Below are 72089 nucleotides of genomic sequence, written 5' to 3' on the forward strand. Positions count from 1 at the left end.
GGAAAATGATATTTGATAGGTATGTGCTTGGTTTTTGAATGCATGACAGGATTCTTAGAAATACTGATTGCACTTGTATTATCACATAAAATGGACATAGGTGGAGTACAAGTGACTTGAATGTCTTGCAATGTTTGCATCATCCAAAGGAGTTGTGTGCAGCAAGATACAACAGCCACATATTCTGCTTCAGTTGTAGATAATGCAATTGAACTTTGTTTCTTGTTGAACTAAGATACTAATCTAGACCCCATAAAGAATGCACCACCACTAGTGCTTTTTCTGTCATCCATGCTTCCTACCCTTTCTGCATCTGTATATGCATGAAGTGTGAGATCTGTATCTCTAGGATACCATAAACCATAGTTTTGTGTTCCTTGAAGATATTTGAAAATCCTTTTAACTGCTTGAAGGTGTGTTTCTTTTGGATTTTCCTAGAATCTTCCAACTATTCCCATTGCATGCATGATGTCTGGTTGGGTACCTGTTAGATAGAGAAAACTACCAATCATGCATCTATAGGTTGGTTGATGTACTATTGCTGATTCATCATTTGCACTGAGGCTGCATTCTGTTACCATAGGGGTACATACTGATTTTGAATCTTCCATGCCATATTTCTTCAAGATCTGCTTGAGGTACTTGGTTTGTGATAGAAAGATATCGTCTTTGTTTTGTTGGACTTGTAAACCAAGAAAATATGTGAGTTCACCAAGCAGGGACTTTTCAAATTCTTTCTGCATTACCAAAGAAAAGTTTTGACTCATGGCTTCTTCATTGCTACCAAAGATGATATCATCAACATACACAACAAGTACTAGCAATTTATCATTGTCAATTTTTATATATAGATTGTTATCTGTTGATCCTTTTGAAAAACCTTGTTGATGGAGGTATTTGTCCAGATGCAAATACCAAGCCCTTGGAGCCTATTTAAGGCCATAGAGAGCCTTTCTGAGTCTGCATACAAGTTATGGATCATTTCTAAGGATGAATCCATCTGGTTGCTCAATATACACTTCTTCTTCAAAGTCTCCATTTAGAAAGACATATTTCACATCCATTTGAGATACTTTGAACTTCTGAAAGCTAGAAAGAGCAAGGAACATTCTTATGGCTTCAAGTCTAGTAATCGGTGCAAAAGTTTCTTCAAAGTCTATACCTTCTTGTTGAGCATACCCTTTACAAACAAGTTCTGCCTTGTTTCTGATAACATCTCCATTTTCATTCAGCTTGTTTTTGAATATCCATTTGGTCCCTATGACATTCTTATTATTAGGTCTAGGAACTAGTTCCCAAGTGTTATTCTTTTCAATCTGCTCAAGTTCTTCATTCATGGCCTTGACCCAGCATTCATCTTTGCATGCTTCACTTATATTTCATGGTTCGACGAAGGAGAGCAATGATAGATAGCTTGAAGCTTTTGTAATAGTTCTTCTTGTTTGTACACTTGCCTCTTTCTGCCCCAAAATTTGAGTCTCTAGACGGTTCTTCTGGACATACCTGGATGGAGTCTTTCCTTCTACTCTTATTTGTTTTTCTGGTGCCTCATAAGTTTCTTCTTCATCATTAGTCTGATCTGATGTTGAAGGATAGTCCTCTTCATCTTCAAAATCTTCGGTTTTTATCTACTTTGGATTGTCGCCTACTTCATCAACCACCACATCAATACTTTCAACAATTTTTCCAAGTCTTTTATTGTAACACTTATATCCTTTACTTCGGGAAGAGTAACCGAGGAGAATGCCTTCATCTGCTCTAGGTTCAAACTTGCCAAGATTTTCATCAGTCCTTTTGATGTAACATTTGCTTCCAAAAACTTTAAAGTATTTTACCGTAGGAGTCTTACCATACCAAAGTTCATGAGGAGTTTGAGTGATGTTTACCCAGACGTTTGTTTTTTTGAGAATAGTAACGGTAGCAAATGCAACTTCACCCCAGAAGGTTGTAGGAGTTCCAGACTCATCAAGCATAGCACGAGCCATTTGTTGAACCATTTTGTTCATCCTGTCTACCACTCCATTTTGCCGAGGAGTCCTTGCAGTAGAGAATTCCCTTCTTGTTCCATGTTCTTCACAAAAGTTAAAAAATTCGTTTGAGGTAAATTCCCCTCCTTGATCGGACTTGAGGCATTTGATTTTGCGATTTGATTCGTTTTCAATCAAGGCTTTGAAAGCTTTGAACTTTTCGAAAGCTTCGTCTTTATGGTTCAAAAGTCCTATCCAACACATCCTGGAAAAGTTGTCAATGAACATAAAGTATTCTTCTCCACGAGGTGACTTTTTCCTTGATGGACCACATAAATCAGTATGGACAAGTTCAAGTGGATTACTAGCTGATCCTTCTTTCTCAAGGAAGTGTGTTCTGGTTTGTTTACCAAATTGACATGATTTGCATATTGTATTGTCTGGAATTTTGATGTCAGGAAGATCACGAACAACCTGATATTTGCGTGCTTTCCTTATCTGAGGGAAGCCTAGATGCCCCAATCTTTTGTGCCATAGCCAGTGTTCATCATTTTTGCTTAGATAACATTGTTGTTGTCCTCCCTTGAGTATGTATAAATTAGTTGGAGTTCTTATGCCTTTGATCATTGTTTCTCCTGTATCAAGCTCACGAACAATACATCCATTTGATCGAAATGCTACCTCATTTCCTTGATCACGCATTTGACGAACACTCAATAGATTATGCTTTAAGCCATCAACATACATAACATTTCCAGCTTTGACCTTTTCTTTTAAAAGAACAGAGCCTTTACCTTTTATGAGTGCAGGGGTGTCATTTCCAAATGAGACCTTCCTCTCCTTTTCTAAGGCACTATATGACTGAAGTTTTTCTTTATCACCTGTCATATGTTTCGAGCATCCACTGTCAATGTACCACTAATTTTCCTGTCCTTCCCCATATAAGGCTATACCACATCTTTCTGGTTCTGGTTCCTTCTTTCTCCATGTTTTGGTACCCAATGAAGCTTCCTCCCTTTGAGATGTTTGCCGAAACTTACTCCTACATTCAGAATCTTCATGACCGAAGTTGTTACAAATAGAGCATTCTATTTCATTTTCAAGTGCATAAAAGTTATTGTAGGTCCTCTTCATGATCCTAGTCACACTCCTTTGATTTCGTGCTTCTCTAGTCATGATGGTCTTGTAGGCAACACATTGAGCAGCTTTGTGTCCAAAGTTATGACATGAGAAACATTGGCCATTAAAGAAATTCCTGCGATTATCAAATCTACCGACCAGGTGATTGTAGTTTCCATTGACATTCATTCTTGAGGAAAATTGAGAATGATTTACCTGCGGTTGGTTGTAGCTTCTGTTCATCCTTGAAGTAGATTGACCCCGATTTACTTGGTGATCCGCTTTATGCCTTTGTTGACGATTGTTGACTTGTTCACTTCTCCTTGCTACATCAAGATAACTTTTGGAGGTGGATGGCTTCTGTGCTTGAGATGCTTCTTCAGTATATCCAAGACCTGTCTTGATTAGAGGAGAACGCTGCACTTTCATAATCTCATCTAAAGTTTCATATCCTTTAGCAAATCTAAGATTAAGAGCTTTTGTTTTCTCAATATCTTTTCTAAGTCCCACAATTTCACATTCTAACTTTTCATTGTGTTTTTCCCTTTCAGCAAGTTGGAATGTCAAAGTATCTATAATCATATTCTTTTCTTCTAAACAAATTTTGAGTTTAGAAATTTCTTCATAGAAATCATCTTCATCTATAGCATCCAAGAAATCATCATCTTCAAAAGCCATCAAAAGTCTATAATCATTACCATGTTCATCTTCATCACTATTTGAAAGTCCATCGTTGTCTTCATGTGTATAATAGCTCTTATTACCTACGTTCTGTTTTCTATTCCATTTAACTGGTTCCTTACCTTTATCAAGCTTATCTTTATGAGGACATTTGGCTGCATAGTGACCGACTCTCCCACAAGCAAAGCATTTGAAAGGTAGCTTACCTCTGAATCTTCCAGAGCCCCATTGAAGGTTCTTGACAAAGTTTGATTCTTCCTCTCCTTCTGACGTATGTCCTGACTCAATGTATTCACCTTTTCTTGAAGCTTTGAATGTGGCTTCTCTTATGTCTGATGGACCCCCTTTTCTCATTTCAAAAGCAGTTAGGATTCCGTGCAGATGTGACATAGTAATACTCTGAATATTCTGCTTTTCTTCTATGGTAGAAACTTTTGAATCAAACTTAGAAGACAAAGATCTTAGAACCTTTTCAACTAAAGTAACTTCTTTTATCTCTTCACCCAAGTTTTTCATGTGATTAACAATCTCATCTATACGTAAGAAATAATTAGCCACACTTTCATCATTTTGCATTCTGAGAGTTTCATATTGAATTCTGAGAGATTGTAGTTTTGCACATTTTACTTGATCGTCTCCTTCATAGCTTAGAATGATCTTGTCCCATATTTCTTTGGCAGTTTTGAGCTGCATAACCTTGACGAATTCTGATTGAGATAGACTCCCCAATAGAGTATTGACAACCTTTGCATTTGTTTCATACTGCTTTTTACCAGTCGTATCTGTAGGAGTTGCTGATGGAAATGTGTATCCTCCTTCCATGATATCCCAAACTTGTGTACCAAGAGATTGAACATAGGCTGTGGTCCTTACCTTCCAATAGACGAAGTTGCATCCATCAAAGATTGGTGGCCTGATGGATGTCTCCCTTTCGTAGTTTCTCATGATGATAGATCTTCCTTCAAGCGATCAAGTTTCTTCTGAAGGACCTGCTCTGATACCAATTGTTGGAAATAACCCTGAGGGGGGGGGGGGGGGGGTGTGAATCAGTATTATCAATTTAACAATTTTCCATTTCCATAAACAAATTGATATACGCTACTTCTGTTAATTAAACCTGCGTATATACACAACTGTGTTTAGAGAAAACCGCGTATATCTTGCAGTCTTCTAATTTTAGTTAGTTGATCTGAATCTGTGTATTAGAACCATAAAACATTAATCAAGTGCAATAAATAGTACAAGCAATCACACACATGAACACAAGATATAAGGTGGAAACCCAATGTGGGTGAAACCACCTGCTGTAATTCGTATCTATCTTCTTTTAATAAGAAACTTCTTTTTACAATATTTCTATACCGGTGCAGTCTTATACCATTACGCAGGCTTCTACTTGCAGAAGGCTACCACCTTCTCTCGTTCTCCAGCTTCTCCTGGAAGGGAGCTACAACCCCCTTAGCTCTTGTACTAGCTGATGTACTAGTACGTAGGTGCTGACCTATGGAAGGCTACAACCTTCTCTATTCTTCCAGGGACCATGTTTCATAATTTTTCAGATTGGATCCATCAATAACATCAATATAACATCAAATATATTTGCATCAATCAATCTCCTTTGCACCAACCAAAACTTAATCAAACAATCACTTTTCTAAATGTTGTAACCAGAATACAATAACAGTAACTAGGACCCAATCCTGAACCCAGAACACCACTGCAATAAATAGAAGTAGCTAAAACATATTTTATGAGACGTACGCTACTTCAATATGTAGAACCTGCGTCCATACACTGTTATATTAAGGCAAACCTACGTATACGTTGTTTTGAATGACCGAACATGCGTGTATACGCGCCTTTGTTATGTTGAACCTGTGTATAGATCTATAAAAGATAATTTACCCTTTTCAATTATTCAGACATCAGTTATACCCAGATCATCAGATTTATAGATCAAGCGCCAAATATAACAGATCAAAATCACACAAAGATACTTCTCTTCAAGCCTTAAGATCTTGACCCATCAATAGAACTTATCCTTCTTCCAGCGCTCAGGTTCCTCCTTGATTCAGATCCAGCTGTGCACCATAACCCAATGACCAGTATTCTAGATCTTTCTCTTCATAAGATTGATCAATCCTTGAATGCTTTTGCCTAATGATCTCCTTCCCCTTTTATAGTCTTCGGCCTTACTCAATACCATGGTCCAAAACCACTTAGAACCAATACCTGGGTTCAACACTTCGAATGACACACCATGGTCCAAAACCATAGGTCCAAATTTCAAGGACCAAAAAACAAGTTTTACAAACTGTACACGCTTTTCTGTGCATGAAAGTGCGTGTATACGCATACGCGCCTTTTGGTCTGTGAATCCGTGTGTATACGCAGCTTGGTCAACGGGAACCTGCGCATACCTTTTTTTCCTTTATTCTGAGAGCCTGTGAGCCTGAACTGTCATCTGAGTGACTTGTTGAGTGAGTTGCCATCAAGGACAATACATGTGCCATAGTGCCAAGCCTATGTCATAATGCCAACAGATCAAAAATTAAGGGACAAACGGAGAGAAATGGCAGAAATCCCAATTTTCAAGGCAAAAAAGTAATCATCATCTCAACTAATACCTGATTCGAAGACTTCAACAATTCTAGAAATCTTACAAAGACAATTCTATTTTAGTTTATAGATAAGGATTAGTCTATAATTTGTGACACATTTAAAAAATAAATCACAAACTAGAAATTTCATGTTGCTTTGCATGGTAGATGAATTACTTCAGCATGACTCTTGCCAAGATGAATGAGAAAGTAATGCATTGCATTAAAAAGGGCAGAGCTAGTTGCATACATTGCAAGAGAATTGGTGTATAGTTCAACTTGGGCCATAACAAATGGCAGTGTCGTGAAATTGTGTTCTATGCTACAATGTTCATGCAGTTTATGGATTGAAAAAAAACTCTTTATAATGATTTAGTAACATAAATAATGGATGAAACTGTTAATTATTAGTTGTTATGTAATCAGCTGAGTAATGAGTGTATTAATCAGCTGAGTAATTGCATGGACTTCGAGTTATAGCTCCACAAAATGCCAGAGAAAGAGAAAATATGTTATTATAGAACAAAAATGTGTTGTTACTGGGAATACAGGCTTGCATTTACTCTTTTGCCTTTAGTCTGAGCAACTCACATAAGAGATACCTTAAAAACATTAGAAACTTCTATACATCATGATGAATAGAATGTTGTGTAGCTGTAGAATAAATTTTGGACGCAGACTTTCTTGACCTTTAATGGCAGAAAATTTGGATGTTCAAATCTCACGAAGACGATGGTGGAGTAGTTATTCTGACTTGAGTAGATGTGGAGGAACTCAGCAGCGAAGTAATTCTTCTGACTTGAGCAGATGCAATGGAAATTCTGGGTACAGGTAGAGTAGCAGGGGATGCAGTGGTGCGAAGGAAAATTCAAATGGAGTTGGCACGGTGAAGCATGGTGAAGAGTTGGCGCGGTGAAGCATGGTGAAGTTAATGCTGGGAGTTGGTAGTGACTACGTGAAGTTAATGGAGGTGGGAGCTGGCATCTGGGGACGGTGACGGAGGTAACGGACTTCACGTTCTGGCGAGGTGAGGGAAAAGCCGGTTGGATGGTTGGTCGGAATTATGCGATTTTCGAATGATCGGAATCTCCGAAAAGTTGCATTATAGACTACTCCTTTAATAATAACCTCCCTACTTGGGTTCCAATCGCTGCTGCGACATGAAAAGTTGACGTCAGATGACGCAACCATATGTAACATGATGTAAATGATGGGATTAATATGAACCACGCTTCTTCTAGGGGTCTCACCCCTTTTAAAAAACTACAAGAATGCTTCCCTGCAGTCAATCTTGCAACAAAAACCCTCTTGAACTTTATGTATAATGTCTATGTATGCAACCCAACCATCATTTAGCTCATTGTGTCCTAGTGAAATGATTTTGAAGGCTAGATTCAGATCTACTAGTTATATCTCAGAGGTGAAGTGCTTACCCATTTTGGATGAGTGCCTTGGATGGTTACCTGAATTTCCATCGATAAGCTTGTCAAAAAATGGAAATATTTTTGAACAATTAAAACATAAATTAAGCAAACTTGAAGTTGGAAGCTGTAACCTTCTTCCCTCAAAAGACCATTGAAATTAAAAAAAGGTTTAATTGATTATGAAAGGATCCAATCTAACTTCCATAATATTACTGAGTATAGATTCATGGTGTAGATTCAAAGTTAGCCAGTCATTTTAGTTATATCTATATCACCGCGTTAGTAAACCACAATAACATAACCTACCTTTGTTCACTAGCAGTTAAATTGTACAAGATAGCATTCATTCGATTTCAAAGGCTCCTTGCTAAACACAGTGCTCAAAGAAGTGTTACAATGCATTCCTATATTTTGACACTTTCATTCTCAATATTACTTCAGTTTCTCAGTATATGCAGCGTGCATGAGATAGTAAAGAAAGAATATTGTTTACATTATGAGAGAATGATATCTTTTGATAAATTTGAAAGTTAGAAATATATTATGCTAGACTATGGGAACTTCTAATGAAAACTGAAGAATGTCCATGATGATTGAGGAATCACTGTCTACAAGGCTGCTGCATCTAACACCTAGTGCTGTTACCTGGGACTAGAAACTTTACTTTGAAGCAATATTGACTTTTATTCACCATTTGTCCACCATGGAAACTGAATAGAAAAATGTGAAGTAAATCCATTATCATCTTTGGGAGTATTTGTAATTGTAATTGACACTTGTTTCTGCCTAAAAAGTAAAGATTGAAAAATACATTTGCTTTCCCTATGGTGAGTTTACCAGGAATAATAGTTAAACACACTTCAAAAATAACAAATAAGTTGCTACGTTTCGAAAAAAAACACACAGAAATTTGTCAACTACCTACCAGTCAGAAAGATTTGGCTTTGTGCTGGTATCTTATTTAATAAAATAAAGTAGGAATAATTTAGATTTTTTAAAGCAATATTTTTTTTGGAGTTTTGGGTATTTATTTTTCAATAGATTTTTTTTTTTTGTAAGCTACGGTGTGACCTTTTCTATTATATACAACAACATTAAGACTATACAAACGCACGTGACCTCAACCCGCCCCACAGGGAAACCGGGTCTGTTGGTCACTCATAAAACATTGTCTGAGAATGTTCACTTGTCCACTTTGAGAAACAACATATCAAAAAAGCATAACAGTTCCCTATCTACATTTTGTCTCTTAATGACTAGTCTCAGATACATAACAAAACTGTCATACAAACTGGATCACTACAGCCTATCACAAAATTCAAAAAAATAACTGGGTAAGACATTCAGTCTACCATGATTTCTCGCTTGATTTCCTCCTCACGCTTCGCTTTGGTAAGTTCCTTCAGCATGCTGCGAATTTCCTCTATTTTGTTGTCCTGCTTCTGTATCATGAGCTGCAGACTGGTCATCTCTTTCTTCATGTCCGGCAAACCTTGGGCTATCTCTGTTATCTCAACAGCGACCTGCTCCATTGCTCTGACTAAAAAATGTTTCATCACCCAATACATGTGTAATGCCTGTTTATATAGCGTTAGGCACCCTCTCGTATTCCCGGGATCCGGAAGCAGGGTGTTCCACTCCTCCATTTCTGGATCGGAGGGTTCATCCAGAACTCTGTTTTCCAGCACGTCTATAATCCTCCTGATGTCTTCGTTGGTCTCCTTGCCGTAAGCTCTCTCCGCCTCATGCGCAGCCTGCCCAATGGAGCGATGGCTCCTCTTCTGCTGGTTCGAGGCCGAAGTCCTCGTCTCACAGTGGTTTGCCTGCCATGATCTTCCACATCCCCTACGCCTCCTTCCTTTTCCTCTTTTTGCTGGTCTGCCCCTGTTATTGCTTCTGCTGCTTTGCCCTACTTCAAAGGTCACCCTTGCCTTACATTCCTCCTCCCCTATCTCCATTTCCCTTTCTCCGGAATTATCAGTATCCTCCGCTGTTTGCTCCTGCTCTCTCCGGGTATACCTCCTTTCTCCCTCCTTCACCTGCCTTTCCTTTCTTCCTCCCTTCGCCATATCGTTTTGACGTCGTTTAAGTCTATGATTCGAGTCTCTCTGCCAAACTCCTCTGTCCTTCGCCACCTTCCCAGGTTTCCAATTATCTTTCGTTCTACTTGCTTCGGTTCTTAAATGAATATCGCCACCTAGCCCCTGTTGCAGCAGATGATCGCCGCCGATCCTTTCACCTGCCATTTCCATGATTCGATCTGCTCCTCGTCTTGGTATGCAGACTCCTCTGCAAGCAGTCGCCGTTAACCTGATAATGATAGCCTTGATGTGTGGCGTGTGCTGGCCAAGTCCATATCTCATCACTGCCTTGAACTGGCCGTAATTCTCCACCCCGATCGGGGAATTTTTCAATAGAATTTAGTTATAATCTGACTTGATTGATTTATTGAAATTATAAATTTGCATTTTGAATTCTTCATATTATAATACTTCAAGGTTATTTCGAATGTTGAATATATATTTACAATTAATACAACATTTACAACAACAAAACATCTAAATTTAACATAAAAATGGTTTTATCGGATTCCAACTAAAATTCTAAAATATAAAATAAACGCTTAATTCTTCCACTACTATCTTTTTCAAACTATGACTCCCAGTGACAGTTTTCTAAAATAAGAAACACAGGCAATAATCCATATCTGCATAAGAGCAAATGTAAGTGCCCTTTTTATGTTTTCCGAAATCTGAGTATAAGGATTCCATAGATTGCAAATATTTTATCCATCTGCGATCAAACAAAGTTAGAGCTTCTTCATATGAACAACCACAACAATGTTTCTCTGCTATCAACCTTGCAAAGACCCTACTGTTTTCAAGCGCATAAGCTAGCACATAAGTGAATTATATCGAATTGAAAAGGATCTAGTAGACTAACTTCTTGGTATGAAGGACTACATGAATGATTCTCTGTAATCAACATTGCAAGCGAAACCCTCCCTAGTTTGTGGATTATGTCTTATGCATGCAACCCTGCCATTATTTAACTCATTGTATCCCACTGAATGGATCTTGTAGATAGGCTTTAGATCTAATAGCTATATGTTAGAGATTAAGTGCTTACCCAGTTTGGCTTTCAAAGTTACATAAATTCATATTAGGTAAGCAAATCTAATAGCTATATGTCAGAGATTAAGAATTCCATTCACATTCCAAAGTTACATAAATTCATATTTTAAAATTTTTATTATAAAATTCAATATATATATAACATAAATAATAAAATAAAAATAAAAATATATATCCCATTATAATTTTTTTAATAGACAAATTTACAACCCAGTAAAATATTAAGAATATAAGAATAAAGAGATTCGTTTTTATTAAAGGATTTTTTTATTTTTTTTTCAAAGGTGACAAAACGTATCAAAAAACCAACAGTGAGGACAACCATCTGGCTGCTACCTGCGAATGTCGATTTGAATCATCACTGTTATCAAGGAAAACCACGCCACCTGTAATAACCCGTTGGTGGTCCGTCAGGGAGCAGGTTTTCACTCCTGTCAGATGCCTCTGGGTCTTGGGCCATTAACCTGTTTCCTTACGTCCGAGGAAGACGAGCTCTTAGCCAAGCAAAAACAGTTTTACAGCATACTCCAGGCCGATATTACTCCAGGCTATTAAAGGATTATTTACTTGATGCATATAAAAAAAAAATGTTTAATTTTTAATATTTAATAAAAATATAATAAATATAAATATTAAATGTTTAATTTTTTTTATTTTTTTTATCAATGTCGGCTACTTTTATATTATAAAAACTCAGAAGCAGAGGTCTAGTACATAAATATCGATAGCTTGGGCGGAGAGGGACAAAACCGGGTGCACAGACCCATTTTCCTCTTTGTTGCCACTCTGATAACTAAGAGTGAAAAGAAAATGGCTATATTGCCGAACAAAAGTGCCACCTAACCAGCAGAATTTACATTCCATATTATCTAAGGGAGTTTCTGTGTGACAGAATCCTCGAGGAGGGGATCTTTTCTAGCACTAGCTTTAGTTGAGGCTTCAGCTTGATAGCTCTGGGAGAGGGCTCTGATTTGCTCGATTGCTTCCTCCAAATGACTGCATCTTCCCTTCAGATTTTCTATTTCTTCTTTTTGCTTCTCCAACTTCTTCCTCTTCGATCTGCTGTCGGCTTCATAATCGTCTTTTAACTCGTTAAAGTGCTTGACAAATCTGTTTATCATGATTGTGTGAGCTTTGCACATAGTGCACTCCCTATTGAAGATCCTGTCGATTGGGTTCGCTGCTGGCTCCTGAGCATTCGGCTGAGCAGGATGATTTGCCATGTTGCTGAACAGAATGAGGGGGTCTGAAGAATGGGAAGACCGATGATGGACTGGGAGCAGGGAGATAATGAAAGGGGAGGCGGTATTACAGAGCAGCTGGAACAGAAAAGAGGGGAACGAAATGCGCAGGGAGATGAGGTGAGTTAGGAGCAGTGGATTGCTGGGGGCTCTGCAGAGATCAATAGACAAAATGTTAGTTGTAAATAAAACAACAGAACAAAGACCAGATGTTACCAAGAGCAGAGGGCGGAGGTCTGGATCCCGATTAGAGCTGGGAGATTCAGAACGATGCCATCGCTTGATGAAAACGCAAAGGGAATTCCTTGCTGGACCGCGAGCTGTGGAGTTCCTGTGATCTGAGCTGCTATTTATAGAAGGCGAGAGGCTCCTCAGTAGATTAAGCCAGTGCTGAGAGAATCCGATCTTGAGAGGAGTGCGATCCTTTGAAATGATTCTGCTGCTGTCAAGAAGCGTGCGAAAGGGATGGGCTTGAACGCTCCGCCCGAGAATGACTGCGCTACTCAGAGGGTGTTTCATGATGAGCCATAGCTTGGTGATATGCGCCATATCCTGGGGGCGGTTATGAATCCATTGGTACCAATTTGTGCAGTCGAGAAGATTTGGGGAGAGGAGAGGGGATTTTGGGAGGAGTCTGAAATGATGGTCATTGTGCCTGAGGTGATTGCTGCTCTGGGATGAGGAAATGGGGAAGGACTTTTTATGGTATGTCCTTTTCATAGATTGCATTATTCTCTCTTACCTGACCAGCCTGTCTTCTTGTGGCTTAGTTGGCTTGTTCATCCGCTTCCCTGTTATTTCCTCTTAGCACATGCTTGAATGTGACTCCGCCTAATGTCCTGATGTTTGCCATTATCCTGCTTTTGATGTTATTCAAGGCCATCTGCTTGAAGTCTTTCCCTGAGGTCATGGCCGCTATAATGATTGCTGAATCGCCCATGATAAGAAGATTCTGGAGGCCGAGTTTCCTAGAGATAGAGGTCCCCAGAAGGACGCTGTAAGCCTCTGCCTTATTATTTGACATTGTGCCTAAACCCCATTCATATGTTACTATAGTTTTTCCTTGAGGGTTTATGATGATTCCACCCGCTCCAGCTTGTCCCGGATTATTCTTTGATGCCCCATCAAAATGGAGGGTGGGTCTCCTTTGTTTTTGAATCCAAGTTCTGACTTCCTCCTTTGTCCCTCTTAGCTTCCAATCCAGATTGCCTTTTCCTGTGTTTATACTTTTTCTTGTTCTTGCTTCATACTTAAATTTGCTCACCCACTCTTTTATTCTTGCATCTGTCAAATCCGAGTCTATCTGGTTTATACCATTTGCTTCTATAGTCTCAGAAATGAGTGCGATCGCTTTTGCCAAGGTGCCAGAAATGCTTGGTTTCTTATTGTTGAATATGCACTTGTTCCGGGCGATCCATATTTGCCAGCACAGATTTGGGGGTATACTATTCCACGTCCTTGTAGCTAGGGTCTTACCTTTTTTGTTTTGGGGAAAACTTTTTTCCCAATTTTTCTGAAGAAGAGTAATCTGATTTGGAAGATCACCTGTAATTATAGGACTGGTGAGGAGTTTCCAACAAGCTCTTGCAAAAGGGCACTCTACAAAGAGATGGTTGCTGCTTTCCTCCTCAGCCCTGCACATGCAATAGATTGAGGGTCCTTGGATGCCCTTCTTTCTGAGATTCTCCGCAGTGAGAATTTTGCCATGGAGAAGGGTCCAATTGAATAGCTTAACCTTTGGCAGGCATTCAATTCTCCAAGCAGCTTTGAGAAAGGGCCAATTGTTTATTGCTGAGGCATTCTGAAGTGTTTTATAACCTTCTTTGACCGTGTAGCTGCCTCCATTGGGATCCCATACATATTTGTCCTCAGTCATTTTGTGAGTGGGAGCTGAGCCTATGAGAGAAGTCTTAAGCTCTGCCCAAAGATTTGTGAGGTCGATGGGAAGGGTGAAAGACCTCCAACCTATCCAACAGTTATGTTCCCAAAGAGAGATATCATAAAGAGTCTTGAAGTTTGCCTGAGTCATCCACCTCTGAAGGGGCCTGTATTTAGGAAGCGTTTCCCTTGCCTTCGATCCCATTATTCTGTCCTCCCAGATGCTGATATCTCTGCCATTGCCCGGAACTCTGGAGATACAGGATTTGAATTGGGGAGAGAGTTTTTTTAATTAGCTTCCAGATGGGTGTACACTGCCTGTCTATGATGGTTTCTGAGAGGATATTACTGTTAACCCCGTTCAGATATTTCTTCTTGATGACTTCTGTCCACCAGACTCCTCTCTCATTGAGAATTCTCCATATCAGTTTGTAGCCCATAGCCATGTTTGCTAGTCTTGGAATTCTGATTCCGAGCCCGCCCTTCTCTAATGGTAGAATGACCTTATCCCACTTTACCAAGCTAAACTTTTTTGTGTCTTGCTTTCCTCCTTGCCACAAAAAACTTCTAATTATCAGCTCCATGTGCTTGTGGATGCTGGCAGGGGCGAGAGTAATGGCAAATTGATATATTGGAAGAGCTGCAAGGATGGCTTTGATAAGGATTGTTCTGCCCGCTAAGTTAAGCCAACACACTCCCCATCTCTGAAGTTTCCCTCTCAGTTTTTCAATTAGCTTGACCCAAATCTCAGATTTAATTGATTCCTTTGCTAAGGGTAGCCCCAAGTACATAAAGTGCGTCCAGTTCCTTTGAGCAGGGATTTCCATAATTATGGAGATTCTCTGGATTATGTGTCTAGGAACATTCCATGTGTAGATCATGCATTTGTTGTTGTTGAGCTTGCCTCCAGAGGCTTGGAGGAAAAGGTCCAAAATTTTCTTGAACCTCCGGGCCATGAGGCTTGAGGCACCTCCAATTAGTAATGTGTCATCTGCGAAAAGGGAGTGGTTTATCCCCTTGATTCCACGGATTATTTCTAGCCCTGTTATTTCTTTTGCCTTTCGCATATTCTCCAGCTGCAAGCTTAGAGTTTCAGCCATGAGGATGTAGAGGAAGGGGGATAGCGGGCATCCTTGCCTCAAGCCTCTTGAGCTTTTGAAGGCTTTGCTAGGCCTGCCATAATGAGAGGAGCTGTCCAGTTGTCTGATATGCATTCCATAACCCTGCTGATGAAGAATTCAGAGATACCAAATTTCTTTAATACTTCCTGGAGGAATGAGTGGTTAACCCGGTCAAAGACGTTTGCCATATCGAGCTTGATGATCATGCCCTTTTCATTTCTAGATATGCTACTTTGTATAGCCTCCTGGATAAGAATGACATTATCCATTATTTGTCTCCCAGGGACAAAGCCACCTTGGTTCTCGGAGATGAGGGAAGGGAGTAGTTTTTTGAGCCTATTTGCTAGGATCTTAGTGATGATTTTGTAGGAGACATTGCACAGGGATATAGGGCGAAATCTATCAAATAATTGAGGATTGGGGTCTTTGGGGATAAGGGCTAGATGGGAGGATTTTATGCCGCTGCCCATTTTGCATTTTGTGAAGAAGTTTTTTGCCATTCTGATGTAGTCCTTCTTGATAATATCCTAGTGTGTTCTGTAAAAATCCACCGTGAAACCGTCGGGGCCCGGAGCCTTGTCCGAGGCCATGCTGTGAATTGACCATTCTAACTCCTCCATTGTGATTTCCTTGTCCAGATCAGTATTTTGGGCTTCTGAGATTTTATTCTCTATTATGCTGAGGAATTCCAGATTGTCCGTGTAGTGCGGATCTGCTGTTAGGAGAGCTTGGAAATGTTGGGTCGCTGCCTCCCTAATTTCCACTTGTTCTTTTAGTTCTCTTCCCTCCACTGTTATTTTTTCAATGTTGTTCCCTGCTCGCCTTAGCTTGAGGCTGTTGTGGAAAAAAGAGGTATTTCGATCTCCCGATTTGAGCCAAAGGCATCTCGACTTTTGCCTTTGCTCTTCTTCCTCCCTTCTATTCTGTTTGTACAGCTCCTTATACAGGTCATTTTCCTTAACTTGATCCTCTTCCGTGTCTTGTCTACTTTCCTTTTCTTGGTTCCACTGAGTTAGTTTTATTTGGAGATCAATTTTTTTTTTACCTTCTTCTTTTGCCTTGTCTCTTGCCCATTGCTTGATGGCGATCCTGAGGAGCTTGAGCTTGGTTTCCCATATGTAATGCGGGGAGCCTGAGATTTATGTTGCCAACTGATCTTTTATCAAGGGTCTGAAATCATCACTGCTGTCCCAGGCTCTATTGTACTTGAAAGGGAGCAGACCCATATTCTTCCCTTTATCCAGTTTCAGGGCCACTGGCTTATGGTCTGATATATAACCTTGAATGATTGAGCTTTGAATGCTTGGAAAATTGGCCACTATTCTCTCTTGTACCAGAATACGGTCCAGCCTCTCTTTTATGTTATTCTTGCCTGTTCTCTTATTTGACCATGTGAAACGCCCATTTTGTGGTGGTATGTCCACCAGATTGTGGACTTGAATGATTTCTTCTAGAGCATCTCTTGAGGAGTTTGCAAAGAAGTTCCCTCCCATCTTCTCTTCGGCATTCCTTAATACATTCAAATCGCCTCCCAAGAGATGTTCCTTCCTTGGGCTTCCATTAGGTCTGAAGTGATTGAATCCCAGCAATAAGCTTTTTCTCTGAAGTGGGGGGGTGCGTATACATTATAGATTGTGTACTCTTCTGTCGAAGCTATATTTTGCATATCTGATCTTATCCACCATCTGTTCTGCCTGTGGTTTTTTAGTTTCCATTTATTTTTGTCCCAAATTGTCCCTATGCCTCCTGAGGCACCTGCTGCACTTGATGCTATTCCTTCATAATTTCTGCTTCTTTTCATGCCATTTTGAAATTCCCGTTCAGTGATTTTGGTCTCCTGGAGTAGGAGAATGTCTGGATGTTCTGATTTAAGGAGGTCTCGGACTGCATTTGCTTTGAGGGAGGAGCCCATCCCCCTACAATTCCAAGAGACCAAAATCATCATTTACTTTGTTTATTATGGACCCCGCCTTTCTCTTTCATTTTCTCTCCGCTTCCTTTGGTCTTATCTAGATATGTATCCATTGGCTGTTCGGTCCCTGTGGCCATTTCTTTTGCAGCGTTCTCATCCCTTATCTCTTTATTGGATTTCCTTCCGACTTTTCTGGGAGGATCGGTGGAGGTGCTATTTTCCTTTGACTTGTTCCTTGTTAGAATTCTTTCTACAGTTGGGGGAGGAGAGGCAGGTGTTGCCTTGGGACCTCTCGGGGAAGGAGGAGGGGATGGGGGTTCTTCTGCAGACAGAGATTCGAAAGGGTTGGAGGATGAAGGGTAGGAAGGGCCAGATCCAGAGGGTTGGATGGGGGGGTGGGAGTTTCTGAAGGGGTCTTCGAGATATTTCCTTGAGGGGGGTTTGATTTTTTCTTCTTGACTGTTTCCCATACTTCTTCCGAAGCTTCAATATTAGTATCAGATACATTTGATTTAGATTTGCTACATCTATTAGCAAAATGCCCATATTCATGACATACCTTGCACTTGAAAGGTAGCTGCTCGTAGTCCACTTGCTGTATATGCGTCCATTGGTCGACTTTAAGTTTGATTGCTTCCGGCAGTCACTTTCCCAAATCAACTTCTACACATATCCTTGCACAGGCGTGCATGTTCTCCTTTGGTTCCGATCTGTCAATATATTTCCCCACGGCGTTTCCTATGGCTTTCACTGATTCATCTCCCCAGCAGTGCAGCGGCAGGTGTGGAAGGCGAACCCAGACAGGGACAGCGTTGGGAACGTCCATCTTTGGGTCAAAATCAGGTGTCCATCTGTTCAAGTATAGGCCTCTGGTATCCATAAAGTAGGGGCCATTTCTGAAGATAAGATTTCGGTCTTCCGTTGATTCAAAGAGGAAGGTGAAAAATCCTCTCCCACATAACCTTATTGCTATCTTTCCTTGGACCATCGAGTTCCAGTTCCTCTCAACCCAGCGTTGGACAGTGCGGGGAGAAGGCCATAATCCCGTAAACTGGCCTACCAGGCCACGATCTGCCAAGGCAACAACAGCTCTCCTCGGGAGGGCGAGAGGGAGCGAGACTTCCGGGATTTCATCCAGTTTTTTGATGAACCTTGAAGCTGTAGGTCGGATTCTTTCCGAAGAGTTCTCTGGAATGAGCGAAGCAAAGGACTTTTCCAGATCTTCCTGTTCCTGATAGGGAGGATCCAATGCAGGCATGATTGCTGCACCGCCGGCGCTACAGCAGAGGCCCCGAGAAGGAGGGCGCAGCCTAGCAGCAGCGCAGGCACGAAGAGAGGGTAGAACCGAGAGGCTGCAAGGGAGAAGCCCCGTGAAAAAAAGGGAGGGCAGGAGGCCCAGTAAAAAGGGGGGGCAGAAGGCCCTGGGCGAGAGGGAGGCCTGGAAAGGAGAGGCGCAGCCTAGCAGCAGCGCTGCCAGGCGCAGGCTTGCAGGGTCGCCAGGATCAAGTCAGAGGGCAGCCATGCGCGGGTCCTCCATCTCCTCTCCTGTGTCTTACTTGTTTGGGACAGAAAAGTATAAATGTTTAATTTTTAATATTTAATAAAAATATAATAAATATAATTATTATTAATATTTAATATGAAAAGGAAAAAAAAAAAACTCAAGCAAAAAAATCAATTAATGAGAATTGCATTTGAATATATTTTAAATTTCATTAATATTTAATATAAAATTGTTATAATGAAATTTTCTTCCAAGACATGAAATTAAATAAGGCAAGAATTTTACCACACAAGTGGACCCTACTCACGTTTTTGGATACCGAAACCAATTTATTTATAATACCTTCGTTTAAGCGAGTATGATGGCCGACTCGAGAGGAGAACACGCCTTTTTTCACTGCAGAGGAATAGAGCTGGACCCACTGATTCATTTATGATGGAGACAGCCAGTGATCTTTCACTGGAGGCGAATTGAGACCCCGCGTCTTTTTCTGTGGAGGTATTCAGAGATGGGCCTACTGGTTCATTAATGCGTCACCTGTTTTGCTTCCCAATATGGTTTTACCCGGAATAGTGTTTTTTTCAACACGTATTTTTCGTTCCGGGGAGACTTGCTCTCAGGAATGTTTTACACCTGTCCTCTTCATGCAAATTTTACCTGTGTCTTGTTCGAACGTGTCGGTCTCCTACTCAGACACACCTTTCGCTCCTGATAGTATATGCCAATATGGTGGGTGTTTCTTGTGGGTCGGTTCTTTTACGCAGTTTTTTTTTCACGAATCCTCTCGGAAGAGCCTGATCTGCGAGTGTCCATTTTTCTGGATTCTACTTAGGCTTTGAATTTGCTTCTGGATTACAGACGAAGTTTTCTCTCACCTACTTCGTCACACCTTCTGTTTCTGATAGTATATAGTGGGTTTATCATGTGGGCTGGGTCTTTTACGCTATAGATTTTTCAAGAACCCTCTCAGAAAGTGTCTGTTTCTGCGAGTGTCCTTTTTTATCCCCAGGCTTAGAACCTGCGTCTGTTTTGTCAAGCGAGCAATATTCTGGGCTATGTTGAAAAATTCTAGTGTATATCGAAAGGGAGACTTGCGTGTTCTCGGGGAGGCTCGGCGTCGGCGACTCGGGAGTAACGAGGTAAGAGATACATTCAGCTTCAAATTTCACAATAAAACTTGGCAAAAATTTCCAGAAAAGCTTTTTTATTTCAAATGGAATTAGCTGCCTGTAATTCTTACTTCCCGGTCGACTTTTTTTGAACAATATAGGTCTCTGTAAGTTTTTACTGTCTGCATTAACGTGTAGATAGGAGTCTTTGTCTTCCTGTGCTCATCTTGCCTTAAAAGTATTGTATCTGTGGGGATGCAATGATTTTTTTGGTGAATGTCTCTGTTATGTTCTTATAGCTACCTGGAGGAGTTTATAGCCAACATTTTCAAACAGACTCACCTTCTGAAATTTACCTGCAAACTTCCCTTTAAAATATCAGATATCTGTATTATCTCCAGACCATGTGTAGATTTTAGGTTTAGATTTGGAAATTGGTGGTGCACATGTAAAGGGTGTTACTGTTGCTGTATTAGTCTTTCTGGCTTTTTCTGAATCTATGGGGGATTTTGATCATCGAGCGTCTATCCTAGAACCTCTGGAATAAGAGAGCCGTCTATCTGTTCTTTCCCTGCTGCCTGGTTTTTTCCGGGAACGGAAAATTACAATATTATTTCTCTGGTTATTCCTGGACCGGAAATTTCAAATTCTTGATTTCCGATTTCCGGGACAAACTGGTGATTGATTTTTTGGAAGGATTTGTGAGGGTTTTTGTCAAAAAGTTGCCGCCGTTTCAGAATTTACAGTCTGCATCACGGTCTTTCCTCCTGTTGACGTCATCGCCTTTTAATTTTACTGTCAGCTTCTGTCTACTTTTGGCTATGATTTTTCTGGATAGGTGAGTTTTATCTTTTCGAAACTATTTCAGTCAGGGTTCACATTATGGGGATCAGGGTTGGAATTTGGATTTCTCTTTACCTGTCATACAATTGTTTTTTTGACGTTTTGGGTCCTTATGCTTCCCGTCAAGAATCGTTATACTAAAAATTTTGCCCATAATAAATGAACCCTTCACTAATAAAGTTTTGATTAAAAAATTACCATTCAATAAATAATTATGTTGAAAATTTTCATATATTTATCGTAATCTTCAAAGGCGATTAACACTCATACATAATTTAGCCAAGAATCTTTTTAAAAACAAAAAATAATTTTTGTTTTTATCACTGTCGGTTGAAGCTTTAGCAGATTTATTCGCTGTAAAATAAGTTTAAAAACCTAGAAGTTTTTTGAAAACCAAAAGAAACTTTCAGTGGAATGTCAATTTCCAGGCCAAGAAACCATATTCTGCATAATGATAAACCCTTGTTTTAAAGAGTTGTGAGCAGTTACACATACAAATCTCTTTTGAAATAAAAAATTAAATTACTTATTAAATCAAAAATCAAAACCTAGCAGCAATCAGACCCACAGTGTTTGAAGAAAAAAAAATCAATCACTATCCTGAAGCGCAAATTTGCAGTTTCCTGGCAGTTTCCTTGGAGTCAATCTTGAACTGGGCGTGGAAAAATAAGAAGAGCAAGTAAAGACGAGGGAAATGGTTAAGGAAGAGGTTTGAGCTAAGATGTGAAGACTTAGAAGAGGATGGAAGCATTGCAATGGAAAAATAAGAAGAGCAAGTAAAGACAAGGGCAATGGTTAAGGAAGAGGAAGCACTCGAATGGAAAAATAAGAAGAACAAGTAAAGACAACGGTAATCAAATTAAGGAAGTTGCTATATATTGAAATCCTCATATCTATATTAATATTTATTTGAAGAAGAAGTAAAGACAGAGGCATATCAAATTAAGGAAGTTGTTATATGTTGAAATCCTCATATCTACATTAAATTTATTTGAACTTTGATTTTGAATATTAATCTATATAGTTAAACTTTTAAATTTTCTTAGCATTTCAACATCTTAATAATATTGTTAAATCTTACATATAATTGTAATCTTAAATTTGAAATATTTTTTTTTTTTATAGAATTATCAACATTTTATTAGATCCTCATATATAAAAAAAAAAAAACATAATATATAACAATTCCATATTTTTTGAACCACCCCCTATTTTCTCTAAAGCAAAATATAATTTAGGTTGATTATATTATTTTCTATATACTATTTATAAACAATATATATATATATATATATAATTTTAAATATATAATTTTAATAATTATTATTATTAATATTTTTTTAAAGTTAGAAAAAATCAATTATTACAATTTTTATTAAATTAAAAAAATAATTAAAACAATAAAGTCAATATTAAAAATATATAAAACACTAATATATATAAAGTTCAAATCGAAATTCCAACCCTAGTGGAAGTGAATCAATTGCCCTGGAAATTCAGGGGCAACGATACCATTTATGTAGAAGGAGTTCGTGTTCAAACCTTATGGGATGTGCACGATTGGCTGTTTAATCCTGGACTAGGACATGCCTTGTTCATTTTCAAATCCACGATGCCACTCAACTCCCTCAGTTCCAAACACAACATCCACTGTCTTCGGATTTTTCTTTTTTCATTCATGCATGGAACTAGAAAAAAGTATAACGTGTAATGAAATCCCATTGATCCAAATTGAGTAAGGAAGTCAAATTCCACACAGTTATATCTCCCGATTTTGGAGTATGTTTCCCATTGTATTTTTGTCCATAACTAAGTTCTATAATCTTTCATCCTTCTGTAAGTACTTATAATCGAAAAATTAACGGGTTAATGAAAGGAAAAGTGCATAACGCGGCACAAAAACATTATGTGGTCAAAACTATTGGGCATAAAAACTGCGTTGCACCATAAAAGAAAACCTTAGCGCTTATTTGTAATTGCAAAGTAGGACCATTTACTGAAAACATTGTTGCGAAGATTGTGGATGTGATTTACAAGCCATTTTACCATCCTCGTCAAGTTATAAATATCCTTCAGTTGACATGGCCATTTTTTAAAGAGTATTCAGATATTTTTACTAATGGTGCAGAGTTACCGTGTCGCCAAGGTATGGTGGTATTGAACCAGACAACAAATTATGCGACATAAATTAGAATGTTGCCTCAATTTTACAGATTTATGGAAAAAAACTGATACAAGAAACTATCATCTTCTTAAAATGGGGATCGGGATCCCCTTATATTACAATATATATATACATCAGATTTATGGAAAAATTGACTTCGTAAAATGGGGATCGGGATCCCCTTATATTACAATAATATATATACATCTGCACAACAGCAACCCAACCCAGTAACGTTCGTAGGTGGAGCGCAGGCAAGTCAACAACTTCAACTTCACTGTGAAGCGGACCCGGGTGGGGAGGGCAATAGTGCTCCCTCCAAGCCGCACGGGACAACGCCCGATACAACAAAATACATATTATCAAAAAGCACATGTTCACTCAACACACCTCCAGAAATCTTCCCTCAAACAATTTGATTCTCCGGAACAATTTGAGGTTGTCGCAACTGAGCCCTAAGAATCCATCTTATAGTGGTTAGCGCCGTGCGGGAGGTGGGCCTGAGCAGGCCACCTAAGCGCTGACCAAGAACCTGAGCAGGCCAGCTCAGCTCATGCCAAGAACCTGAGCAGGCCGGGAAAAGGGTTGCCTCCTCCCCAAGTCACCTATTCGGACGAAACATGAATATCATGACACCAAACGGTTATATTGGTAGCCTATTGGAATTCACCTTATGAGACTAGCCCACTTTTGATTTCTCAAATCACAAAAATAAATAAATGAGATAATAAGTTATCTTAATTTTATTTTAAAATAAATAAATGAGATAGTAAGTTATCTTAATTTTATTTTAAAATAAATAAATGAGATAATAAGTTATCTTAATATTATTTTTATATTTTAAAATACTAAAAAGGTTTTAAAATTACAAATCAAAAGTGGGCTAGTCTCCTAAGGTGAATTCCGATAGGCTACCAATATAACCGTTTGGTGTCATGGTATTCATGTTTCCTCTGAATAGGTGACTTGGGGAGGAGGCAACCCTTTTCCCGGCCAGCTCCCGGCCTGCTCAGGTTCTTGGCATGAGCTGAGCTGGCCTGCTCAGGTTCTTGGTCAGCGCTTAGGTGGCCTGCTCAGGCCCACCTCCTGCACGACGCTAACCACTATAAGATGGATTCTTAGGGCTCAATTGCGACAACCTCAAATTGTTCCGGAGAATCAAATTGTTTGAGGGAAGATTTCTGGAGGTGTGTTGAGTGAACATGTGCTTTTTGATAATATGTATTTTGTTGTATCGGGCGTTGTCCCGGGCGGCTTGGAGGGAGCACTATTGCCCTCCCCACCCGGGTCTGCTTCACAGTGAAGTTGAAGTTGAAGTTGTTGACTTGCCTGCGCTCCACCTATGAACGTTACTGGGTTGGGTTGCTGTTGTGAAAATGTATATATATTATTGTAATATAAGGGGATCCCGATCCCCATTTTACGAAGTCAATTTTTCCATAAATCTGATGTATATATATATATTGTAATATAAGGGGATCCCGATCCCCATTTTAAGAAGATGATAGTTTCTTATATCAATTTTTTCCATAAATCTGTAAAATTGAGGCAACATTCTAATTTATGTCACATAATTTTACTATGTGTTTATTGTATCAATTTTTCCTAAAATTGAGGCACCATTTTAATTTATCTTGCATAATTTGTTGTCTGGTTCAATACCACCATACCTTGGCGACATGGTAACTCTGCACCATTAGTAAAAATATCTGAATACTCTTTAAAAAATGGCCATGTCAACTGAAGGACATTTATAACTTGACGAGGATGGTAAAATGGCTTGTAAATCACATCCACAATCTTCGCAACAATGTTTTCAGTAAATGGTCCTACTTTGCAATTACAAATAAGCGCTAAGGTTTTCTTTTATGGTGCAGCGCAGTTTTTATGCCCAAAAGTTTTGACCACATAATGTTTCTGTGCCTCGTTATGCACTTACTTTTCCTTTCATTAACCCGTTAATTCTTCGATTATAAGTACTTATGAAGGATGAAAGATTATAGAACTTAGTGTTAAACACACATGGACAGCAAACAATGTGAAAGATAAATCATGTGAGTTCATATTTTTATTAACATCAGATATACATTTATAGTACAATGTGTGACTCTTGGGTTTCAGATCCCAAGGTCTCTTGGACTGCTTAGTCTTTTCGGCTTCCACACTAACCCTTTAGGATTAGGTGTCCAACATTCCCCCCCTTAATCCGAAGGGTTATGTATGAGTCCAAGAAGAGAGCTGTAATACAAAATGTGCAAAAATGCATGGCAGCACTAGGCTGAATGTGCTCTATGAAATGTTGGTAAAAAAGGGCGGTGGTTTAAGGATGACCACCAACACTGGAACGCTTAGTGCAGTTCCCGGAACTCTTCCAAAACTGGCAAGAAACTGAAGTTTTCTGCTAGAGGAAGTGATCCTACTGTTTTAAAGAGGGAAACCTTCAACCATAAAAGGGAGGTCTCACCCCGCATAAAAGGTAAAACTTCAACCTGAAAAGGGAAGTCTCAACCTGTGATGGTTTAAGGATAACCAACAACTCTGGAATGCTTAATGCAATTCCTGGAATTCTTCCAAAACTGGCAAGGAGCTGGTGTCTTCTGCTAGAGGAAGTGTTCTCAATTTGTTCACGGGCATCTTTGTCTCTGGCTACAACTCTGAAACTGGTGTGGCAGGTTGTGGCTCAGGCTCGCTTGATGTGACTTTGAAGCTTGTAGATGACCATCGTTTCCCCCCTGTCAGGTACAAGGTGAGAAGATGGAGAAAACTCAACTGCAAGACTGTTCAATACTCTGGAACAAGTTCTGACATGTGTTTGGAATATCTTCTTGGATGTTGATGCCCATTGCCAAGAAGCGATCCATCCAAGATGAATCTTTGTTCTTGCAGGACGTTTGTTTCTGAAGCATCTGTGTGAAGAATGGTTGGTTTTATGACAGTGCTTACATGGATGAAGATCAAAACAATGATCTTTCAAATGGCCAACTCGGTCACAGTGTTGGCATTTCACGATCTGTTGTTGTTGTTGCTGTGGAAGAGGGGCAGAATCTAGAACAGCTGAAGCTGAACTGTCATGAGAAGCAGGTGAACTGTCATCAATGAATCCAGCACTCTGAAACTGAATGGGCTTTGAGTAGTCTGGAATATGAAAGGACAAGTCCTTGTCATATCCAAGACCTGTTATGTGCTTGTTGTGGACAAGCTGTTCCCAAGGTCTGATGATGGGCTTGGGAAGTGCAGATTGAGTTTCTGCATCTGCATGTACAACTGTTGCTTTATTGGGTACTGAATCTGAATGAACTTGAACAATATTGACTTGCTGTTTATGGGAGTCTGCTTCATTGTTCTGAACAGAAACAGGTTCAGAATGATGACTCCACTGGTGTAATTCTTCCTGCTGTAGCTTTGTTTCCAGCTGCAAAAACTCAATATTTTCTTGTACATTTTTCAAACAGATTTGAATGTTTGCGACAATGGCTTTATCAATCATAATTGTATTGTCCGTGGTAGAATGTATTAGAGTGTTCAGCAATTCTAATACAACACCCATTCTATCCATTTCACAATAATATCACTGCAAAAAATTGATTGGTGTACCACTTTGTCTTCAAAAAATCTTCAAGTATGTAGCTTCTCAATATACTTCCATATACAATGCAATTTCATACCATGAACATATTCTGGGTCGTGGACGGATTACCATACATCGCATCAGTCATAAACACATGCCCATGTGATGCGCCCTTCCCCTTCTATTTTGCTCTCTTCATTAAAGAGAAAACAGAGAGGTGGTAAAGAGTTCTGAAGGTTAGCTGGCCTAGCCAGATTACCATACATCACACCATCAAAAAACGCAGACGCGTGTGGTGCATCCTTACCCTTCCATTTTGTTCTGGCAGGTAGGCAAGTGAAACAGAGCCCAATTACTCCTCTAAAGTCCCATCCATTCCATTCCATGAACTGGACATAACGAAAACACAGACACATGTGATGCGTCCTTTCCCTTCCGCATTATGACCTCCCTTTTTTCTGATTTAGATGGACCACATGCCAAGATTATTTAAGATGATAGCAACAGCACAATCAGACAGCGGTGTAATTCATCAAATATTTGATTGCCCTATCTTCCTACATAAAACCTAGACTGTAATAATTGGTCGCCCGACAGGTGAAGGAGAGGGAAAGCAAAACGAAGTCGGAGTCGGACGAGAAGGATAAATAATCGGTCGCCCAACTATTGAAGGAGAGGGAAAGCAAAACGAAGTCGTAATCTGCATCAACTAGCATTCAATAAACAGTTCATCCAGTTCATTAATATCCGGAGTCTTAAAAGCAAGCCTTTGAGTGGTGTACAGGCCAAATCGAAAACCTTCATATATCAAACCCGAGAGAGCATAGATCGAATTTTCTTTTGATCTTTCCTCTTAGACAAAATTCTGATGATCCAACGGTCTAATTGTCGCAAAGGATGTAACGCATCAACAACGTATGGGAGGAGGCGAGCACTATGAATCTTTGAGCGTAGAGAGAGGAGCAGTGTGCAAACAACACAATGGCTCGTATAACAGTCTCAATGCAAACAACACAGTGGCTTGTATAACTTCTTTTTGATAATGGTAAGTGACGTATGGTGGTTGGTAAGCCTTATTTGGGAGGAGGCTACAATACCTATAACTTGCGTAGTAAAGACGCAATCAACCACAATATTTACATAGAAACCAAACCTTTATTCAATGCCCAAGAGCCTACCAACTAGTCTCAGAGCAGCCATAGAATCCACAGAAGCTACAAAATATTTCACCGCGTAGAGGAGTGGCAATGTAGAATATTTCACATGTACATAGAGAAAAGCTTGATTGTGAAGTCCATAAATAAGGAACCCCGTGCTTAAGGGCAAACTCAATCGTTGGAACAATAGGTGAACCGGCTGAGCTTAGTCAAATTTCCGCCAAAGTGGATTCCATGAGCTACAAGATGTTGAAATCTTTTTTTTTCTTTTGTGTGCAAGAAGTCTAGTTCTCTTGCTAGCGCACCAAATACCCCGTTGAAATGTCTTCGGATCAAATCTGTTTTCTCTCGTCGTCCTAGTATCCTGAGCTTTAGCGACCAGATATGAGTAATACTACCCGTAATTCATAGCCTAAAAAACTTCACATGTCGGATGAAAGAAAAGGAATCATCACAGGAACGCAACAGGCGAAGGTGTCAGTTTTTCAATGGCAGATCTCTCAGTTCTGCAAAATAGGTAGAATAGGCAGAAGCGTTTTGTTTTTCTTCATCGCAGAATACATGACAGACAGGGTCATGTGCGTTTCTCTGTTGGACCATGCAACTCTAACCAATAAGGCTTAGTGCCTGCTCTCTCAGTGAAGAATAAAACGCTCAAGTTCTGACAAGCAGTAGAAAATGGCAGAACTGCGTGGAAGCTTAAGAGAATGGCATTTCTTTTCTTCCTCTTTTTTTTTTTTTTTTTTTTGAGCAGATTACTACAGAGGAATAATGACTGAGCAGACTCAGAATGGCAGGACAGAAAATGGCAGAGGCAGCATGTCAGGAGCGCTGGAATTTATGGGAGAGAACGTTTCGATTCTAGAACTGATAGAATGTTTTGATTACAACAGCCACTGAATGGTCTCCAGCAGCGTAACACACCATTACACTCATGAACCGCACCATATACCATTCAAATGATTTAAAAACAAGGCAATATCAAGCATCAACCATTCAAATGTTATTATTCAAAAGCATTCCAACGAACATATATACCAGCATATAATCGGTCTTCAAAATATATTTGCCATCACCATCTTACATATACAACCAGTGTATAATCGATGCGTAGGTTTACACAGGCCACAAAAAACAAGTGGCTCACAAAGGATTGAGCAGATTATGAACGTACTGGCTCCGATACCATGTTAAACACACATGGACAGCAAACAATGTGAAAGATAAATCATGTGAGTTCATATTTTTATTAACATCAGATATACATTTATAGTATGTGTAACTGCTCACAACTCTTTAAAACAAGGGTTTATCATTATGCAGAATATGGTTTCTTGGCCTGGAAATTGACATTCCACTGAAAGTTTCTTTTGGTTTTCAAAAAACTTCTAGGTTTTTAAATTTATTTTACAGCGAATAAATCTGTTAAAACTTCAACCGACAGTGATAAAAACAAAAATTATTTTTTGTTTTTAAAAAGATTCTTGGGTAAATTATGTATGAGTGTTAATCGCCTTTGAAAATTACGATAAATATATGAAAATTTTCAACATAATTATTTATTGAATGGTAATTTTTTAATCAAAACTTTATTAGTGAAGGGTTCATTTATTATGAGAACATCACTCTTGAAGGGCAAAATTTTTAGTATAACGTTTCTTGACAAATTTTCAACATAATTATTTATTGAATGGTAATTTTTTAATCAAAACTTTATTAGTGAAGGGTTCATTTATTATGAGAACATCACTCTTGAAGGGCAAAATTTTTAGTATAACGTTTCTTGACGGGAAGCATAAGGACCCAAAACGTCAAAAAAAAATTGTATGACGGGTAAAGAGAAATCCAAATTCCAACCCTGCTCTTGGGACAAGTGGGGATTGCCCATTCTCCACAAAAAACTAAATCTCTGGCGGAGCGAAAAATTCGCTGCTATTGGGGACGAGACTTCGTTTTTAAGAGAAGAAATTTCAGGAAAAATGGCTATGGCCATTGGCTGCTCCCACATGCTAATTTCGATTCCTCCCACATGCTAATTTGGCAGCCTTGACCCTCTTGACATTTCCACAATTCATTGAGCTACTTGCCTCATGCAGCCAAGAGTTTCACGCTGCAGCTGAGAGTAAAGCATGATGTCAGGCGAAAAGGAGTTGCGCGAGAATAGGAAAAGGAAGGAAACAATGTGTGTGACGGCCCTGCAGGCTGTGAGATAAGGGATTGACGTTTTTCAAAAAAATTCCAACCCTAGGCGTAAGAACGTTTTGGAAAAAGTTCCAGACGTCAAAAAAACGTTTTTTACTCTTCCGGGCACGTCAGTCAAAACGAGCATGGACAAATTCCAGCCGTCAAATATGTTCAAAAAGCCTTATGACGGAGAAAATGCCCGTCAAATTCCATCCCTGATGGGAATTCTCTCACTTTACTTGGCCATATCATTCCTTATCGGAATGTTCATAGATTTTGTCAGATTCTATTTAAGGCACTAGCCTGTGGAAATCAGCGTCGGATCTTTTGTTTGTCCATCTCGTGTCAGCGTTGCTGACGCTCTTATTTTTGTCCTGTTCGGTCGTATGGATTTTTTTTTGGATGTGTCGGCCATGGTGCAGGCCACCATTCAAGCCGAAGAGCTCCACGGGGCTGCTTTTCCCTCAAGTAATTGGCATTCCACGCTGGCGGAGGATTTGATCCCATCTAATCTGCAGGCACGTGAGGGGGAAGGTGATGACCAGGATTTCGTGTGAAGTGCACGGGAAGGTGGTAGCCAAGATTTCGTGTGATGTGAATTAAAAGGTAGTGAACTCAGCCCCGTGAGACGTAAAAATAATCAGCAACCTATTAACCTTGAAAGCGTTTTTCTATTTGACCGCATTGCTAATTTGCAAAATTGAGCCCTTGTTGGTCGTTGGTTTTTTCCAGAAATGGATGATGAACAGATGCAAAAATGGCTTGGTTCTAAGTGGAACTCTCTACTGGGATATATTCCTCAAATTGTCAAACTAATGAAGGATTGGTATAGTTTTCATTTCATGAGTGCTGAAGATCTGGAAATCATTCAGAATCTTCCATGGGTCCATGGAAAAAGTTTTCTTGCTCTTCATAAATGGTACATAGGTTACAATCCCTTGAGAAATACTCCATCAAACAATCTAATTTGGGTAAAGTTGCCTGGCCTGCCCATTGAATTATGGACGAAGGAAACTCTGTCAGACATAGGGAATGCTATAGGTAAATTTGTTTATGTGGACCCGAAGTGCCTCGGGGCAAAGGATAAACGAGTTGCATGGATACTAATCGAAAAAGCATATAGAGGAGGTTTTCTTGATCATATAGAATTATTTTGGGGAGATTTAAATATAAAACAGAGACTTGATTTTTGGGGGGTCCCTTTCAGATGCTCGGGTTGTCATAGAACAGGACATTTAAATAGAAATTGTCCTCACAGTCCTAGTCATAAATCTTATGGGAGGAAGCATAAGGAGAAATCTCAGTCTAAATCATATGGGTGGAAGCAGAGGTCCTCTCTTACAGGTATGTCTATGTTATCTTCACCTATCAGTGCATCTCCCAAAGTGTCCAGAAGCCCATCCAAAAAGCCTGCTTCATATGAAAATATGCCTCGAAAATCCTCATCTCCATTTAAGAATTATGTAAGAAATCACACCTCCCCTAGGACAAAATCTCTGAAGAATAGTTTTTTATCTGAAAGATCCCGAAGGTCGATCACTCCTTATGGGAGGGCGGATTATAACCTTTATAAATCTATATCCCCCAGAGCCTCCTGCTAATATAGAAATCCGCCCCCCTGAACCCATCCCCCCTCCCTTCCATGATATTCCATCTGCTTCTCACATTACATATATTCCATCTTCTTCTCCATCTCCAAAAAAAATAAAATCCTACCCTCTGAAAAAGGAAAAGAGCCATGTATATTTGTCACTCCTCAAAGCTCACCTGTCTCATCTCCCATAAACTCTGTGGGAAGTGACCTTGATTTTCTTCCGAGTAAAAAATCACTTGAACTTCCTCCGCTCACGATTCACAAAACTAGAAAGCCATCCTTGCCTCATATTAGTCCAAATTCGGCAAAAAACATAACTGTTCAGAGAAAGCAGAACAGAGGAAGCAGACATTTCCGGGGTAGAAAGGACATATTTGGCATTGAGGTTCGTGATATCTCTCTCATTGATATCCCTATGATCGACTTGTCTACAAATGGGCCTCTTAGAGCAAGCCAGCCTGAGAATAGACCATCATGACCCACGTATTTTCAATGAACATTAGAGGTCTTGGAGCAGACCAAAAATTCTTGGCCCTAAATAATCTTTTTCTCTCTGTTCAACCAAAAATTATTCTCATTCAAGAGACTATGCATGCTGTTCCTGATTCCATTTCCTATTTTAGGCGGATGTTTCCTTTTTGGCACATTGTGGCTATTGAGGCTATTGGTCAATCAGGGGGGCTGGTGGTACTATGGGATCCAGATTGGGTTAAGGAAAGGGCTTTCAGATGTATTGCAGGCATCCCGCTCCTAGCAAATTTTCGGGGTTATGTTGGCCCCTTTCATATTTTGAATATTTATGCCCCATACAAGGACATGCTCCCCTTCTGGGACAGACTCTTGTCATCAAAATTTTTAGATATTGATTCCTTGATGATTGCTGGTGCCCTAAATGTTACCTTGAATTTTGACGAAGTATGGGGTAGTGGTAGGAAAATTGACCCACTTGCAGGCCTTATAAAAAATGTGATGCTTCAGCGAAATTTTGTTGATATTTGTCCCTATCAGATGGGTCCTACTTGGGACAATGGTATAAATGAAGCTGCATATATTGCAAAAAGGTTAGATCTATTTATTATCCATGTGGGACAGACTCTTGTCATCAAAATTTTTAGATATTGATTCCTTGATGATTGTTGGTGCCCTAAATGTTACCTTGAATTTTGACGAAGTATGGGGTAGTGGTAGGAAAATTGACCCACTGGCAGGCCTTATAAAAAATGCGATGCTTCAGTGAAATTTTGTTGATATTTGTCCCTCTCAGATGGGACCTACTTGGGACAATGGTAGAAATGAAGCTGCATATATTGCAAAAAGGTTAGATCGATTTATTATCCATGACAACATAATTGACTGTTTGGGAATGCCAGTATCAAATATTGTAAAATGTTTCATTTCTGATCACAGACCAATCTCTCTTAAATGGAGGAATCAGGGGTTTAGGAAAGGCTATCCTTTCAAGTTTAACAGAATTTGGTTAGAAGATTCTAATTTCAATGGACTTATTAAAAAATCCTGGATTGACCTCCCTCCACTGGACCAATCTTCTCCCACCTTGTCTTTTATAGACAAACTTTCATTTATCAGGAAGAATGTAAAAGAGTGGCAATTCAAGAAAAGACATCTCAATAGGAAAGCCCTTAATGATATTCAAATGGAATTAGACAGGATTGTTGGTGTCTTGTCAGCATATTCCATTTATTTACAAATGCGCTCTCATATAAGAGAGCTAGAAATGAAAAAACAAAAGATTTTGGATATTGAAGAAGCCTCATGGAGACTGAAAAGTCGTGCTATTTGGCTAAAAGAGGGAGATAGAAATACTAAATTCTTTCATAGATTTGCAAACTCCAGGGGTGAAAGGTGAAAGGAACACTATTTGGGGGATAAATGATGGGGAGGGTAATTATCTTCACTCTCAGAAAGACATCACAAATGAGGCTGTGAAATTTTTTGAAAATCAATACAAAAGATCTGGGGATGTTAGGATTGAGGATATTTTATGGGGTATTGACTTATACCCTCATATGTTTGATGAAGCTCAAAATGAGTGCCTCTACAAGCCGGTCTCTGAAGAGGAACTCTTGGGGGTTATGAAATCCTTTAAAAAAGACAAGAGTCCGGGCTCGGATGGGTGGACGATTGAATTTTTTATCCATTTCTTTGATCTCATAAAAAATGATTTATTGGGGATGGTAGAGGAATCAAGAATAACAGGCAACATTCATCAACTTATTTCATCTACTTATATAGCTCTCATTCCGAAAAAATCGGAAGTATCCTCCTTCCTGGATTTTAGACCCATATCACTTTGCAACATCTCCTTTAAAATTATTTCAAAAATCATTGCTGGAAGAATTCGGGGTATTCTTTCCAGGTTTTTGACTCAGGATCAACATGGTTTTCTCCAAGGAAGGAATATTCTAGATGCTGTAGCAAACACCCAGGAAAGTCTGTTCACTATGCATTCTAAAAAGAGTGAAGCGGTCATTCTGAAGATTGACCTTAGAAAGGCATATGACTGTCTTGACTGGGGTTTTATTAGATGTCTTCTTGCAAAAATTGGATTAAATTCACAGCTGATAAATTGGATTATGGCCTGCGTAGAAAAAGTAAATTATGCAATCATCATAAATGGTTTGCCTTGCTCCTTTTTCTCGGCTGCCAGAGGCCTGAGACCATAGTTACCAAGTTCGAATTCGAATTCGATTCGATACGATAAAAATTCGAATGAAAAAAAATTCAATTGGCAAAAAATTCGATAATAGACATCATAAAAACATTTTTTTTCTTAAATTTTTCTCAATTTATTTTGAATTATGAATATTTTTTTATTAATTTTAAATAATATAACAATGTTAGAAATAAAATTGCTGGTTTCCATGATTGTAAAAACAGAAATTTTCTAATAATAATTTTACCTTATATTTTGTTTTGCCTTTTTAACTTTTTATTTTCCTTCTTTATATATGACATCTAAATTCTTTATTTCGATTCATAGAATCTTGTAACAATGAAAAAATAAGCTATTTTCACTTATTTCTGTTATTGAAAAAACAGATTTTTTTCTAATTTCACTGATATTTTCAATTTTTACTTTTCTGCTGGTCATTTTTCTTCTTTCCCTATATTCCATCCGCTTCTCTCTCTTCAAAGTAATGGCCTCCTCCCGTCTCACTCTGCTTCCCTCATTCAGTCCGTTAAGTGTTGGGAGGAAAACATTGCGACTGAAACCCTCTCAATTGGTAATGCTTTGGGGTTTGAATTTGTATTATTTACATCGATTTATTTATTTATGATTATACTCCTCGTACAAAATACAAGTAATAGTTGGATTGACTTTGAAATGGGTGACTGTTTACTAACCCTAACTCCTTGTCATTTTCAAATTTTCCATATATGGTAAGAAGGCATCCTGCGCAGAGAATTAACAAACTGCATTAACCCCGCGATTAACCTTTAATGCAACGAATCAGATTGAATTTCTGCGAACTGTTCGGTGGACGAACCGAATCGGCGAATTTCCGTACTGTTTGCCCAAATTCGAGCGAACTTGGTAACTATGCCTGAGACAGGGTTGTTCATTATCCCCTCTTGTTTATTTTGGCTATGGACTCTTTAAGCCTTCACATCAATAGAGCGGTCTCAGAGCATAGGTGTCGGCCTTTGAAGATCAGCCAGAATAATTTTATCTCCCACAATTTATTTGTGGATGACATCTTGATATTTGTTGTGCTTTGTAGACTTACTTGGGAATGTCTTCATGTCATTGTGGATAGGTTTCAAAAAGCTATTGGGCTGCATATAAATGAATCGAAATCTTTTTTTATCATAGAGATGTTAATATGGAAGTTTTGAATATCTGATCCAGCTGTTTGGGATAGAGGCGAGGCCAATAAAAGAACGTATGAAATACCTGGGCTTTCATTTAAAAGCAAAAGGCTACACTAAATCTGATTGGCAATGGATACTGGATAGATATTTTAAAAGGATTTCTGGGTGGGAATATAAGTGTCTATCAATGGCAAGTAGAGTGGTTCTTACTCAATCAGTCCTGGTCCAATTCGCTGTGTACTGGGCTCATCTTTTTAATATTCCAGTGAGCATCATTCATTTGATGAACAAAATGGCTGCAAATTTTATTTGGGGAGGTAATAAGGAGAAAAGAAAATTCCACCTTTCAAAATTATCTGATCTTACTCTACTAAAGAAGCAAGGCGGTTGGGGTATTTTAGATCCGAGGACTTTTAGTACGGCTTTATTATGCAAGTCTCTTTGGAGAGGAGTTTTTGGGGAAGGCTCATGGAGCAAATCTATCAAGAAAAAATATATGGCTAGCAGAGATATCACATATTGGTTCAGGATGGGGAAGATTGGGTCCTCTCAGGGATCAGCAATTTGGATGAGCTTCCGTAAGGTTGAATCTATCTTTCTCAAAAACTTGGTCTGGAGCTTACAAATAGGTAAAAAAAATTCTTATTGGGCTTGATCCGATCATGGGTGGGGACGATGATATCTATATATCTCATCTGCTACTGAATTTCTTTCATAGAAAAGGGTATTTCACATGGAATCAGGTTATGGCGGACTGGCGGGGTCCTTTTCCAACATGGAAAAATGCCTCATCCATGGGAATGACAGGAGTTTTAGTGCAACAGTGGGAACAGATTCAATGGAGTTTAAGGAACAGTGGTTTTTGTAGAACAAAGGAAGATGATGCCCTTATATGGAGGGGGACAAGTGGATTGGAAACTGTTAGGGTAAAAGATATATACTCAAATCTTATCAGTATAAACTGTTCTCAAACTCTTCCCATCTTTCTAGTAGTATTATGGAAAACAGGATGTTCTTATAAAACCATCATTTTCTCATGGCTGGTTTTCCATAATAAAAATTTTTCGTGGGAAAACTGGCAAAAAAGGAATTGGTCAGGGCCTGGGTATTGCTATATTTGCAAATCAGCTGATGAAAACAATTACCACATGTTTTTTCAATGCTCTATAGCCCAGCAACTCTGGAGAAATCTTGCCTCATATTTTGGTTTCAACTTTGTATCACATCCTTCAATAAAAGAAGCTTTTGTTTGGTGGAGAGGTCAGAAAGAATCATGGAGGTCAATCATTCAACTAGTTCTCTGGTGTATATGGAAATGGAGGAATAACATTGTCTCTCTCTATAACACTATCCTTGCCATACTTTCTCAGTATAGCAAGGCAAAACAAATAGAGCAATTAGCAGATCATATGGTTCTCCCAAGAGCATACTTTGATGGGGCAGCACAAAATGGCATATGTGGATGTGGGGTCCTTATTGTTATGGAGAAAGATCAGCAATTCCAAATTTTCTGGAATGGGGGGAAGGGTACCAATAACAAAGTAGAGGCAATGGCGCTAACGAGACTTCTTACTTTCAACATTTTTCTAAATATTCAGTCTCTTCAGATTTTCAGAGATTCCAAAATAATTATTGATCATGTCACAGGGAAGAATCATATTAAAAAGCAACATCTATTTGGTTGGTTGAACAGAATCATTTCTCTCTGGGGGAGGAAGGATGACTATAATATTCAGCATACCAACAGAGCACAAAATTCACAATCTGATATATTATCAAAGAAATGACTCTCTTCTCAAATGGGCTACTGGAATATGGATATAAAAATTGAAGATGAAACTTATTCCATTCAGGAATTTTCTCTCCTTGGCACATAACCTTTTTTTATTATTGCAGAATTCACAGGTATGTTTTTTCAGGATACTGTTTTGTTGTTTTTTGAAATTCCTCACATTGGTGGAAGATGTGTCCCTTCTTGGAGTTTTTTGGTTTCTTCTAGATTCCCTATTTCGCCATTTGTTCTCATGGTTTATTTTTCCCGTCAAGTTGATTGCTTTTCCTTTGAAGCACATATCTTCCTGTCTCTTCATTTGTTAGGGGGATTTTTGGACGCACGTCATAACAGGACTCACTCTTCTTTCCCCTACTGTATTGTATAGGGTTGGTTTATATCCTTATCTAGCTATATCAAGATGTAATATGCTTTTTTATATCTTTTTATCTAATACAATCAAGCTTTTTTCGTATTGAAAAAAAGGTCGACCCATAGTGTTTGGAATTAATTTAAAGCAGGGTAATGTATGTTATTTTGGCATTGTTATTATTTAATTTAACCATCCTCCCGGTGCCTTAACCTACTATTGACGGTAACCTTGCACCCAACTTACACAAAACCTTCTCGAATCAAGGTCCTCACTCGCCAAGTGTCAGTTGCATGGTTAGTTGCATGGTCAAGGGTTCACTGTAACTGTTGGATCATTGAGCTGAACATCGCACGGTCATGGGCTGCCGAGAGTTTGTTAGGGTAACGAAACCCTACCCCCTTCGCTTCACTAGTAGTTCATTTGCGTCTGGACTCCGCGGTGCAGAGCTCTGCAAATTCGACAACCTCGCCAACCCTTGCCTGTTGGCGGCTTCAAACTAGCTAAATTCTTGCTACAGAGATTCTAATTACTAGAATCAGTATTTCTCTCATACTGCAGGGTACTATTCATTACTTCTTTTGTGTACAGGGTTTCAATGTCTCCTTACACAGGGTATAACGGATAATGCAAACCTCCCTATTTATCTCATGCTGTAGAGATTACCTTCTCGATACCCTTCGCAAACAGTAGTGATGGCTTCCTTGGAGTTTCGATTCCCTCATTCACACAGTTGCTCAACAGGGATAACCTTTATCAGGCCCCGAGATGTTTAATTTAGATTTTAGCTCAATTTCCCATGTCTAATCTATAAGTTAAATTGATTGTGATGCATAGGGTTCCTCCTAGGTTGCCCGAATCTATCACGTAGACGACTTCCTTGTTGAATCCGAAGACCCTACAGGAAAATTTTTGATCTAATGTGGAGTGTGAAGCCTGGTAAGTGATGACTGCCAATTGCAAGAATTCGATTTGTTCTCTGATTAGGGTTTTACAATAGTTTCCTTATTTCTTCTCTTGGTTGATTTGCAGGGTGTCGGGCTGTCTGCTATGAAGGCTAATTTTAGCCACAAGAACGGGGTTGCCTGAGGAATAACTTGGGAATCTGGTCTTCTATGTCTTTCACCATTTCAGGTGCTTGCTCACATTCTGCCCTTTCAGGCTGTAGAGCGAGGTTTTTGTGAGGGTCTGGCATATTTTTTTGTCTGATTTTGAACTAAGATCATACTGGTTGTGTAAATAATTTGGATTGTCTTCCTTTGGTTGTTCCTCCACTAAACTATCGTGTATGACAGAGGAACCCATGAATTTCTATGCTCTCTGGTTAGATTGTTTTATATATATGCACATTATAGGTCTTACATTAAACTCATCTCCTTTGTTGATATTATATACATTGCAACTTCGATATTATAGGAACATCACTGCTTTTTCTGATATTAATGATAAAATTCAACTATTTTGATTCATTGTAATGTACGGTTCAAAATGCTGGTATGAAAACTACATGACAAAATGCACTTAGAAATTATTGTTTTTATTGAAGAATTATTTACTTGATGCATATAAAAAAAAAACAATGTTTAATTTTTAAACAAAAATATAATAAATTTAATTATCTTTAATATTTAATATGAAAGGAAAAAAGAACCTGAACCCAAAAAAACCAATTAATGAAAATTTCAATTGAATATATTTTAAATTTCATTAATATTTAATATAAAATTATTATAATATATTTTAAATCTCGTATCCTATAAATTTATGAGAAAATCTCTATTCAGTTTATCTGTACCGGGAGCAGTATAACCAACAGCAAAAGCAAGCAAAGGGAGGCCTCGAGGAATAAGTTTTTGAGAAAATCCCTATTCAGTTTATTTGTAGCGGAAGCAGTGTAACCAACAGTAAAAGCGAGCAATGGGAGGCCTGGAGGAGCTATGGGTGCGGTGATTGTTGCTAATAATTAGGTCCAAACTGAAGTCACCAAGATAAGATGGGGCTCCAAATGTTCGTCCAAAAGTATGTTGGTCGGCTTCACATTGCAGTGAATGATAGATTTGCTGCAGCCGTGATGAAGGTACTCAAACGCAGAAGCCACTCCCACTGCTATATTCACTCTTTCTCTCCAATTCAATAGGCAATTTTGTGGATTGTGTAGTAAAGTTTCCAAATTAAAATTGGACATAAATTTGGAGAGGAACATCATCTCACTAGTGCTATGGAAATACCCCAATTTTAGTAGAAGAAAGAGTAGAAGTGCTATGGAAATACCCCAAAATTAGTAGAAGAAAGAGTAGAAGTGCTATGGAAATACTCCAAAATTAGTAGAAGAAAGAGTAGTACAGTTTTAGCGCTTACTTCGACAAGGGTTCGGGGGCCCATCCCACAGAATTTCTTCATCGGAGGCGCCAAATATTTGTTGAGATTTTCTTTGAAATTTGAAAACTGCATAGGCGTGGCTGATGGGGTGTGGGAGCCGACACTGGGGTTGTGGCCGAGGGGGTGTGGGAGCCGACATTGGGGTTGCAGCCGAGTGGAAGCTTTGAAGTTCTTTGTTTTAGCAGAGCTTTTATTTATCCCAGGGTTAGTAGGTTTGGTTATTCCATTATGTTTTGTAACTGACATGTAATTGTTAACCGACACATAACTGTTTTCAATCGGATGGCCAAGACCATTTCAATCGTCTAACTCTAATATCAATGTTGCACAAGAGAACAAGTGGCATGGGAGGGGAGTTGGTCTCAGAGGGAAACGCCTTACGACGTAACTAGCATTTGCACCAGATGTTGCAAAGGAAACGCCGTAAGGCATCAATTCAATAAGAATCATGACATATAAAAAATAATTAAAGATAAAAATTAGTAAACAAAATGCCATTCAAAGCTAGAAGATAAAGAGAAATCACTTATGTTATGCCAAATTTGACAAATTCTATAACATTTTCGAACACAGATTGCCTCTTAATCTTCAAAGATGGTATTTCAAGTTCCAATAGCAAATATTTCATAGATTTTGAAAAAATACTAGTAGATGAGATAAACTAAATAAAATCATATTAATTCATGAACAATATGATAAAGAATTAAACATGAATATCTGCACAGGGTGATGATGAGAGTTAGCATGGAGGTATTGGTTAGTGTGAGTTTTTATGTGATAAGCTTAAAAGGAAAGTGAACCATAGAGATGAGTAACAATGACATTTAGGAAGGGTAGGGATGAGTGCTCTTCCAATTCCCTTGTAAATTGGATATGCGAGGAAACATTGTTGAGGTGATGAAGAAAAGCTTGGAGGGATGGAAGCCCATGAGGCCACACTACGGAAGTGTCATCAATAAACTTGTACGAACGTTTGGGTTTCTTATGCCAAGAATTAAGGACCATAGAATCGAAATGCTCCATAAAGATATTTGCCACAAGCAAATAGGGAAGACCCCATTGTCATTATTTCTGTCTGTTCATAGAAAATACCATTGTAAGAGAAGAAGGTCGAGGATAGACAAATTTTAATAAGGTTAAGGGTTTCAAGGTCGACCAACTTGGATATTAATTTATAGAAAATACCATTGTAAGAGAAGAAGGTCGAGGATAGACAAGTTTTAATAAGGTTAAGAGTTTCAAGGTCGACCAACTTGGATATTAATTCTAAAGCTTCAGGAACAAGGATTTTTGTAAAGAAGAAGACAACATCAAAGCTGACGAAGATGTCATTGAGGTCAAAATGAATGGATTAGCTGACGAAGATGTCATTGAGGTCAAAATGAATGGATTTTGCCTTTTGGATGAAGTGGGGGGGATATTTAATGAAAGAATAAGATGTGTAGCAATTAACTACCCACTGAGGACATTATGTATTGTACAAATCGAATCTGCGACATGGTGGAGACACCAAAAAAACATATTATGCTAAACGAAATTAAGATTGTTAAACAGGGGCTAACTCTGGAGCAAAAATGAAATTGAATTCACATTCAAGCCTCATCTGAATACAATGTTTTCCTGCCTTTGCTCTCCTTTGTGGATCGGATTTATTGATAAATACTCTATGTCCATTTTTTCAAGTGGGTTGAGAGCCCGAGTTTTGGGTTTCAGCTGATAAATGTGACCAAACCAACTACTTGTAATTATCTTCAGTAGTAGTCCCTGCCCAAAGAAATAACAAGCACGCACTTCATAGATGAAGAGAAATTATGCTTTTTTAAAATTTGTATTTATAAATGTACAACCCAGGTCTTCTTCTTACATTGGCTTTTGGAGATTCTTGGCTGTGTTTTCTTGCTGTCATCAAGCTTTGCAGAAAATCTACTGCTCATCATCCTCAGAATTAGCAATACCATCATAGTAGTTGGTTCTGAAACCACTGTAGCCTGCAACAGTCAAGAGTACATGACAGTTATGCGCCAATGGCATCACAGCAAAGCAATCCGTAACCGTACGAATTTCACATCAGCAACAAGATGTTGCAATAATTTAATAAGTTAATCAAAGCCTGCATTCTAGAGAACTCTGGATCTGAGCTGGATCATGGTAAATATTGTCTCTGAAATTGACATGGAAGTGTAGAAGAACAAAAGATTCTCCTGCAGAAAGATGCTAGGTCTCCAGATCTAGATCATGCTTTTCAAATTCCTCCAGAATCCTCCACATATATCTCGGCCTTCTTTGGTTGGTAATTATGATAATTGCTTCCCTGTCATAAATTTCCACAGCTACCTTCAGGTCTGTGTTCATCTGTTTTTTGTCCAGATTGGATTTCCAGCAGACGGTTTCTCTTTCTCTTTAGTTGATGGAGATCCTCCTCGAGCTTTCTAATGTAATTAATGGCTTCCTCATACAATCCACATCTGTCAAGCTGTATGAAGAATTCAAATATATAATTTAGGCCTATAAAAATCTTAAAGCAATCACCTGCGATGTTACAGTTTGATATAGATACAGTATGAGTCGTGGAAGGCATCTAATGTTGTAATTACCTTGGGAGGAGTAGTAGGCAAGAGAGACGCCATGTGTACACAAGTATTCCATTTTTTCATACGTCACTGTTCTGCGACTATTTGGCTTTTTTTGGTCTTAACATTTGTCATTTGATCCACATCTCGTCGTACTATTTAAACAGGAAATAAAAACATTCAGTCATGGTTTGCCTCATCTGAATACAATGTTTTCCTGCCTTGCTCTCCTTTGTGGATCGGATTTATTGATAAATACTCTATGTCCATTTTTTCAAGTGGGTTGAGAGCCCGAGTTTTGGGTTTCAGCTGATAAATGTGACCAAACCAACTACTTATAATTATCTTCAGTAGTAGTCCCTGCCCATAGAAATAACAAGCGGGCACTTCATAGATGAAGAGATTATGCTTTTTTAAAATTTGTATTTATAAATGTACAACCCAGGTCTTCTTCTTACATTGGCTTTTGGAGATTCTTGGCTGTGTTTTCTTGCTGTCATCAAGCTTTGCAGAAAATCTACTGCTCATCATCCTCAGAATTAGCAATACCATCATAGAAGTTGGTTCTGAAACCACTGTAGCCTGCAACAGTCAAGAGTACATGACAGTTATGCGCCAATGGCATCACAGCAAAGCAATCCATAACCGTACGAATTTCACATCAGCAACAAGATGTTGCAATAATTTAATAAGTTAATCAAAGCCTGCATTCTAGAGAACTCTGGATCTGAGCTGGATCATGGTAAATATTGTCTCTGAAATTGACATGGAAGTGTAGAAGAACAAAAGATTCTCCTGCAGAAAGATGCGAGGTCTCCAGATCTAGATCATGCTTTTCAAATTCCTCCAGAATCCTCCACATATATCTCGGCCTTCTTTGGCTGGTAATTATGATAATTGCTTCCCTGTCATAAATTTCCACGGCTACCTTCAGGTCTGTGTTCATGTCTGTTTTTTGTCCAGATTGGATTTCCAGCAGACGGTCTCTCTTTCTCTTCAGTTGATGGAGATCCTCCTCGAGCTTTCTAATGTAATTAATGGCTTCCTCATACAATCCACATCTGTCAAGCTGTATGAAGAATTCAAATATATAATTTAGGCCTATAAAAATCTTAAAGCAATCACCTGCGATGTTACAGTTTGATATAGATACAGTATGAGTCGTGGAAGGCATCTAATGTTGTAATTACCTTGGGAGGAGTAGTGGGCAAGAGAGACTCCAGTTGTGTACACAAGTATTTCATTTTTTCATACATCACTGTTCTGCGACTATTTGGCTTTTTTTGGTCTTAACATTTGTCATTTGATCCACATCTCGCCATACTATTTAAACAGGAAATAAAAACATTCAGTCAAGGTTTGCCTCATCTGAATACAATGTTTTCCTGCCTTGCTCTCCTTTGTGGATCGGATTTATTGATAAATACTCTATGTCCATTTTTTCAAGTGGGTTGAGAGCCCGAGTTTTGGGTTTCAGCTGATAAATGTGACCAAACCAACTACTTGTAATTATCTTCTGTAGCAGTGCCTGCCCATAGAAATAACAAGCACGCACTTCATAGATGAAGAGAAATTATGCTTTTCTAAAATTTGTATTTATAAATGTACAACCCAGGTCTTCTTCTTACATTGGCTTTTGGAGATTCTTGGCTGTGTTTTCTTGCTGTCATCAAGCTTTGCAGAAAATCTACTGATCATCATCCTCAGAATTAGCAATACCATCATAGAAGTTGGTTCTGAAACCACTGTAGCCTGCAACGGTCAAGAGTACATGACAGTTATGCGCCAATGGCATCACAGCAAAGCAATCCGTAACCGTACGAATTTCACATCAGCAACAAGATGTTGCAATAATTTAATAAGCTAATCAAAGCCCGCATTCTAGAGAACTCTGGATCTGAGCTGGATCATGGTAAATATTGTCTCTAAAATTGACATGGAAGTGTAGAAGAACAAAAGATTCTCCTGCAGAAAGATGCTAGGTCTCCAGATCTAGATCATGCTTTTCAAATTCCTCCAGAATCCTCCACATATATCTCGGCCTTCTTTGGTTGGTAATTATGATAATTGCTTCCCTGTCATAAATTTCCACAGCTACCTTCAGGTCTGTGTTCATGTCTGTTTTTTGTCCAGATTGGATTTCCAGCAGCGGTCTCTCTTTCTCTTTAGTTGATGGAGATCCTCCTCGAGCTTTCTAATGTAATTAATGGCTTCCTCATACAATCACATCTGTGAAGCTGTATGAAGAATTCAAATATATAATTTAGGCCTATAAAAATCTTAAAGCAATCACCTGCGATGTTACAGTTTGATATAGATACAGTATGAGTCGTGGAAGGCATCTAATGTTGTAATTACCTTGGGAGGAGTAGTGGGCAAGAGAGACGCCAGTTGTGTACACAAGTATTTCATTTTTTCATACATCACTGTTCTGCGACTATTTGGCTTTTTTTGGTCTTAACATTTGTCATTTGATCCACATCTCGCCATACTATTTAAATAGGAAATAAAAACATTCAGTCAAGGTTTGTGTGGCCACCAATTCGGGCTGTCCCAGTTGCCACGACCGATGCCTTCTCTGGAAATGCCACGATGGTAACACCATGCAGTCTTCCCAGCGCTTGTTCTCTGTGGAGACAGAAAAGGGCCATCATTTGGAGCTGCCTTGCCACGATGGGCAGACCATGCAGGCTACTCCAACGCTGATTCATGGATGTGGCTTATGATTGAGAGAGCTAGGCCACCATTTGGACCAGCCTTCAATTGCGGGGAATGATCACTTTTCTGGGTAACGCCACAATGGTCAGACCATGCAAGTTTTCCTGGCACCGCTTCTATTTATTTTCTTCTGAATAATTGATGAGCTAATGTGGTCGAACGTCTGTGTCCAAAATGGTGAAGAAAGCGAGACTTGTACGTTGCAAAATATCCAACAGCTTTACATGAGATGCTCAAACATTTTGAAGATACAGTGCTGTTGCAGCAAGCATGTTTTTTCATACAAAATAGAGATACAACCATTAGAATATGGGATGGATCATGCTGGAAAGGAAGGCGGGGGTTTCAAAATCTAGAGGATAAGAGTTTTGTAGAAGTGGACAGTCTAAATAACATACATATGCATAACCAGCTTAGGGATATGGGGAGAGATCTTACTGAGGATTCAAGGTTGCCGCGTCGTCTTTGGCGTTGGACAGAGAAAGTAATCGACGATTTCTCGCCGCTATCATCTGTAAGTGCTCAATCATCCATTCCTATCCATTCCTTTTGTACGTTATTCAATAAAAATCTGGGTTTAGTTTCTAGTTAGTTAATAGCTATTGCATATCGTTTTTTAGAATCGACAAATAAGAACCGCTTCCTCTACCGTTATTGCGTATACTGCATTAATATACAAAAACTACGGCTGCTTCTCCTGCCTTAGCCTCTGCTGGCTCTGCCCTAGCTGCTGGCTTTGCGAGGTGCGAGGAATGAGCCGCTCTATGTAATAGAGGTGCTCAGATTCACATATTTGAAGCGTTCAGTGGGACGGGTAGGATTCGCTATACTGTGATTTGATGGATCAGTATCAACATCAATAGGTGCTGGTCCTCTGCATGAACCTAGTTCAGGGTAAATTCCTCTATGTTATATGCTTCCTTTGTCCATGATGCTGCTACTAGCTGTGCTCCTGCCTTTCCCACGAGGGCACCCTTGCTTCTGTCTCTGCAGGTGCTTGTGCTCTCTTTGTTGCCCCTTTGCAGGGCTCGTCCCATTACCTGGTAATATGCCTTGCTGTGGACCATCAGTGGTCCCTTCCTCTTACGCAATTCACACATGACAAAATTGCCAGAAAAAATCTGCGATCTCGAGTAACTGAAGACCTTGGTATTAACTATCTGGAGCGTTTCTTGCAACGGATTATTAACTATCTGGAGTGTTTCTTGCAACAGATTAACTATCTGGAGTGTTTCTTGCAACAGATTAACTATCTGGCTGGGAAAAATAAACACGTTGAGTCACAAGCCAGACTCGTTTGTGTGGTTGGGAAACCGAGTAGTAACCGTTCTCCAATATTCAAATTCAAATCAACGGACAATAATAACTCAATCGTCTAACAAAATATCCAATGGCACAGATTATGACACGAAGGTAGCTAGGAAAGTTATTTTCAGAGGGGAACGCCTTACGGCGTAATTACTCTGTTGGTCCTTTGCAAGGTGGTTTGGTAATGTGTTCTCTGTGCTTGATAATTTCTGTTATCCAGTGATATGCCAAAATCTTGCTGAGAAAGGGCATTGAGGAGAAGATTGGTTTTCACTTAGATATAAAATCTATATGTTTGCTATATGGGTTAGGGTTGTCAGTCTTGTAATTTTTTCGCTGAGTTCTTGAGGAATGAAGACTCAATAGATTATCTTTAATAACCAAACGGGTACGCATTTTGTAAATTGTACAGTTTCTGTCGGTACTGATGCAGAAATTAAACCCATTTTTCCATCCAGTAAAACCCAGATGCTTGCCAACTTCTCTCTCCACCGTGTCTTTTAGATGAATTTTCACTGTAGTCTTCTGTTTATTTAAGTATTGAACTCTATTGTTCTCTGTGCTTGATCATTTCTGTTATCCAGCGATATGCCAAAATCTTGCTGAGAATGGGCATTGAGGAGAAAGATTGGTTTTCACTTAGATATAAAATCTATATGTTTGCTATATGGGTTAGGGTTGTCAGTCTTCTGGTAATTTTTTTGCTGAGAGTTCTTGAGGAATGAAGACTCAATGGATTATCTTTAATAGCCAAACGGGTACGCATTTTGTAAATTGTACAGTTTCTGTCGGTACTGATGCAGAAATTAAACCCATTTTTCCATCCAGTAAAACCCAGATGCTTGCCAACTTCTCTCTCCACCATGTCTTTTAGATGAATTTTCACTGTAGTCTTCTGTTTATTTGAGTATTGAACTCTATTTTGCTCTTTTCTACTTGATAAAAGCTTGGCAGGAGTTTAGAAATTACCCCAGATTAGTCCACCATTAACATGAATTTTGACTGTAGTCATTGAAAAAATTGGCATTATCTCAGAAAATACCCCAGATTAGGCCATTTTTAATCTCCCTGTGTACTTAATTAAACATAGCTGAACATGGTACTAGTCTGATGAAACAATAGTCAGGAATCCAAACTGTTTCAGTTTCCAGTTTTTAGTATTTACATAATCCATCATACATAAATACTCGAATTTTACTTCCAGTCTGGTCCTATTTTTGCTTTGCCCATGGGCTTGAACAAGTGACTAATGAATTAACTGAGCATGTACTCTAGGGAGATGATTTGTTCCTGAAAATGTATTATTCTCTCTGGACATTTTTGTCTTTTGAAAGTTTTTTTATTAGTCATTCGAACAAGTTAAAGGCCATGCCCTACATATTTTTCCAGAGAAGAACAAGAAACCAGCCTAATGTTTTCTAATGGTTAGAGGTCCATCGGAAGTATAATATAGGTACTAAGATGAAGATCTAACATGTCCTTCTGCAGGTTCGATATTACTAAATGGTAATTGATATTGGCATGTTTAGGTGTATTCTATACAGGAGGATGATGAAGAGAATGTAATCAATGATTATCCTACAGGTCCCTTTAGTGGGATCTGCAGCAAATAGACCAGTATTTGTATCTTGACCATTTTTCCATATTTTTACCCCTCCCCTCTGAGCATTCTATATCGTTTCTTAGTGTGCTGAAGCTGGAGTTGCTTTGGACAATCGAGTAACTCATAATACCAATGCTGAACATCTGTCATGCTTTATGATTTCCAAAGTTATGAACCTCAGCAGTGTACCACCTGCATTCTTTTATTCCTGGATTTAAAAATTTAAATCCTTCAGTTGTTAGGCATGCTAATGACCTTACTTCCAGTTTTGTTTCTTTTAACTGCAAAATCTATGCATTAGAAAACCTTAGCCATCTGGGCTTTTAAAGCTTGGTAATCAGATTCTGATGAAGTGATCAATAACATTGTAGGTTTTATATACGTCTTCCCCTTTCTTTTATTGTCTTTCTGTTGCTTCATTTACTATTTACTCGAAGTTGGAGATAGAAATTGCTTGATTTTTTTTCGGCCCGTGTACTACAAACCCCACCGTTGCAACATATTTCATGTAATACAGAGTGCCACACATTTTACCAATTATTTGTCTCGAGTACGATGGCCAAGCTCAGCTCAATAGGCTTCTTTGTATTGCTATTGATGATGGTCATTGGCACCATCATTTATCTCAGATTGTGGACTGTGGAAGTTGATCTTGATTCCACTGGTACAAGAATAGACAGGTAAGCTCTCTACCCAAATCATTTAATTCGATATCTAGGATATCTTGTTCCACTTTTATGGATGGGATACCAATAATTTCAGTTGTTAGGCATGCTAATGACCTTACTTCCAGTTTTGTTTCTTTTATCTGCAAAATCTATGCATTAGAAAACTTAAGCCATCTGGGCTTTTAAAGCTTGGTAATCAGATTCTGATGAAATGATCAATAACATTGTTAGAAAACTTAAGCCATCTGGGCTTTTAAAGCTTGGTAATCAGATTCTGATGAAATGATCAATAACATTGTAGGTTTTATATACGTCTTCCCCTTTATTTTATTGTCTTCCTATTGCTTCATTTACATTTACTCGAAGTTGGAGATAGAAATAGCTTGATTTTTTTTCGGCCCGTGTGCTACAAACCCCACTGTTGCAACATATTTCATGTAATACAGAGTGCCACACATTTTACCAATTATTTGTCTCGAGTACGATGGCCAATCTCAGCTCGACAGGCTTCTTTGCTCAGCTCAACAGGCTTCTTTGTATTGCTATCGATGATGGTCATTGGCACCATCATTTATCTCAGATTGTGGACTGTGGATTGTGTGCTTCATTTTATTTTATCATTCTGAAAATGCTTCTGGTTAATGGATTATAGGGCTAGCTATATACTTTCAACGCATCATGATGGGGAGGGTTCAGGATTATGTGTTGTGGGTTTTATTGTACACTTTCATCATTGAAGCTCCAACTGTAAATACATTTCATCTCAGGTGCAGTGCACTTATTGGAATGATTGTTCACATTCACAGTTCTTTCTTGATTTTAAAAGGAATCCTTAAACAAGGTTATGCATTTTCATGATTGATGTCTGTATTTAGTTCTACTGTTCAACTCATGTTAAGAAGAAAATTTCAAATCAGTTTCATGTTTTTAACTGGCATGGCAATTGTGTATTCTTGTGACAACAGGCGATTGTTCCAAGTATTTTACGAGACAGCAGCCAATAATTTTTTGAGCAGACATTACACTTATTGCAAAGAGCAGTAGACATGTTCTACAATCGAATCCAGAAAATCAACTCTCTATGGTGTCACTCAAGGCTGAAGGGATCTATGTTTATCATGGTAATTAAAAGGAAACCCATCTAGATTTTATTATTATTAGCTAATCTGTATATAGCAATAGTCTAATTCAGATCAAACTATCTTCTTAGCAGCATGGTTTCAAGTTCCAGTGATAAATGACTGCACAGTGCCTGATGCTTAGTGGTGCAGAAGGAAAAATGAATCTTCGAGTGTACGGAAGTAGTTGAGAGGAGAAATTCAGAAAAAATATTTAAATGATGAATAACTTCTCTGTTTGGATGACAGATCCAAGAAGGAGTCGAGATGCTCATGAACATAACTCCTAGTCCTACAACGATTATGCAGCTTTGGTTCTCTCTTTTTTGATCTGTTATTTTTTAGTAATACTATTTAATAACTTCACCTGCATTCTTTTATTTTTGGATTTGAAAATTTAAATCCTTCAGTTGTTAGGCATGCTAATGACCTTACTTCCAGTTTTGTTTCTTTTAACTGCAAAATCTATGCATTAGAAAACCTAAGCCATCTGGGCTTTTAAAGCTTGGTAGTCATATTCTGATGAAGTGATCAATAACATTGTACGTTTTATATACATCTTCCCCTTGCTTTTATTGTCTTCCTATTGCTTCATTTACTATTTACTAGAAGTTGGAGATAGAAATTGCTTGATTTTATTTATTTATTTTTTCTTTCGGCCCGTGTACTACAAACCCCACTGTTGCAACATATTTCATGTAATACAGAGTGCCACACATTTTACCAATTATTTGTCTTGAGTACGATGGCCAAGCGCAGCTCGACAGGCTTCTTTGTATTGCTATCAATGATGGTCATTGGCACCATCATTTATCTCAGATTGTGGACTGTGGAAGCTGATCTTGATCCCATTGATACAAGAATAGACAGGTAAGCTCTCTACCCAAATCATTTAATTCGATATCTAGGATATCTTGTTCCACTTTTATGGATGGGATACCAGTAATTTATATATGATTGCCAATGCACATGATCGGAATTTTAGGAAATATTATTAAAAATAGCGGTAGACAAGGGATCTCTGCAACAGTTCTCTCTCTATATATATATGTGGAAGAGGGCGTTTGCAGGGGCTTCATTTTATTTTATCATTCTGAAAATGTTTCTGGTTAATGGAGTATAGGGCTAGCTAGGGTTTTATTGTACACTTTCATCATTGAAGCTCCAACTGTAAATACATTTCATCTCAGGTGCAGTGCACTTATTGGAATGATTGTTCACATTCATAGTTCTTTCTTGATTTTAAAAGGAATCCTTAAACAAGGTTATGCATTTTCATGATTAATGTCCGTATTTAGTTCTACTCTTCAACTCATGTTCAGAAGAAAATTTCAAATCAGTTTCATGTTTTTAACTGGCATGGCAATTGTGTATTCTTGTGACAACAGGCTATCGTTCAAAGTATTTTACGAGACAGCAGCCAAGAATTTTTTGAGCAGACATTACACTTATTGCAAACAACAGCAGACATGTTCTACAATCGAATCCAGAAAATCAACTCTCTATGGTGTCACTCAAGGCCGAAGGGATCTATGTTTATCATGGTAATTAAAAGGAAATCCATTTAGATTTTATTATGGTTAGCTAATTTGTATATAGCAATAGTCTAATTCAGATCAAACTATCTTTTTAGTAGCATGTTTTCAAGTTCCAGTGATAAAGGAAAACTAGGGGTTCTTCTTTTGATAGGTTACAGGTTGTAGGCTGAAGGTTGGATGTTTAAAGGTTCAAGGATACAAGTTACATACTTCTTTACGTGGGACTTGTTGGACTTGGAAAAAGAGAGGCTTACAGGTTTTAGGCTGAAGGTTGGATGTCTAAAAGTTCAAGGTTACAAGTTACATACTTGTTTCTGCCCTCCCAGAACTTTGGCTTTGCCCACGATTTAACAACACTACCAGCACTATGAACTTTTGAGACGCTTCCTAAATTTTCTAACAAAATCCCGCAGGCAGGGACTAGCTGCCGTGCAGCCTCCCTTGTTTTAATTGTTATGATTTAATGAAAAGGATTGTGATTAAATTTATTGAGTTATTTCCATATTATAAATGAAAATTTGTGTTTGATAGCTAATTATTAATTCATTCTTGCCCAGTCTGTTCTTTGTTACTCGCGCGGGTCAAAGAGCGAAAGCAGAGGACCTGATATTTGTGGACTGCTGGAGGATTCATCAAAATACTCAATTTCGCGTGGGTAAAGAAGAAATCAGAAAAACATTATGAGAAAAATATATTATAAAATTGAAGTCATGGGGTTGGAGGTGAGGACCTGATACTTGTGGACTGCTGAAGGATTAACATACTTGATGTATTCATCAATACTCATTTCGCGTGGATTTGGCCCGACTCCAGATGTCAAAGCAAGAAAAAGCCAAAGCAACAAGAAGCAAAGCAGCAAGAAGCCAACGCAGTGAAAACACTTAAAGGGAAGCCATATTTCATTCAATCATAGACATAAATTACATTTCACGCAATGCTATCTCTCTATATATCTATATTTCAGCGAGGTACATAAAAATTCAAATAAATGTACCAAGCTGAGCTGAAATATAGATATATAGTGAAACGTAATTTATGTTTATGACTAAATGAGCTATGGCTTCTCTTTATCCTGTTTTTCTTGTGATAAGTGATTTCGCTGCGTTGGCTTTTTGCTGCTTTGTTTCTTGTTGCTTTGGCTTTGACTTCTGGAGTCGGGTCTGCCAGACCCGCGCGAAATGAGTATTGATGAATACATCAAGTATGTTAAACCTTCAGCAGTCCACAAATATCAGGGCCTCATCTCCAACCCCATGACTTCTATTTTATAATATATTTTTCTCAATATGTTTTTCTGATTTCTTCTTTTCTCTTCCGCAGGATAAGTTTGGACAAACCATCCGATGCGTTAAATTTGCCAATATATCTATTAAATATGGAAATTTTCCGTAGCGGGTATAACAGCTTAGCGTTCTCACTATATTTTAAATTTCAAAGAAATCAGAAACTAAAATTCAAAAAATATCATTGACAAGGGTTTGTAAAAAATGCAGACAGATGAAGAGTGGGCGCATTTGAATAAAAAGCTGAAGGAAAAGGCTGAAGAGAATTTAAGGAGAATGTTGCAGCGTTCGGATGATGGAAGGATAAAATCGGAGGAGCTCAATACTTAAAGACTGTAAATAACATTAGACGCGTTCAATTTGAACCCAGTCAGTGTCCAGAGGACCAGGCGGTTAGGGAAATAAAACGGGAAGTTGTTGAATGATTTGGAAGTGTCCGCAATTATTTAAGAAAATATCCCCATCCATTACCAGATCTAGATCCTCGTCTACAGGAGGTACTACAACTGAGCTTTTATATGAATCTAGGGTTTTCAATTATCTACTGTGGTTTATATGACCAGTAACATTTTCGCTGCTGATGCTGATGTTAATTTATATGCAGCAATGCGCGATCCAGCCGGTGAAGTTGGTTGCTCCAGCTACGCCCTTAACTAACATACATATGGGTAGCATCTGATTCCCCTGCAGAGGCTTCTGCTCGGAACTTCATGTACACAGGGCATATGGGGGGCGAACTGTTATTATGTGGGCTACTCTTTATGTAATGATGAAGTAAAAGTGAAAGTATATTCTGTGGAATTCGACTCTGATAATCTCAGCTACCTAGCATAAGCAAGAGCTCTCATTATGTATTGAAGTAAGTTTATGTAAATATGAAATAAACATAAATTAGCCATGGTAATGGTTGGTGTAAGTTAATGTAAATAAGAAATAAACATAAATTAGCTATTGTAATGGTTGGTGTAGAGGTACATCATTAAAAATCAGTATGGCAAAATGTAAATAAGAAATAAACATAAATTAGTTATTGTAATGGTTGGTGTAATGGTTGGTGTAGAGGTACATCATTAAAAATCAGTATGGCAAAATGTAAATAAGAAATAAACATAAATTAGTTATTGTAATGGTTGGTGTAGAGGTACATCATTAAAAATGGCAAAAAATTTCTACAGTTTAAACTTTTCATATGTTTGGTTTATTTTGGATATTTTTCTTAATTATTTTTGTTAAAATCTAATAGGAATTAGTTGGAATTTAAACTTTTCAAGTTGGAATTTAAACTTTTCATATGTTTGGTTTATTTTGGATATTTTTCTTAATTATTCCTGTTAAAATCTAATAGGAATTAGTTGGAATTATAAGCTGAAGATTTGAAATTTGTAAAATTTGTGTGTTTCATGAAAGTTAAATACTTTTATAAGCTGAAGATTTGAAATTTGTAAAATTTGTGTGTTTCATGAAAGTTAAATACTTTTTGTTATATTATGATTTATTAAAAATCAGTATGGCAAAATGTAAATAAGAAATAAACATAAATTAGTTATTGTAATGGTTGGTGTAGAGGTACATCATTAAAAATCAGTATGGCAAAAATTTCTTCAGTTTAAACTTTTCATATGTTTGGTTTATTTTGGATATTTTTCTTAATTATTTTTGTTAAAATCTAATAGGAATTAGTTGGAATTTAAACTTTTCATATGTTTGGTTTATTTTTGGATATTTTTCTTAATTATTTTTGTTAAAATCTAATAGGAATTAGTTGGAATTTAAATTTTTCATATTTTTGGTTTATTTTGGATATTTTTCTTAATTATTTTTGTTAAAATCTAATAGGAATTAGTTGGAATTATAAGCTGAAGATTTGAAATTTGTAAAATTTGTGTTTCATGAAAGTTAAATACTTTTTGTTATATTATGATTTATTAAAAATCAGTATGGCAAAATGTAAATAAGAAATAAACATAAATTAGTTATTGTAATGTAGAGGTAGATCATTAAAAATCAGTATGGCAAAAATTTCTACAGTTTAAACTTTTCATATGTTTGGTTTATTTTGGATATTTTTCTTAATTATTTTTGTTAAAATCTAATAGGAATTAGTTGGAATTTAAACTTTTCATATGTTTAGTTGGAATTTAAACTTTTCATATGTTTGGTTTATTTTGGATATTTTTCTTAATTATTTTTGTTAAAATCTAATAGGAATTAGTTGGAATTATAAGCTGAAGATTTGAAATTTGTAAAATTTGTGTGTTTCATGAAAGTTGGTTTATTTTGGATATTTTTCTTAATTATTTTTGTTAAAATCTAATAGGAATTAGTTGGAATTATAAGCTGAAGATTTGAAATTTGTAAAATTTGTGTGTTTCATGAAAGTTAAATACTTTTTGTTATATTATGATTTATTATGTAAATCAAAATCTGGAAAAATGTTAGGATTACAGAGTACCTATAGAAATTGTGGGGTTTAAAAGCACTGTTGTTTGTTCCCACTGACCAGAAGACAATTTAAGATAGGTTTTTTGGAATATAAATAGCCTTTCTCATAATAAATACCATGGGCAAAACCATAGCTGGAACCAGAAGCCACAAAACAACCTTAATAGAAATTAGCAAAACAAAGTATCTTATCCGTTTTTTTGTTGTAATGAGAATCTAGAAAAATCCGTTTTTTTGTTGTAATGAGAATCTAGAAATTTTTTTTTGTTGTAATGAGAATCTAGAAAAATCCGTTTTTTTGTTGTAATGAGAATCTAGAAATTATTTGGATAGTGTGACAGGAATTGGTTGTATTTATAAGTGCAATTTGAAATTTACATAATTTAAGTGCTTCAAAGATTCTTCATATGAAGAAGCTCTAACTTTGTTTGATCGATGATGGATAGAAGCTCTAACTTTGTTTGATCGATGATGGATAGAATATTTGCAGTCTCTGGAATCCTTATACTCAGATTTCGGAAAACATAAAAAGGGCACTTACAGTTGCTCTTGTGCAGATATGGATTATTGCCTGTGTTTCTTATTTTAGAAAACTATCACTGGGAGTTTGAAAAAGATGGCAGTGGAAGAATTAAGCATTTAAGCATTTATTTTATATTTTAGAATTATAAAACCATTTTTATGTTAAATATAGATGTTTTGTTGTTGTAAATGCTGTATTAATTGTAAATATATATTCAGCATTCCAAAAACCCTTGAAGTATTAAAGTATGAAGAATTCAGAATTCAAATTTATAATTTCAAATTATCAATAAAGTCAGATTATAACTAAATTGTATTGAAAAATAAATACCCAAAACTCCAAAAAAATTACTGCTTTAAAAAATATAAATTGTTCCTACTTTATTTTATTAAATAAAATACCAGCGGCTTTCTGATTGGTACGTAGTTGACAAATTTCTGTGTGTTTTTCGAAACGTATTGAAGTGTGTTTAACTATTATTCCTGGTAAACTCACCATAGGGAAAGCAAATGTATATTTCAGTCTTTAACCTTTTAAGGCGGAAACAAGTGTCAATTACAATTTCAAATACTCCCAAAGAAGATAATGGATTTACTTCACATTTTTCTATTCAGTTTCCATGATGGACGGATGGTGAATAAAAGGTCAATATTGCTTCAAAGTAACGTTTCTAGTCCCAGGTAACAGCACCAGGTTCCTCAACCATCATGGACATTCTTCAGTTTTCATGAGAAGTTCCCATGGTCCAGCATAATATATCCTCAACCATCATGGACATTCTTCAGTTTTCATTAGAAGTTCCCATGGTCCAGCATAATATATTTCTAACTTTCGATAGGAATCATGGACATTCTTCAGTTTTCATTAGAAGTTCCCATGGTCCAGCATAATATATTTCTAACTTTCGAATTTATCAAAAGATATCATTCTCTCAGAATGTAAACAATCTTCTTTCTTTACTATCTTATGCACGCTGCATATAATTTATCAAAAGATATCATTCTCTCAGAATGAAAACAATCTTCTTTCTTTACTATCTCATGCACGCTGCATATACTGAAAAACTGAAGTAATATTGAGAATAAAAGTGTCAAAATATAGGAATGTATTGTAACACTTCTTTGAGCACTGTGTTTAGCAAGGAGCCTTTGAAATCGAATGAATGCTATCCTGTACAATTTGACTGCCAGTGAACAAAGGTAGGTTATGTTATTGTGGTTTATTAACGCAGTGATATAGATATAACTCAAATGACTGACTAACTTTGAATCTACTCAGTAATATTATGGAAGTTAGATTGGATCCTTTCATAATCAATTAATTTTTTTTCTTAATTTCAATGGTCTTTTGAGGGAAGAAGGTTACAGCTTCCAACTTCAAGTTTGCTTAATTTCTGTTTTAGTTGTTCAAAAATCTTTCCATTTTTTTGACAAGCTTATCGATAGAAATTCAGGTAAGCATCCAAGTTACCTCATCCAAAATGGCTAAGCACTTAACCTATGAGATATAACTAGTAAATCTGAATCTAGCCTTCAAAATCGTTTCGCTAGGACACAATGAGCTAAATAATGGCTGGGTTGCATACACAGACATTATACATAAAGTTCAAGAGGGTTTCTGTTGCAAGATTGACTGCAGGGAAGCATTCCTGTAGTTTTTAAAAAGATTGACTGCAGGGAAGCATTCCTGTAGTTTTTAAAAAGGGGTGAGACCCCTCGAAGAAGCGTGGTTCATATTAATCCCATCATTTACATCATGTTACATATGGTTGCGTCATCTGACGACAACGTATATGGTTGCGTCATCTGACGACAACGTTTCATGTCGCAACAACGATTGGAACCCAGGTAGGGAAGTTATTATTAAAGGAGTAGTCTATAATGTGACTTTTTGGAGATTCTGATCCTCTGAAAAACGCATTATTCTGGCCAACCACCCAATTGGCTTTTCCCTCACCTTCATCTCCGTCGCCTTGCCGGAACGTGAAGTCTATTACTTCCGTCACCGTCCCCGGATGCCAACTCCCACCTCTGCCAACTCCCAGCATTAACTTCACCATGCTTCAACGCGCCAAACCATTTGAATTTTCCTCCGCGGCACTGCATCCCTTGCTATTCTGCATCCCCTGCTACTCTGCTTGTACCCAGAATTTCTGTTGCATCTGCTCAAGTCATAAGAATTACTTCGCTGATGTGGAGGATCCACATCTGCTCAAGTCAGAATAACTATTCTGCCATCGTCTTCGTGAGATTTGAACGTCCAAATTTTCCGCCATTAAAGGTCAGGAAAGTTTGCATCCAAAAATTATTCTACAGCTACACAACATTCTATTCATCATGATGTATAAAATTTTCTAATGTTTTTAAGGTATCTCTTATGCGAGTTGCTCAGATTAAAGGCAAAAGAGTAAATGCAAGCCTGTATTCCCAGTAATAGCGCATTTTTGTTCTATAATAACATATTTTCTCTTTCTCTGGGATTTTTTGGAGCTGTAACTCGAAGTCCATGCAATTACTTAACTGATTGATACAATCATTACTCAACTGATTGATACACTCATTACTCAACTGATTATTAATGGTTATTGCTGTGCATGCTCATATTTTTTCAAAGTGGAGTTCTTTTGTGGTATTTTCTAAAATAAAATTCATGTGTCGCAAATTCAAACATTTGAAGGTGACATATGCATTCCTATGTATGCATTGTCTATGTGGAAGGTGTTGATACTATTGATATTTTATCTTAATTAAAGCAACACTTATATGTAGTCATATATTTCTTATTCGCTCGTTGATATTTCTCAATCAATCCCACGATTGTTGGCTGCCCCATGGGTTATCAGTGGTATGTGTATTTTCATCTTTAATAAAAGTGATTTTGGCATGTTCAAAAATCTTGCTACCATATGGATTTTATGTTATTTGTGTTATATTGAAGTCTCTTTGGCATATATGTTTATTGTACCTTCCTATTTGCAGATAAAAACTCAAACGGTCACCTATAACAGTATGTAAACCAACACTTTGACAAAATATCACTCAAACGGTCCCCCATAACAGTATGTAAACCAACACTTTGACAAAATATCAAAATGGCTAAAATCGTATAAATATATAATATTAGTGGTCATATTTCTTTAGGATGGAGATTTTTTGTGGTATTTTCTAAAATAAAATTCGTGTCTATACTAAAACCAGCTGTTGGACAATGTTCCGCAAAGCAGAATCTGTGTTAAATACTCGAGCTCAAAGCAATTGGATTAGCACAAGAAACATTCCAGGTGTTATTTGATAAAAGGGAAAGCATGTGTGTTCAATTGTTTAAAATAGTTTCCAAAAGTAGACAATGACATCGATGAAGATGAATACAAAGAAAAAGTAAGACAACAAGACTTAGAAAATCAAAATTAAGCATTCAAATAGGTACATCTAAAATTGTTGATATTTGATTCGGTGATCCTCTCACAATGACTTGTTCAAGGTATGGTACAAAGGTTCCCGTCCATATTTCCCTCGTTTGGGCTTGGGTGTTTCTTGGCTTCAAAAAAAGTGAGAACTAGTTGAAGGAACTTTTCAGTGTGTTGTCGAAGCAGGGGAGGTTAACTGTGATGCCATTCTTCCCATGTCTTTCTTTGTTGAACAGCGTAGCAAACCCAATGTTTGTGCCTTGATTCTAAGCAGTACGATTGCCTAGAATAAGCTAAGGGGAAACAGAGTGATCAATGTTTGTGCCTTGATTCTAAGCAGTACGATTGCCTAGAATAAGCTAAGGGGAAACAGAGTGATTAGGGGGCTTCTTGTTGCAAAATTTTGCCACTTTCATTTCAACTTTTTGGACTTGGAAAATGTTCTACAAATGAATATCTACACAGATCAGAGTACAGATACCAATAAAAAAAATGTTCAGTTTGTGCCTTGCTATGAAGTGCTTCATTTCTTTTGTTCCAAATCAAGTAGAGGAGTTTGATCCTAAGAAGCTGTCACTTTGCTTTAAATTCAACGAACAAAAGGAGTTTGTCACTTGTTAACGTGATTTTCTAGGAGATGCCTATTGGGAGTACCTCGCCACAAAGTTTAGATCCAATTTCGGGTGTCATATATCTTCTCATTGCAGCCCACAAGTTATATTCCTGAACTGTTAAGTTTAAAGAAACTGGAAATGCAAAGTCTCTGGTTCAACTGTTTCATGGAAAAAAAATTAGCAATTAACAATCGACATGCACGCATTCTCAAAGCAGGTGGCGTGCTCTGGAAAATCTCTGTTTGTTCGAGGTATCCAACACGAAACTGTGAAGACGTTGTTGAAAATCCTGCCAAATTATTTTTCTTTGCACCTAGACGTTGCACATTATAAGCTGGCATTTTAGCCAGTAAAGAGAGACCCCCTGCAGTACCCATCAATTTCGCTGCAACCCCACTCCTTGCAATAACAGACAAATTGGGGGTAATGTATCCCATCCTACTCTCAACAAAATCCAAAACCTTCTTTTTTGTTGCATCAAGTGCAAGCGCTCTATCACAGGCATCTAAAGCCTTTTGCAAGTTTTCTTCTAAAAGAGGCTTACCACTAGTGGTAGATGCAGTGACAGAAACCACCATAATGATTGCCGAAGGTAAAAGACCCTCAAGATCAACCAGAGTTGAATCGATCTCATTTCTAATTTTCTTTTCAACTGGAGCATAATCAATTGGATGGTGTACAAGAGATTGTAACTCAGGAAACTTCAACCATGAGTAAAGGGATAACCATGAGTGTAATGACTTATGATGGTTCTACTTATCTTACCATGAATTAATTGCTTAAGTAGGTGAGATACATTGGATTAGGTGTTACATTTGGGTTGTTGGTGTGACAAGGGGTTTGGGGGCATTATGGTTGGTGTTTGTTGGCACAAGACTCATATAAGTTGAATATGAAATTGTGTGGTGTGGTAGTGATTGCAGGCCCATAATGCATGAGACAACTTTAGATTGGCATCTGACAGCAATACATGTGAGATAATTGCATTAATGGAAAATGTAGAAATTGAGGTGAAGTTGGAGTTGGTGGTTTAATGAAGGCAAAAAGTGCATAGACATAGCTAGATGTGTGGTGACCAAGGTGAGACCATTTTATAAGAAAAACCTTGGCCACATTTGTTTGGGTTAGACAGGCCCACTGGTAGACCATTGTGAGATAATTGCATTAATGGAAAATGTAGAAATTGAGGTGAAGTTGGAGTTGGTGGTTTAATGAAGGCAAAAAGTGCATAGACATAGCTAGATGTGTGGTGACCAAGGTGAGACCATTTTATAAGAAAAACCTTGGCCACATTTGTTTGGGTTAGACAGGCCCACTGGTAGACCATTGTGACTTAGATGAAATTCTGTCCATCAACAAGTTCAAGTTTTTCATATTACCCTTCATAAAATTTTATAAATCTTCTATTCTTGATCACATTGGAATGTCGTAGTTGCCAACCAATCTCTTTCTGTTTTCAAGCTTCAAGGCTTCTCTATCTTTGGTGGTTTCTTTGTGAATTCTTTTAGGTAACCATCTAATCAATGGCGATTGGTTGAAAAAGAGAATCCCTTTTGATATCCTCTCGCTGGAAATGCAGGCAGAGGTAAGCAGAAGAGAAGGGAAGGTCCTGAACATTCACATGTTCTGTTCCAATAAGTCAAGATTGCATGCCACTTTGTTTTAAATTCAACGAACAAAAGGAGTTTGTCACTTGTTAAGGTGATTTTCCAGGAGATGCCTATTGGGAGTATCTTGCTACAAAGTTTAGATCGAATTTCGGGTGTCATATATCTTCTCATTGCAGCCCACAAGTTATATACCTGAACTGTTAAGTTTAAGAAACTGGAAATGCAAAGTCTCTGGTTCATCTGTTTCATGGAAATTTTTTTTAGCAAAATTAGCAACTAACAATCGACATGCACGCAATCTCAAAGCAGGTGGCGTGCTCTAGAAAATCTCTGTTTGTTCAAGGTATCCAACACGAAACTGTGAAGTCACTGTTGAAATTCCTGCCAAATTCTTTTTCTCTGCACCTAGAAGCTGCACATTACAAGCTGGCATTTTAGCCAGTGAAGAGAGATCCTCTGCAGTACCCATCAATTTCGCTGCGACCGCACTCCCTGCAATAGCAGACAAATTGGGGGGAAATGTATCCCATCCTACTCTCAACAAAATCCAAAACCTTCTTTTTTGCTGCATCAAGTGCAAGCACTCTATCACAGGCATCTAAAGTCTTTTGCAAGTTTTCTTCTGATAGAGGCTTACCACTAGTGGTAGATGCAGTGACAGAAACAACCATAATCGTTGCCGAAGGTAAAAGACCCTCAAGATCAACCAGAGTTAAATCGATCTCATTTCCAATTTGTTTTTCAACTGGAGCATAATCAATTTGATGGTGTACAAGAGATTCTAACTCAGGAAACTTCAACCCTGAGTAAAGGGATAACCATGAGTGTAACGACTTATGATGGTTCTACTTATCTTGTCATGAATTAATTGCTTAACTAGGTAAGATACATTGGATTAGGTGTTGCATTTGGGTTGTTGGTGTGACAAGGGGTTTGGGGGGCATTATGGTTGGAGTTTGTTGGCACAAGACTCATATAATATAAGTTAGTTGAGTATGAAATTATTTGGTGTGGTAATGGTTACATGCCCATAATGCATGAGACAATTTTAGATTGGCATGTGACAGCAATACATGTGAGATAATTGCATTACTGGAAAATGTAAAAATTGAGGTGAAGCTGGAGTTGGTGGTTTAACGAAGGCAAGAAGTGCATAGACATAGCTAGATGTGTGGTGACCAAGGTGAGACCATTTTATAAGAAAAACCTTGGCCACATTTGTTTGGGTTAGACAGGCCCACTGGTAGACCATTGTGACTTAGATGAAATTCTGTCAATCAGCAAGTTCAAGTTTTCATATTACCCTTCATAAATTTTCATAAATTTTATAAATCTTCTATTGTTGATGACATTGGAATGTCATAGTTGCCAACGAATCTCTTTCTGTTTTCAAGCTTCAAGGCTTCTCTGTCATTGGTGGTTTCTTTTTGAGTTCTTTTAGGTAACCATCTAATCAATGGCTATTGGTTGAAAAAGAATCTCTTTCTGTTTTCAAGCTTCAAGGCTTCTCTGTCATTGGTGGTTTCTTTTTGAGTTCTTTTAGGTAACCATCTAATCAATGGCTATTGGTTGAAAAAGAGAATCCCTTTTGATATCCTCTCCCTGGAAATGCAGGCAGAGGTAAGTAGAAGAGAAGGGAAGGTCTAAACATTCACATGTTCTGTTCCAATAAGTCAGGATTGCTTCTATCCACAATCGAGGCTCTGGATGGACTTGGTCTTGATGTTAAGCAAAGCAATCTTAAGTCACCTCAATGGATTTTCACTAGATGTATTTCGAGCAGAGGTAATGTAATGTTTCAATTGATTATCCATTAAACTGCAATAGCTCCTAGTCTAACTCTATTATTTTGCACACTGTGATCAACAATCCACTGGGGAAGACGTTACAACAGAGGAGATCAAAGCATTGCAATAGCTCCTAGTCTAACTCTATTATTTTGCACACTGATCAACAATCCACTGGGGAAGACGTTACAACAGAGGAGATCAAAGCATTGCTGCTGCAGACTGCAGACAATTAAGATGGACTGTAGTAAACATAACTTACTACACATCTTCAAATGCCCCTTCTACTAAAAACCATAATATCATTTCAGTCAGAATTCATAACAGAACACATTGAATTCCCATGGTGGAAGCTCTCTCTCCACAGGGATTCTGGTATAGAAGATGAAGCAGAGTTACATTACATATTAGGCTGACATTACTCTGAGAACCTGTGCCAGGGGTTGGCTGTGACAGCCTTGAAGCTATCCACATATCAAATTGTTTAGAGTATGTTAGTATAGTCATGTCATAGCAATCTGAATTGATAACCTTCTGTGTACTCGTGAAGGCCGGCATTTTGGTAGTTTGTTTCCATTTTTCACATCACAATGAACATTTACTCACAGAAGTCTAGTTGTAGGATTAATACCTGTGATCCTTATTCCAGCAGAAATTATGTAGCAGTGATCATGGCAGAAACAAATATTCTGCTGTAGCCCTTTAAATTTCCAGATTTAATTTATTGATCTCAATCTACTGTAACAAACAGTTTTAACAGACCTGTTAGGTTTGGCCTGGTGTTGCGGGTCAAACTTGGCCTGCTGTTTGAAGGCCTTGGTGATTCAAAGCAATTTTGACTTTGCAGGAACTGTTTGAACAGTGAGTACGTGCTGGTGTTTGATGCGTTGTTAATGAGTTTGACTCATTGCCCAGTCAGGAAAACCTGTTTGCCTCTCTGTAAAGCCCCAAAAGTTATTTTTTAAACACAGTGTGAATTTTTTTAAATATTTTTGTGCTTGCCTATATTCAGTAGCCAAGTTAAACTTGACAACTTTGTCTCGCAAAGTTTGTTGGGTTTTTTTCAATGACCCAGTCAACTTCTTTGTTATATGCTGTCAAGCATTAACAGGATTGTTTTAAATGTTTTAACTTCTTTTCAATGACCTCTCATTGCTTAATATATAAATCATATTGATGGTTTCCTAGCACTAATAGTTGGTTCTTGTTCATCTCACACAAGGTAAATACTTGTAATGGGATTCCTTAGCATGTTCTGGGTTAGAAAATTCAATATTAACAAACTAGAGCTTTCAGTGATTGACCTCCTTAGTCAAAAGAAAGGAACATCAGAGGGCATAGTATCTGATAAGGGTTTAAAATAATCAGAGGACTGGTAGGTCTTTACCAAAGCATGAATAACATAACTTGATCTTATTTTGAACTTTCATTATAGCTGTCATGGGTTATAGTGTATTTGAATTGCAGTCTTAAAAAACTCTATTATGCAGATGTTGAAGATTTGATCAAACTATATACAATTTTTATTTGGAAGAGTGTATTATTGCATTTTTGTTTTGCTGCACTTTAGTATGGGTTCAGAATACAAGTTTTATCTTGTTTAGATTGGGCCGTTGGTTCCAGATAGCAATTTCTGTGCTGGATGGTGGTACTTACAGGTGTCTAATAGATAATTTCTCGACTAAATGTTGTCTGATTATGTGCTCCTAAGTTTCATGAACACGGTTATGGTTTTTCCACTTCTATTATCGTTCCAAGAAGTTTGCTTAGCATTATGAATTTTGATATTCTAAGAGGTTTCCCTGGTCATTTTAGAAGTAGTTGGTTTCTTTCTTTTCATAGTCTCCCTGATACTCTATTCACTGCATATTCCTTAAAATCAATCACTCCTGCAAGAATCTCTGTGTGTGTATATATATATATGGTCTTCTGTTGACATAGACTTTATATTGGCCACTTGATGAGTTAGTTTATGAGCGACTGGGTTGCAGGGCCTAAAGAAAATAATAACATGAACGAGTTAATGGATTCCATGGTTAAAGATATGGAGGAGGACACATTGAATTCAGTCTCTGCTATTAAATTACAACCCCCTAGGGTAAGTTTTTAGCATTTCTCGCTGATTGTTGATATCATCATTTTGTTTCAGAGTTTAATGGTGAGAATCATTTGGATTTGAGTTGGCCTTGGATGAGGAAGCAATTCGATCCTTAAATTTATTTGTATCGCTTATCTTAAAATCTTAACGCTTATCTTAAAATCTTAACACAATTAAAGGTTATGGTTTCCGAACTTAGTAATTTGCCCAAATATGGTAAATATTGTACCAAGAATATAACCACCTCTAATCTTTCAGAAATTAAAACAAGGATTATATTTAATAATAAGCTAGAACATGCAATTCACAAGATGCTTTTGTGTTTCAAATTTATAAAGCTTGCCAAATGAACCACATAGAAAAAAAGATTTTAATCCAAATTATTTACTATACAAAAGGCATCACCACCAGTCTCCAGATCGATTCCACGCGAACAAAACAGGGAGCGACATGGCCCTACCACCGTAACCCATAAAAACATCAAAGTCACAAAAAAACCCAGAATCACGAAACCCAGGCCCGCTGACAGTCAAATCAGGCACATTCGTATTCATGGCTATGGATGCTTAAAAATACGCCAAAACCCCAAAATCCAAATGCCACTTCCATAAATTGCTTGAGATAGGAACTCCCTTTAATAATTATAGAATTGAAACTTTGGGTGGGTATGAATCAATTAAGTATAACTTTGACAATTTTTCAATAGGCTCAGTTGCAGGAAAAAATTTATTAAATAGATTCTATTTTATAAATAGGCTTAGTTGCAATTTAAAGGATCAAATTAGAACAAATTTTATAGAAAATGAAAATTTAAATAATGTAAGGAAAGATACAATTGATCGGCATTCATCAAGTTGGAAAAAAATTATTCATCAAGTTGGAAAAAAATTAAGAGAGAATGGTTCAACCATTCTATTATTCGAATTGATAAACATATCAATCGGAATTTGAATTTAAATGTGTACAAATAGTCCAATCAAATCGAATACTTTATGAAATATTTGAAACATATTTTTTTCTTTAAAAACTATTTTCAAATAGTGTTCGATCCAATTGAATTATGGACTAATACTAATCGAGATTCGAGATTCAATTGGTTAGTCTGTGTTTTTATCCCTTTGTGAAAGTACTGTAAAGATGTTAAACTCGAAGTTCGACTTCTTTGAACCTTTAGCCTTCTCTGTTGGGAATTACGCCTCCATGAGCTATGGTAACTTTCCCCAAAAGCTTTCCCAATTCATCGTCATTTCTCATGGCCAGCTGAATATGGCGGGGAATTATCCTATTCTTCTTGTTGTCTCTGGCAGCGTTTCCTGCCAACTCAAGAACCTCAGCTGCTAGGTATTCAATCTCACGGCCAGCTGAATATGGCGGGGAATTATCCTATTCTTCTTGTTGTCTCTAGCAGCGTTTCCTGCCAACTCAAGAACCTCAGCTGCTAGGTATTCAAGCACAGTTGCAAGAAAAATGGGGGCTCCAATTCCAACCCTCTTGGCATATCTGCCCTTCTTCAGATATCTGGCGAACCTTCCAACAGGAAATTGTAGGCCGGCGTTGACTGATTTCGTGACGGGTTTTTTCTTGGATCCTCCCTTTCGACCCCCTGCACCCTTCCCTGACTTAGTAGAGGTTTCCATAGGTAGCGCTCTGTCAATTTACAGCGATCCAGGAGTTACACAGTACACAATAATGCAGATGCTGTGAGGCGAAGACACACGGGTCAACCACCTCTAGTTTACCAAAAGCCAACAACCTTCAATGGCTCACAGAATCAAATATCACATCCACTTAAAGCGCCATTGGGGCACTTTGTCTACCTTTTCATTTACATTATGAATGAAATATCACATCCACCTAAAGCGCCATCGGGGCACTCTGTCTACCTTTCCATTTGCGTTATGGATGATATATTCAGAACTGAGAAAACCCATATGGTGAACAAAAGATGAAATAGGAAATGACTTGAACAATACTCAAATAAATTTAGCCTTAATTGTAACAATGTATTTATTTATCCCACTCCTACAGCTAGCAGAGCGGAGATGGTCTTTCAGAGCTTGGAAATGGTTTGATTTCCCCTTGCAAAGGCATAATAATGGCTCTGAATGCCATTATTATCCTTTGTGACAGTTGTGTAATAATGGCTCTGAATGCCACCACAAAACAAATTTGTATTTTTAATTCCTGAGCACAGCCCCTGCACCTTGTAATCCCTGCAACACACACCCTGTATGTTTAAAATATTAAAAAAACGATTACAGGGGACTAGTTGCAAGATCAAAAGACACACACTCTGCTTTTCTACATGCATATGCATATGCCTTCCTTTATTAATACGCAGTCACCAAAATGACTACAAACAAATTTTAAGTTCAGATACAAAAAATAAGGATCTAATCGACTAAGAATAGAAAAAAAATTCCTAGTTGACTAGGAATACATGTATAACACACGATGGTTAGCTCTCAATCCTCTGCTTTATTTCAAGCTGCATCTCACAAGAAGACCATTTATTACACACAGCTCACCACTCAAACAAACTAGACTTCTTCAAGGTTAGCAAGAAAAAAAAAAAATTAAATGATGCCCTTGCAAATTAAATGATGCCCTTGCATCAATGTTTTATGAAACTTTTTGTTAATAATATATGTAATATTTTGTTGTTGTTAGGACAAGAAATAGGGAGACATTCTGTTAATGTATAAATGGGAAATGCCCTTGCATCAATGTTTTATGAAACTTTTTGTTAATAATATATGCAATATTTTGTTGTTGTTAGGACAAGAAATACGGAGACATTCTGTTAATGTATAAATGGGAAATGCCCTTGCATCAATGTTTTATGAAACTTTTTGTTAATAATATATGTAATATTTTGTTGTTGTTAGGACAAGAAATACGGAGACATTCTGTTAATGTATAAATGGGAAATAAGAAATCTTTGTAACTTTTAATTATTATATGTGGTAAATTATATATAAATAAGAAAAATTTGAAATTTTTTTGTTATTATATGCCATATAATTAAGGTAGTATTATTTTTTTGGATATTTTATTATTTTCAAAATATAAAATCAAAAGCATTTTTAGCAGTTTGTATCTAATCTTTTCATATAAATTCAAAAACATTCCAAAACAATTATTTTGAATCTTAATTATTTGCTTAAATTTGATTGTTTTGAAATAAATTCATTTTTTAAAATGCTTAGTTTTAATTTCAATTAAAAACATTTTAGAGTTATCAATAAAATATTTCAAGTATATATGAAAATAAGTTACATAACCTACATAGATCTTTAATTTTATGTTTCAAATGAAATAACACTGTTATATAAATATTATTGTTATATATGGATATATTGAAAATGAACAAAAACAAGGAATCGGTTAAGAAGCTTGCAAAGAAGATACTAAAAATAACAAAAACAAGAAATTGGTTAATGAACAAAAACAAGAAATTGGTAAGGAAGCTTGGAAATTAATACTACATTATATATGGATATTTTCAAAATGAATACTTAGAAAGAAATATGTCTTTCTTGTTTTATATTTAAACTTTATATATAGAGAGAAAGAGAAAATGAAGAAGGAAAAAAGGCTAAGAACCTTGCAAAGAAATACCACATACATTTTTTTGGTTTTAGAAACTAGCATCAAACATCTATGCACTGACTTTTTTGGTTTCAATAGTTAGAAGAAAAAGTGAATGAGATCAAAGCAATTGTAAAATTTCAATTAAAAAATATCATGGTCAATGAAATCAATGCAATTGTGAAATATGGATGTATAAACCTCAAATATGAATGGATGTATGAACTTCAAATATCATGGATAATGAAGAAAAATGAGAAATTGATTAAGGAGCTTGTAAATAAATACCACTTGATTGTTTTGTTTTTTGTTATATTTTCATAAACATCATATAATAGTGTTGAAAATGAATAAAAATAAGAAATTGGTTAAGAACCTTGCTATAGGAAACATAAACTATGGTGGAAGAAAAGCAGAATTTTCAAGAATGTAAAATAATAGTCAAATTCCAATTAAAAATATAACTATACATTATGAATGTACACACATATATATGTGCAAAAATAGAACGATGGATCATGTATATAACTTAAATCTTACAAATTTGAAGACAAAATAAATGAATTTCAAGCATAAGTCAATCTAAACATGTTTCAATGAGTGCATAACAATCATAAGCAATCAAGATAAAATATTATGGACCATATATATTTGATGCAAAAATAAAACAATAGATTTAACATATATGTTAACTTTTTAACTTATAATTGTATAACAGAACATCAAGAATTTACAAAATGATCAATTTCAAGCATAAGTGAATTTGTATGTATGTTTCAATGAGTTCATAACAATCATAACCGATCAAGATATAATCATATGGAATCCTATAGACAATATAACTTAAAAATATAATTGTAATGTATATATAACATTGAAGACAATGAATTAATTTCAAGCACAAGTTCAATATATATCATGTTTCAATGAACATGTAACAATCAAAACTAATCTTAACATAAAATCTTATAATGTATATATGTCCATATGTATCTAAATTATGGAATGTCTAAAAATATTTTAATGGAATGCGATCTTCAAGTATCAATATGCTTTTGTCATTTTCCACTTTCTACTTTTCAATTTTTTCTTTGTTTGGACTTCTATTAGTTGTATGTGTGTTGCACATACCAAATGACTGCATTGGTAGTTGATGAAATACATTGATAGTCTTTAAAGTGAACATGGGTTGGTGTTGGATGGATTACTTGAAAAATATAGCCTTCATTATAAAAAGATCCTCTTTCATATGTAAACATGTTAGCATCATAGTCCTTAAATAGTTTCATCTTTGTTTGTACGCAACATATCAAATAATATTTGACATTTTCTTCATTCCCTATTCGTGCAACCACAACAAATATATCTCCTGCAAGCAATGTCATATGTCACATTCAATTTCATTGACAAACAACTCATTATAATAAAGTCTACATGCATTGTTTTAAAACATGAAACAATCATTCTAATAATAGTAACAAATTACCTTCTCTAAGAAGATCAAAAACTTTGTCACTATCAGTTGACACTACATTCTCTTCTGCTTTTGTTTTCTCTATAGTTGCAAGTGACATTTTCCCCTTCGAATTAATTTTGTATGTTTCCAAGCTTTAACATATTTATTAATTTTGTTCTCACAATTTTCTATGAACTCTTAAACAAGACATTTTTTGTTGATCAAATGCAAACACATTTTGGTGTGAGAGTTGTTTTAATTGAATGCAATTTTCGAGTCCCATGTATTATGTTAATGTCATATGTCATCGATCTATTAATATATGGATTCCAATATTCCAAAAGAACCTTTGATTTTTCAAATAATTCATTTCAATACAAGTGAAATGTTTATATATATATATGCTAACTTTCTTTTCAAGAGTAAATATAGCTATATGTAAAGAATAATTTTATTTAAAGAATAAAATTAATAAAAAATCACGTGCACTACAACATATGTCTACTTACCTATGCACTACTTTTGATGGATTTCTTTCATGGATTAGAGTTGCTTGGCATCATTGAACAACGTCTTCAACTAAGCCAATTATGGAAATAGAGTGGTTCATTTGATACCTTCGAAATGTTTGTTTTACACAAGCTCTTGCACTATCATGATCATCTTTTCCATGACCAGTCTCAAAGAAATTCCAACAATGTTTAATGCTTGTTTTTCTATGAAGGTGACACAACCAATATAATGATCGTGCATATTTGAATTGATATGTGCATTTGTTTGACCATACCCTATGTTCCTTGAATTTGATCCTTGAACGTGTTTTCATTCAGAATCATAAATTTTATCAAAACAATGTTGTACAAAATGTGAATTATGTGTATGCTCATCATTGGTATAAAAATGATATTATTTAATAATATTTCGATTGTCATTTTGTATTTTTTATATTATCAATACTTTGTTTAGCATGTCTATATAGAATATGTACAAGCATTTAGATTTGGTCATTATGATAATATTCACTCTATATGTCTTTTTATGTAGTGAATGTGTAATTATCTACAAAATCAACCACTAAAAACATAATTCTAAAAACTTCACGTGATTTTTTAAACTATAAGTATTTCCATCGAGCTCTATGAGAATAAATTTTTGTATTTATAAATTTATTTTTCAAAATTCTGCAAAAAAATCTCTTGCACTGGTTTTATCCTCTTTCAAATCGATCCTTGTAGAGCTTGTACCAATTTGAGCATTGCTATACTTTTATCTCTTCCAATTGACTATTTTATTGGATAATGATTGATCATTCATGTTAATAAGATATTTTGAGTGAAATAAAGCCAAATTTTCACATCCATCACATTTGTTTTCACCAACACATTTTTTTGGTAAAATACATCATTGCCTCCCCTTTCACATAAAATTTGAGATATGAACTCATGGATTGTGGAAGGAGGAGAGAATTTATCCAAAATGTTTTACCAAAATCATGGAAGGTATTGTAATATAATTCAAATTCCACATGATAACGACAACAAGTGTCACGGATAGTGATAGGTTTAACATACCAAGGTTTTTGTTGCACACATGTATTGGTTTTCATTTTAACATCATTGTTCTCCTCTTGGAACTTATTGTACAACTCTATTTGATTCATTTCCAAGATATGTTTTGCATGGGTTTCATATTTGTTTTGTGTTATTCTTTGTCGCAATGCATCTCTTACATTTGGTGAAACACGTGAATTTGTCACCCAATATTGATGTACCTTATCTTTAATACTTCTACCAAGTCTATCTTCGTATGGTCACCTACAAATGATTGCCCAACAAGCAAGTCCATTTATTGCATCTATTTGGAGCTGGAATTTTCTATGTTGGTGCAATGTTTTCGTGAGGTTCCTAATGCTTTTGCTATGATTTGTGTCAAACATCTTTGTTTAGTAGTAGATGAAACAATGGTTGTCTATATTGTTCTATATGCAACTTTATCATCTTCTTTCTGAAGAATCCAAAAGATTTTAATGCATTCTTTAAATTCTCAACAATATTGCCTTTCACCTTTATATCTTTTGTCTACTTTTGAATACCTATTAATGATGTAGCTTCTTTCAACTTCATGGACTTTAACAATGCTTTCAATATTTGAGCTTGTGTTACCATTAATTCATGTTGATTTTTTTTCATAAATTTGTTTAAC

General features: G+C 37.1%; 2 protein-coding genes across 12 annotated transcripts; one reads left to right on the top strand and one right to left on the bottom strand.

The window, feature by feature from the left end:
- Positions 1-17720: 17720 nt before the first annotated feature.
- Positions 17721-18335, bottom strand: LOC149148023 (uncharacterized). The gene has a single exon (XM_089442047.1). The coding sequence runs from the start codon at positions 18333-18335 to the stop codon at positions 17721-17723; it is 615 nt and encodes a 204-aa protein (XP_089298173.1).
- Positions 18336-19072: 737 nt separating this feature from the next.
- On the top strand, positions 19073-53317 carry LOC149148024 (uncharacterized). Of its 11 annotated transcripts, none has more exons than XM_089438223.1 (7): positions 19078-19720; positions 44628-45356; positions 49387-49542; positions 49635-50409; positions 50928-51083; positions 51635-52857; positions 52965-53317. In XM_089438223.1, exons 4-6 carry the CDS (start codon positions 50285-50287, stop codon positions 51759-51761), a joined length of 408 nt encoding a protein of 135 aa, XP_089294349.1. In that variant the 5' UTR covers positions 19078-19720; positions 44628-45356; positions 49387-49542; positions 49635-50284; the 3' UTR covers positions 51762-52857; positions 52965-53317. The 11 variants fall into 11 exon arrangements, with proteins under 11 accessions (XP_089294353.1, XP_089294354.1, XP_089294349.1 ...); XM_089438225.1 differs by lacking the exon at positions 44628-45356 and having other exon boundaries at positions 48271-49542; positions 51635-52472; positions 52571-52857; XM_089438224.1 differs by lacking the exon at positions 44628-45356 and adding an exon at positions 48271-49188.
- The last annotated feature ends 18772 nt before the right edge of the window (positions 53318-72089 follow it).

The sequence above is a fragment of the Pinus tabuliformis genome, chromosome 9 (genome assembly GCF_031772625.1).
Source record: "Pinus tabuliformis cultivar Carrire ecotype Pingquan chromosome 9, CPIR1, whole genome shotgun sequence".
In the NCBI taxonomy this organism is placed as follows: Eukaryota; Viridiplantae; Streptophyta; class Pinopsida; order Pinales; family Pinaceae; genus Pinus; species Pinus tabuliformis.

Excerpts from the sequence above, each read along its gene's own strand:
- LOC149148023 (XM_089442047.1), bottom strand. The coding sequence starts at position 18,335 with ATGCCTGCATTGGATCCTCCCTATCAGGAACAGGAAGATCTGGAAAAG.
- LOC149148024 (XM_089438223.1), top strand. The coding sequence starts at position 50,285 with ATGGCCAAGCGCAGCTCGACAGGCTTCTTTGTATTGCTATCAATGATG. Across the intron at positions 50,410-50,927 it reads ATTGATACAAGAATAGACAG|GCTATCGTTCAAAGTATTTT; the intron begins GTAAGCTCTCTA and ends TTGTGACAACAG. Across the intron at positions 51,084-51,634 it reads AGGGATCTATGTTTATCATG|TCTGTTCTTTGTTACTCGCG; the intron begins GTAATTAAAAGG and ends ATTCTTGCCCAG.